The sequence below is a fragment of the Chelonoidis abingdonii genome, chromosome 16 (genome assembly GCF_003597395.2).
Source record: "Chelonoidis abingdonii isolate Lonesome George chromosome 16, CheloAbing_2.0, whole genome shotgun sequence".
In the NCBI taxonomy this organism is placed as follows: domain Eukaryota; kingdom Metazoa; phylum Chordata; order Testudines; family Testudinidae; genus Chelonoidis; species Chelonoidis abingdonii.
The window spans coordinates 11179461-11245663 of NC_133784.1; the positions used below are offsets into that span (position 1 = coordinate 11179461).

The window sequence follows — 66203 nt, forward strand, 5'->3', positions numbered from 1 at the left end:
GGCTTGGGCAGTGCTTTAAATGGCCTGGGGCTCCGGCCGCTGCAGGTAGCGGCAGCAGGTCTCCTGCAATGATTTAAAGGGCCTGGGGCTCTGGTGGTGTGGTACGCCGTACTGGACTGTACCGCCTTACTTTCACCTCTGCCTCCCACATCTCAATCCCCTTCCCCTGGAGCCCCCTCCCGCACTCTGAATCTCTCGGCCCCAGCCTGGAGCCCCCTGGTGTACCCCAAACCCCTCATTTCTGGCCCCACCCCAGAGCCTGCACCCTCAGTTAGACCCCTCACCCCCTCCCACACCCCAACCTCCTGTTCCAGCCCAGTGACAGTGGGGGAGAGTGAGCAAACGAGTGAGAGGGAATGTAGTGAGTGGGGGGGTCAGGCCTCAGGGAAGGAGCGGGGCTAGGGTGTTCCATTTTGTGTGACTAGAAAGTTGGCAACCCTAAGGGGCTGGGATGTGCCAGGTGAAAGAGTCCTGGTGGGAGATGAATGCAGGGGGTGGACAAACCCCAGTAGTTTGCAGGCTGTCAGTAATCCCCAGTGGCAGGGCAGGTAGGGTGAGTGTGGGAGGGGGATTGTGATCCTTTGGTGTGGGAGGGGGAGAATCAGCCCTGGAGGGTCTGAGGTGGATAAGCCGCTACGCAGGGCCAGCTCCAGGTACCAGTGTAGCAAGCAGGTGTTTGGGGTGGCCAATTCAAAGGGGCAGCACTCTGTCCGGTATCGGGGCAGGACATCCGGGTCTTCGGTGGAAATTCGGTTTCTCCCTCTTTGAGCTGCCGCCGAATTGCCGCTGGAGAGGGAGGTCCCACCGTGGAGCCATTGAGCTGCTGCTAAAGTGCCCCTGCTCCTCTTTTTTTTGTTGGTTTGTTTTTTGTTTGTTTTGCTCTTGGGAGGCAGAAAAGCTGGAGCCAGCTCTGCCCCTATGGGAGGGGAGGGGGGTACATGCAGGAGCGAATGAGCATGAGCCCCAGTGCATGGGGCGGTCCTGAGTGATCCCCAGTGGATGAGTAGGTGGGAGCATCCTGCGGGCGGGTGTCAAGTGAGCCCGGGGGCGGGGCCCGTCACGAGGAAGGCGGATCAGTGAGCTCGGCGGGGGAGGGGAGGGGCGGGGTCAGTAAGCCAGGGGGCGGGGCTGAGTTGAAGCACGTCCATCCAGTATCCAGAAATGGCGGCTGCAGCTGGGCCACGTGGTGGGGTGGGTCACATGATCGAGGTCAGCTGATGGCCGGCCGGGCTGACGGGGGCGGGGCGCAGGTGCTGGCCGGGCTCTGCCATGGAGCGCGCTGAGCCGGTCTGGGAGCGGGCCTGGGCCCTCGACGAGATCCGCAAGGGCAGCCAGAGCTGGTCGCTGGCAGCGGACGCCGGGGTGAGCCTTGGGCGGCGGCTCCCGGGGGACCGGAAGTGAAGGGGTGTTGGGGGGCTGGCGGCGGGGATCGAGGGAGGGTGGCGGAGCAGGTGAAGGGAGCTGCGGGGGGCTGATGAAGGGCGTTATGGGGGAGGTGCAAATGATGGGGCTGGAGGGGGGAGGTGAAGAGGGCTGTGGGGCGGCTGACGGAGGGAGGAGAAGGGAGCTATGGGGGACTTGACGAGGGGTTGTGGGGGAGGTGATTCCCCAGTTGGACTCACGCTCAGCCTCTGGGCCCTTCTTAGCTTCTCCTGGCACCCATTTCCCTCTCCCTGTGCTGCGGCCGCACCAGGGGGCTGTTCCCCAGGTGTTTCTCATCGCCCCACAGTGGGGGCTTGGCCTGTTTCTTGTTGGCCCCCCATGAAGGGGGCTGTCCTCAGGCAGCCTGTACCCCAATCTAGTGGGTGCATTCGGGAGGGTTCTGGCAGCTGGGAGTGGTGGGGTGCTTGTGGTGAGGGCAGGGCTCATGGGTCTGGGGAGTGGGTGTCATATACAAGCTGGTAGTGGGAGTCTTTGGGCAGCTGGCTCTAATGAGGGGTGTGTTCCTCCTGTGCTGTGTGGATTCTTGAATATACGGACCTCTCCCTGCAGACTAGAAACCCAAATATGGCACTAGGGTGTTAGTGCCCAAGAGCTGGGAAATCTCTTCCCCCTCTGGAAGTACAAACAGAAAATGAAACTGGTCTCGCCCTCCAAACTGAGGGCCACCTTCCCTGTGGATTGTGGAGGGGGTAACCCACGGATGTCCTGAGAGCTCTAGAATTTCCCATCTCCCCATTCACCCTACTCACCCTATTCCCCTCTGTGACTTTCTGCCCCTCCCACCTGTTCAGCACATGTACTGGTAGTGACAAGTTCAGCGTTAATTACCTTCAGAAATTTCTCCGGTTGGCAGCACACCCAGAATGGTACTGTGGACAGCTGCCATCCTGGGCTTTCCCTCACTTCCCCGTGTCACATCAAGTCCTCCTGGAATCATAGTGTGACTAGTGCCAGGGATGAGGGGGCCATGGTGAAAGGAGAGGGATGTGATGCCACTTTAAATCCAACTCCTTAGCAAATCAGTGGTGGTTTCTGCTATTTTAATACTCTCTTGTTTTGTGAACTGCAAAAAAAATAAACTACAAAAATAATGTGGGGTGGGGAGGAATCACGAGAACGTTTAGAGTTTTAGTAACCTCAGTCAGGAGTTCTCCAGTCTAAAAGATCTTTATTTTGTCACTTTCCTGTTTTTAATTCACTTGAATGAATAGCCCTGGCCTTTTTATTGTGGCTAAAATTATCTGAAATTAAACACCATTCTCTTATGTGTTTTGTAAATAGCTTCTGCATTTTCTGCAAGAGTTTTCCCAGCAGACCATCTCCAGGACGCATGAAATTAAAAAGCAAGTAGATGGACTGATTCATGAAACAAAAGCCACAGACTGTCGCCTACGTAACGTCTTCAATGACTTTCTTATGTTGTCCAACACACAGTTCATTGAAAATGTGAGTGCACCAGGATCTAACAGGCTTAGAAGCAAGTGATATAATTTGGAGTATGTTAAAATAGAGAACATTTCTCCTGGATCTCTATTGTTTGATCATTTTTGTTTGGCAATCCTATAACTATTGGTAAAATGATGTATTGTTTCTGATGATTTTCTCTGTTCAGAAGTCACTTCTCTAAATTATGCCAGAAATATTAGGCAAGTTCATCGTTCTGGATTCTTTACACTGCTGTGAACAGCACCTTCCCTCCCTTGCCCTGGTGCTTGCTGGGCCCTAGCAACCAGGGGATTTTTTTTTGGTTTTTCAGTTTCAGCTGCCTGAAGTCTGACATAAGGTGTATCACCTTGTGATCCACTTCTAGGTCACAGCCCCTGTCTGTTAAGAGTGGCTGAGATAGTCCATATCTGATTGTTCTTCACAATATGTTTTTAGTGTCTTGTTCAGTCCAGTTGTAAATGTCTTATAAGGAGACTTTGGTAATCTTAGAGACTTCCACAGTCTGATTTGAAAAGCAATGTAGAGTTTGAGATGATCACCTATCTCAGTGGTTCTTAACCTGGGGCGCATGCATCCCCTTGGGGTGCGAGACGCCCTTTCTGAGGGTGTGAGACATGCCAGATTTTTTTACAAGGTAAATCATTGAAAACACAAATTAAGCACAGGCAGGTAAGTACAACTACTTTGTTTCTTCAAATCTATGTATTAACATTATACATTTTTTAACGATTATTCCACTAAATTTTAACTGCAAAATTAAAATAAATATGTAATTCTCTCTCTTTCATTCTATAGTTATGATATCTCTAGGTTTAAAGAACTGACCTGCTTCAATGATTTTTGATAAGGATTGCAGGAACATATTTTTGAGAACCAAAAGAGTGCAGGCTACAGTAAGGGTTAAGAACCACTGACCTATCTGACTGTTTCTTGATATACTGTTAATAGGGACAGTGTTCATACATGCATTTGGTTCTGCTAAACCTGTGTTTCCCAAACTGTGTGTTATGAATCCCAGGGGGATCACGAGAGCGCGCCCTGTACTGGGGGTGGGTGGGTGTTATGAGACCTTTGGAAAAGGAGGTGGGGAGTAGAAAATGTAAGCAAGTGTTGCTAAAGTGTTGCGGGGTGGGGGAGGCGAGAGGTGGAAAGGGAGAATCAAAACCCTGGCACACTGCAGCTCTCAGGTTGCATGCATGCATGACAGTACCAGCGCTGGCAGCCATGTAACAATGAGCTTGCAGGTCACATAATAGGAGTGCTGCCAGCATGGTACCCAGGTACTGCTCAGGCCTTGGTGTGCCAGGTCCTCAACGTGGCTGAGGCTTATGATTCTCTTCGCATCAGGGACCCAAGGCTCACCGGCAGTGAGGGGTAAGGGTGCGGGAAGCAGGGGCTTCTGACAGGGAATGGGTTGTGTGTATAGGGGCTCATGGTGGGAGGGAGGACAGAGGCTCGTGTCTATGATCTCAGAGGCTCCCCCACACACACACTTAAAGGCTCAGGGAGGCTCTGGGTGTGTGTTTGTAGGGGCTTATGGGCCATAAGGGGCAGGTTAAAAGACAGCATCTGAGAGGGGAAGAGGAAAAGGCTCTAACCTTCAAAATGAATGTAAATAAAACAGTCTTATCCACCTTGCGGAGAACGGGCTGTGGAGTTGCTCAGTGAATTCTGAGGCCTGCAGCACCTTTCCAAGTACTGCAGCTGTAGTAATCACACCTTGGGTCACTTCACAGGTCATGTTGGAAGCTCTTCACAATTGTAATGTCTTTGTTATAGTGTAGTAGAAGCAGGTGCCGTAAAATATCAGAGCTGATGGTTTGAAGACAATTGTCTGTAGCTATTGCTCTTTATTAGAACAAAGTATTTGCTATGACAGAATGACTATATTGGTGCTCGCATATGTGAACAGCAGTGTTTCAGTACAGTAAGAAGTTGGATGTGAAAAATGTTGGTGTTACACACCACTACTACTTAGTGAGTAATGCTATAGCAATGAATGGCTTTTCTTTCTTTAGGCATTCTGAAGCGTTCTGCACACTGGCAGATATTTTGCCTTGATCAACATTGTACTCTGATTATGCTTGGCTTTCATAAAGCAGAGATACTTTATTCCTGTAAGGGCCTTTGTACAAGGACAATCAGTGGAGAATCAGGCCCTTGGTATCTTTAGATACTGTGATACTTAGCTGTGTTGTGCTGCATTATAATGCATAAAGATTTAACTTAATATTTTTCTTTTGTAACTGTTCAGTCTTGAATCAGTTCACATTTAAATGCTAAGCTGACATTGCTTTAAAAAAGTAATAATAATCATTCCTGTTTTTAGAATTTCACCTTACTGTGTTTTGCGTTTTTCTGAGTTAAAGTAAATCAGTTACGGAACTTGTTTTTTGTAATTAGGCATAAGTGTATAAGGCTAAGCCTATTGGAGACCATAAAGTCTTATTCTTCTTTAAGGGATTGCTCATGTCTATTCCATAGTAGGTGTGCATGCTCGCCACATGCATCGGTGTTGGAAGTTTTTTCCATGGCGCGGTATAAGGGGCACTGCGCGCTCCCCCGACGCTCAGTTCCTTCTTGCCGTAAGTAGAGGTGTTTCGGAATGGCTCTGCTCCAGCTTTGCTGTAGCTCGTCCCCCAGACTGCTTGTTCATTCAGTGTATGGTACCAGTAGTTTAGTTAGAGCACCCAAGCCGGGGCGTGCCCTGGATTTTAAGTTGTGCGACACTTGTAGGTGATCTAAGCCACTGAGTGATCTGCATGCGGACTGTCTGTGCTGTTTGGGGGAACCCATCTCAGCGATTGCTGCAAGATTTGCAAGTCGTTTAAGCCTCAGACCAAGAGAGAAAGGGACATTAGGCTCAGGGCTGTTCTGCTGGCGTTGGCACTGACCCAAACATGGGCGCGCCACTCTGAATCGGCACTGAGCACCACGGTGTTGGTGCACGGTGACCCTTCAGCACCAACGACTAGTTGGCATCGCTCCCCATCCACGTGGCATGCCAAGAAGGCTAGGAAGAGGCCTTCTTCGCCTCGGCACCGAAGTAAACCTGGGACAGAGGCTAGACCTATGTCAGGTAGTCCTCGATACCCACTGGCCTCTAGGCCTCCGACTCAAGTCGAGTGGAGTAGCCCGGCCAATTCGGAGCAGGCCTCCGCGGATGTCTGGATGCCCTCCACACCAGAGGCCCTGCAGGTAGCCTGGGATGTTATGTCCATGCCAGTACCAGGAGCACCACCAATGTCTGCCCCTCGCTCCAGAGGCAAGCCACTGCTGGGATCTCTGCAGTCACCCCGGCTCGGTAGTGATCTTGGTCGAGGGAACATTCCTGATGCCGTTCACCTCCCAGCAGCTGTTCAGGGCAAAGTCCACATGGCTCACCCTCAATGCCCACCAGGCTGTCTGGTCTGGGTCCATCTGACCAAGACTCTCTGCACTGCTCTGCCTCGAGAAGCAAACACTGACGGGACCGAGGCAGACGATGCCAAAGGTCTTTGTCTCGGAGGGGCTATCACATCTGGTCATGGCATGAACATTGATGTCGTTCCCCTTCAGCATCACACTCCAGGACCCCGCCATGGCACCGCCTCCGCAGCACTGGGCATTGATCGCAGGCATCTCACTGTCATGGGCCCGCCCAGCGGAGCCGATCGCAGAGCAGCTGTTACTGATGGTACCGGTCCATATCAGGATCGTGGTCCTGTGGTCAGCATTGCTCCTGGTGCTGCTGCTCCTCCTGATCCGGGGACAGCAGCAGGTCACAGTTCAGCACGGCCTCCCTTCATAGTCGTTCATCGGTAAGCTAGGCCGAACATCTGGGTCCACTGGTGCCACAGCAGGTGCAGTGGCACTAGGCACTGTGGCCCCCGATGCAGCCCCCGGTGGAGGCTCACTCAGGGACTTGCAGAACAAACAGATACAAAGCTGCATGGCCTGAAAGAGTCCCACACGACTCTCCAGACTCTGGGTCTCTATGTTCCGGCTCCAGCTAAACCCAAGTTCAAGCCACAGCAGACTCACGCTCAGGCCACCCAGTCAAAATATGAGACTTCTTATAAGAAGTTGCGGAACTATCAGAGGTGCCCACAGAGGCAATCTCGGCCTGCCCCCTAGCCTGGGTCCTCCAAGGGTAAGCAAAGGGAAAAGGTGGTTTTGATGGAACGCCCCAGGGCACCCTGCTAGTTCTCATCAGGGATCCACCCTCATTAAAGCTTCCCTTCTCCAATCGGTTGTGTGCTTTCCTCCTGGAGTGGTTGCGGTTGACCTCAGATGGATGGGTCCCCAACACCATCTCCCAGGGCTACACCCTCCAGTTTACTTCCTCCCTGCCCAACCACCCCCTGTCCCATCCCTTCTAAGGGATTCCTCACACAAGGCTCTGCTCCAGCAGGCGGTGGGGTGGCTCCTGGGCCTAGGGGTGGTAGAAACTGTACCGGGGGAGTTCAAAGGCGAGGGTACTACTCATGCTGTTTCTTTATCCTGAAAGCCAAAGGCGGGATCAGGCCCATCTTGGACCTGCGAGGCCTGAACCAGTACATAGTGAAGCTCAAGTTCCGCATGGTCTCCCTTGCCTCCATAATCCTCTCCCTGGATCCCGGGGACTGGTACGCCGCCCTCGATTTGCAGGACACGTATTTCCACGTTCATATATTCGAAGGGCACAGACGCTTCCTCCATTTCACGGTGAGGCATGAACACTACCAATTTACGGTCCTCCTGTTTGGCCTGTCCACTTCCCCCAGGGTATTCACGAAATGTATGTTGGTGGTGGTGACCTACTTCAGGCGCCAGGGGGTCCAGATCTTCCCTTGTCTGGACGACTGGTTGGTCAAACGGAGCTCCTGGTTGCAGGTGCAGGATCATGTGGTGCTCCTTCTGTCCACGTGTATCACTTTGGGCCTGTTGGTAAACAAAACCAAGTCCACGTTAGTCCTGGTACACCGCGTAGAGTTTACTGGGGCGGTCCAGGATGCCTCATTGGCCAGAGCCTCCCTCCCACCGGACAGGTTCAAGACCATGAAGGGGCTCATCAACATGGTCACAAGGTTTCTGGTGACAACAGCAAGAGTGTGCCTCCAGCTCTTGGGTCACATGTCGGTGTGCAAAGATGTAGTCTGTCACATCAGACTCAGGATGAAGCCCTTCCAGCTCTGGTTGGCCTCAGAGTTCTCCCAGGCCAGGGACAGGATGGACAAAGTCCTCACGGTACCTGAGCCAGTGATCACCTCCCTACGGTGGTGGTCCTCCCTGAGAAACATGCTCCAGGGGGTTTCGTTCGGGGTAGAACCCTGTCGCTGGAACTAGTGTCCATCGCATAGGACCTGAGATGGGGGGGCCCATGTGGGGAATGTTCAGACCCAAGATCTGTGATTGGCTCAGGATCTGACCCTCCACATAAACATGAAGGAGCTAAGGGTGGTAAGACTGGCGTGCACGGCCTTCCGCTCGCACCTAGAAGGCTGCGTGGTCAGAGTCCTCACTGACAACATGGCCTTGATGTTCTATATCAGCAGGCAAGGTGAGGCCTGATCCTCTGCCGCGAAGCCCTCAGGCTGTGGGACTTTTGTATAGCCCACGACATCTGCCTACAGGTCTTCCATCTACCGGGTGCCCAGAATGCGCAGGTGGATCGCTTGAGCAGAGACTTCTTCTCTCAGCATGAGTGGTCTCTCCACCCAGAGGTGGTGCACAGACTTTTCCAAGTGTGGGGAACTCTCCACGTGGACCTGTTCACGGCTCGGCAGAACTGTCACTGTCCCCGGTTCTGCTCCGGGGGGGCTTGGATGGGGTGCTATCGCCAATGCCTTCCTCCTGTCTTGGTCAAGCCAGTTTCTCTATGCCAATCAGAAGGAATGGGGTAAAGGCAAGGTCCTGGAAAAGATAAAGTCAGACAAGGCCTGGGTCCTTCTGATTGCCCTGGTATGGGACCCTCACAGACCTGGCAGTTGCCCTGTCGTGGTGTTGCCATCCTGCCCAGACCTGCTCTCCCAGGACCAGGGCCGCTGCCTCCACCCCAACCTAGAAGCACTCCACCTTGCAGCATGGCTGCTCAATGGTTAGGTAGGGAGGAAAGGGCATGCTCGGAAAGAGTTCAGCGCGTCTTCCTAAAAAGCAGGCAGCCCTCCACACGCTGATCCTACTTGGCAAAGTGGTCTCAGTTTTCCAGATGGGTGGACGAGTGGGGCATTTCCCTGGTGGCCACCCCGATCCACCTTATTCTGGACTACCTCTTTCACCTTAGAGCTCAGGGCCTGGTGCCCTTGTCAGTCAAATCAGCCTTTTGTCCGCTGGTGCAGGGCCATACAGTATTCTCCCATGCTATGACTGGCTGATTCCTTAAGGGTTTGGATCATCTTTTCCTGTATGTTAGGCCCCTGGTCCCACAGTGGGACCTAAACCTGGTGTTGGCCCATCTCATGGGGGCCCCTGTTTGAGCTCTGGGTCACACCTCTTGTGGAAGGTGGCCTTCCTGGCTGCGATAATGTTGGCTAGATGGGTCTCAGAACTCAGAGCCCTGACCTCCGAGCCACCATACACGGTGTTTCATAAAGATATGGTCTAGCTCCACCCACACCTTTCGTTTCTCATGAAGGTGGTCTCTGCCTATCACATGGGTCAGGACATTTTTCTGCTGGTCCTTTTCCCCAAGCCCCATGCGTCCAGTGAGGAGCGCCGCCTCCACATGCTGGTTGTGAGATGGGCTCTGGCTTTCTACCTGGAACGGACTAAGCCATTCAGAAAGTCTTTGCAACTGTTCATCGCCCCGGCCAAGCGCATGAAAGGTCGGCCAATCTCTACTCAGTGGCTCTCCAGCTGGATCACCTTGCGTATCCATACCTGTTATGACGTGGTGGGAATTGCTCCGCCACCAATTGTGAAAGCTTACTTGACTCAAGTGCAGGCCTTGGCTTCCTTTTTGGCCCATGTCCCCATCCAGGACATTTGTAGGACTGCTACATGGTCTTCGGTTCACATTTTCACCTCGCATTATGCGATCGTCTTCCAAACCAGGGAGAATGCTGGGTTCAGCAGGCCTGTGCTCTGTCCCGAGAATTTGTGAACTACCCATCTCCAACAGATATAGCTTGGAATTGCCTATTGTGGAATACACGTGAGCAATCACTCGAAGAAGACAGTTACCTTTTCTGTAACTGGTGTTCTTCGAGATGTGTTGCTCATGCCTATTCCACATCCTGCCCTCCTTCCCCTCGGTTGGAGTTGTCTGGCAAAAAGGAACTGAGGATGGTGGGCGCATGCAGCGCCCCTTATACCATGCCATGGAGTCGCCACTCCAGGGGTCATTGAGGCACTTCTCTATGGGTACTGCTAGGGGAAAAACTTCCGGCACAGGTGCACATGGCAAGCACGCACATCTACTGTGGAATAGACATGAGCAACACATCTCGAAGAACACCAGTTATGGAAAAGGTGATTGTCTTTTCTTTTGTTACTGTTCTAATAAATTTGTACTCTAAAATATTTAACCATTTGTGATATTTGATCTGTCAATTGACCAGTTACTTTTAGAACAAACGCCCAACCCTATTCATAATATTGTTTTGCAATTCTCGTATGAAAGGTGCTATAGAAGTACAAAATATTTTCTACTAAACTGTAGAAAAAATGCCCAATCTTCTGATGCTAAATAAATGCATTACAGTTCTAAAATAGCATCATGCTGAATCTCTGATACAAATGATCATATTGTTTCTGTTTCATGGGAATGTAGTGGGAATAGAGAGTCAATACGTTAATGAATTTTTCTATACTTTGTGGACAGTACCTGTTTTTTCACCATCTGCAGCAGAATGTTTTATGTTATATTTGAATCAATTCTCTTGAATCCATAGAGAGTATATGATGAAGAAGTGGAAGAACCTATTCCCAAAACTGAAGTAGGAGACAAAGCAGAACAGGTTAGATCACTTATATTATTACGAGTGATGATAGTGTGTTTGGAGCTGTGGAAAACACAGAAGTAGACACAAGTTTTGGGTTTTTTTTTAGTTTTGTTTTTTACTCTCAAGCACTTGCAGCTTAGATGCTGAATTTTGTTTACTCTTGCAAGTCCACCTGTTGGGTGACTTGAGTCTCACAACCCTAAGAACTCAGGAGCACTCTTGAGGACGACTGGTGTATCGTAACTTCTAGTCCAGTGTCTTGTGTCCAGTAACCAAGCTCAAATTCTAGTTTTCTAAGTGCAACACGTAATTGTAGCAAAAGGGGCAGCGGGCTAAATACGCTTCCCAGATCCTGGAGTTGTGACTAGACACAGGATTGCATCTGGAATCCTGTAATGGTGGAAAGCCAGTCTTTTCTTCATTTTGTAATTAAATGCACTTGGAAACTAAAAGATCTATTGTATTTTGGGGTTGGTAAAATGGAATTTAATCTGCGATGAACAGATGTATTGAATTCTATCCATTTTAAGCTTACCTAGGGGACTCTGTCATTTTAACTATAGTGAAATAGCTCTGTTGAGAGACAGCAATTTTCAGTCTCACTGCTATGGCATAGTTGAACCCATGACCTCTACCATTAGAGGTGGAAACCATACCTCTATGCCACCAAGAGATCTGAAGGTAGCTGTATTGAGAGTGGACTCATTATGCTGATTTGGAGCTAACCTCCTGCAGTTACGTTTGACAGTGAAAATGACTTTGACTAAAATGAAACACTAATACGGTGTTTCTGTTATTTAAAGGAGAAAACCCGGGAACAAAAAGAAGCAGATTTGATTCCTAAAATCCAGGAAGCGGTGAACTATGGGTTGCAAGTGCTGGACAGTGCATTTGAGCAGCTGGACATTAAAGCAGGCAATTCAGACTCTGAAGAGGAAGAAACTAATGAAAGGGTAGAACTAATACTGGAGCCAAAGGTAAAGAAACCTGCCTTCCTGAGGAGCATTGGGCTTGAATCTTGTATACCAGTGTAAGTGGGGAGCAATACCAGCCAAGTTGGTTATGCTGGTGTAAAACTGATACAAGTTGCATCAGAATTGGGCCCATTGATTGGGGCTAAAGTGATGGGCAGCAGCGCCCCTTGCTGAGCTATCTCTGGATTTGTGATGCTAGCTCTTGTGTCTTAATAGTTTTTGCGAAGTGTGTGTTGAAAAAGGCCCTGTGCCCTTTTCTGTGGGTTTTCTGGTGTATGTTGTATTACAAGGAGGTAGTTCATATTGATGGGTTTGGGAGCGGGCACGTCCAGTTTTTGTGTGGGGAGGGGGTCTTAATGAATGTGGACTCTTCTGTCCCTTTTATGGGGTTCGGAGACAGTTTAATTGACACAGACCACGATCTCCATTGGACCAACAGATAACAGCCCTAACTGTCAGTCCTGGACCCAGGACTCCAACCTAATACTTCTGTTCATCCAGTCTTCATGAGCATTATTCAACACCTGATTTGGAACCTAAAACCATTTGGGGAATAAAATATAGTGACTAATGGTCTGCATAGTGTTGAGTTCTTTAAAAAAAGAGTGCGGTATTGTTTTGAAATAGGGACTGTAAAGTGTCTTCTCCGTGGCATAGAGATGTAAACAAAAACCCAACCCTCTTTGTCTCTTTACAGGATCTCTATATTGATCGGCCTTTACCTTATTTAATTGGCTCCCAGCTGTTCATGGAACGCGATGATGTTGGGCTGGGGGATTTCTCTAGTGAAGGTTTGTGCGGGCGATTGTCTTGTTTATGTTGGTAACTAGTTCCTGGCTTATTGCTTATGGCTCACATTGAAGTGAATGGCTCTGATTATGTTGTGTGTTGGTGATTTTGGTGGCAGGTGCACTAAGGGGGGCATGCACGCACCATATCAGGTACCTGCTAAGAGCTAACTGTAATAGTGAACTGGCCAAGCTTAATATGACTCAGTGCTTACAAGATCTGACGCTTGTGTGCGTGGAATAGGGGGATTATCATAACTTGTGCTTTTCAAACCAACCTCCTTTACACAGTGTTTAATTCTCCATTTACTATGCTGTAGGCTAGATGTCTGTCTGTGTTCTGAAGGCTGGATAGCTGCGTGTGTCACTGTGCTGTCTGAACTGAGCTCTCTTTTCTGTTTGTCATTTTTTAACAGAAGGGTCAGTAGACAGTGATCGTGGGAGTGTAATTGACAGTGAAGAAAAAGATGAAGAGGTAAGAGGGGAAGGTAACTGGCTGTTTAAGCTTGCTGGGGCAGGGGCTATTTTTGTTTTGTTTGTGCATTGCCTGGCATAGTGGGGTTCTGGTCCATAACTGAAGCTCCTAGGTGCTATAATGATACAAATAATTTTTTGCATAAACACTTGGGCTTCTTGATCATATGATGGCCTCATTATTTAGCATATTTTCCACTCCAACATCACTAAAGGGTTAAATCTCTTTTAAATTGTATATTTTAACTGTGATACAAATATTTCACATTGCTGTTCTTGTGCGGTAATTTTTCCTGAAACAAAATCTTTTCAATACAGCAATAAAGAGACACTAGTTCTACTTTTGCTGCCTGTATTGAGCAATGCATATTTGGCTGAAATATTTTTAGTCTAATCAATTATTGTTGAAATTTAGATTTTCCTGTGGCTACCCACGCGCTGCAGGTATATGCAATGATTCAGTATGGTGACAGAAGATGAACAACGGAAACCCCATTCACTGCTTACTCTGTAAACCTGCTTGGCTCCACTGATTATGGTGAACCATAACTTGTGGTTTTATACATTCAGTGTATCAATCTTTTGCGTCTGACAAGCTATGTCTGTAGTGTGTACATTACATGCACCAGCTGTATGCTAATTAGTGGACGCAAGCTCTCCTCTGCTCCTGCAGAGTCTTTTGCTTTCTGCATTTTGTAAGACTTGCGCTTTCCTTTTGAGCCAGACTAAAACTCCTATCAAAATGTTGAACATCTTTCTGAAAACACAGCCTTAAAAACTCTTGTGCATCAGTCATGGTCTGTAGTGACTAGTTACTAGAGTGCTGGGTTCAGTGACAGAAAGCAAGCCGAATAGGTGCAGTAGGCTGTTTTGGTGGTCAGAACTGCTGCAGACATGGAATTTTAAAGCATTTTACCTTAGACACATAGCATGACTGTGTGCATTGTCTGTGTATCAAATTGCTTTTGCATTCTAGGAATCGGATGTTGAATTTGGAAACCCAAGTGAGGACGACCAAAAGCCAATAAAGGCAAGTATTGTGGAATGGAACAAAAGGCTGTCTGATTTTTTTAAATCAAGATTGGGTGCTTTTCTGAAAGACCTGCTCAGGGAAGTTCTTTGGCTGCGTTCTACAGGCCAGACTAGATGATCACATGAGTCCCTTCTGGCCTGGGAATCAATGTATCTATGTGCTATACACCATGGAAATGCAAGGGAGAGGAGATAAGATTTTATAGGGATAGCTGTTCAAAGTCTAGGTTAAAATGTGAATCATGTCATCTTTCAGATATCTTGTTTGTGTGCTCAGCATGTTTAGGCCCGATGGTCCTTGGCTTGAGGGTGGGATGGCGCGTGGGTGAATGCTTTAAAAATGAAGTAAAGCCCACTTGAAGTTAGAGTCCAAACCTTCAGAAATGTACAATGTCTCAGATAAAACAGAAAAGGCAACTTAGATAGGGGATGAAGCAGAAGGGAAGCTGGAAGGTAGAAACAGGTGGGAGGATTGTATGTGTAATGATGAGGATACTGTCCTAATGATCAGATTCTTTGTCATCTCTCTTCCCTTTAGTCAGAATTTGTCTGTTAGTGCTGGGCCAAGGAGAATATGCAACATAACTTGGGGCTTAGGATGTTTTCTTCCCTGTCATCCCCATCCCCAAAAAATCATACCCCTAAAACTAATTGAATGTACCTGTAAGCAAATTCAGTTCAGTCTGCTGACCTTTCTCTTTTTAGCTGTAACAGACAACAATGACTTGTGTTGTTGCTTCTCAGAAAAGGACATTGGTGAGTGAGGAGGAGGAAGAGGAGGACGGGTGTGACCTCTTTGGTGACTCTGAAAAAGAGGAGGAAGAGGACTTGGAAGAAAACACAAGGCCGGTAAGGAATTACTGCTGCCAGTGGGAATGGGGCATGATTCCCTCTTGCAGGTGTGAAGGAACTATCAGTGTGAAGAAATGAGCAAGCTAAGAGTTCTCTGACATGGAGTGTTGCAGAGACTGAGGCTCCTTTCGAACATTATTGGCTGTTCATGATACCTCTTGGGATGCCAGAGGCCCAGGTTGGCTCCTGAGCGGCCTCTGAAGCTGTGCAAAGTAGCTTATTGCGCTCCTACGTGCAAATGTGGTCTCTCTTCCTCTGTGGACTGCCCAGAAACAAGGTGGCTGCTTTAAGAATTTTTAAGACAAGTGGGAAATAGCTTGTGTTCTTGCCTGTTGTGACCCATTAAATTACCTGATAGTGTTATGCAAGTTTAAATTTTCTGTCCTGCAGGATTCCAAAGTGCTTCACAAACCATCAGCATATAGCCCTATCGAAGCTCTGGGTGGAGCATGGCAGACAATAGGGGAAGGGAAATGATTAGCCCAGAATGTTGGGACAAAACCCTTCCTCTTACACACAGTCCTAGGACGTGAGCTCCCTTCCATAAGGGTCTGATCTGAACCCCGTTCCTATCCCATGCAATTATGGGGTTGAAACTCTGTGGATTAGACTCAGGTGAATGGAAGGCTGATTGATTCTGCTGGCACCTGCACCTGTGTTTACAGGTATCAAACCTGTTGCTTGAGCTGCTAAGCTGTCCGCTTGGGAAATGTTCTTATCTCTGCCAGTAAGGGGTGAGCCAAACACTCCTTGAGACATAAAATAGGACTTTGCTGAAAGGAATACAGTATTCGCTTCCTTCTCCTTGTTGTACCCTCAGAAAAAGAAAAGACCAACGTCGTTTGCAGATGAGCTGGTGGCCCGAATCAAAGGGGATGTGCCTAGCAAACAGGATGAAGAGCAGTCCTGTAAGCTACTCTTTAGTACATGCCTATGGGGAAGTGCTAGGATCTTGAGGCTGTTTGAGGAGTTCTTTGTAATAGTGCAATGGTATTCTCAGATGTGAGTACATTTTGCATGAAAGCAAAAGTGATGCAGACAATGATGATGTTCTAATAACACAACATATGACAATGGGATCCTAAAGCGGTTCTAGCCAGAGGTAGGTATGAATGCCAGGTTGGAATCTGTAGGGAAAACCAGTAGAATCCTCCATTCAGGAACAGGCTAATCACTTCTCCACTTTCCTGCAGGTCAGGAAGGGGATTCTTGCCTAGTCTGCTCCCTGCATGGTGTAAAATTGCACATTGGTGTATGCACATTGTTTGGCTGTTTAATCTGACTTAGGAGGAGACGCTGGCCACTAGCCTGTTCCCTTTGTGGCTGTTCTCAGAGTGAGAGAAACAAAATATCCTACTGGTTTAGTATGATCAGGCTTTTAAATAAAAGCTAACCTGTCAGTATCAGAGGGGTAGCCGTGTTAGTCTGGATCTGTAAAAGTAGTAAAGAATCCTATGGCACCTTATAGACTAACAGACATTTTGGAGCATGAGCTTTTGTGGGTGAATACCCACTTCGTCAGATGCATGTAGTGGAAATTTCCAGGAAATTTTCACACCTCAACTGCTAGAACAGGGCCTCATCCTCCCTGATTGATCAACCTCGTTATCTCTAGCGTGCTTGCATATATATACCTGCCCCTGGAAATTTCCACTACATGCATCTGACGAAGTGGGTATTCACCCATGAAAGCTCATGCTCCAAAACGTCGGTTAGTCTATAAGATGCCACAGGAGTCTTTGCTGCTTTAACCTGTCAGTATCATTTGTACTCTGAGAAACATTTCTTGCTGCTGGTGTTAGTCCCACCATAGACTACGAGTGTGAAAGATTTTTGCCTCTTATTTACTCTTGACCATTTAGACCATCTGTTGTTGTTTTTTTTCCCCTACTTTGCTCAGCTTGAACAGTCAAACTAGATTGATTAGTTTCATGCTTAATTTGCAAAATGTTCTTGTTTATGAAAATAAATAGAGGAATCTTCCACATATATCACCATCAAATATTTTTAAATTAAAATCTTTAATCTGTAAAGTGCCTGACATTATGGGGCCCTGATATATGAAGTTTCTAAGTGCTACTGTAATTAAAAAAAAAAAAAATGCATTTCTATTCACCTCAACCTCTGAAAATGTTCAGTTGAACAATGGGCATAAAACTAGTTTGCAGAGTTGCTTCAGGAAGCTGTGCAATGTAGGAAAAATATACAAATAGGCTCTTGTTCTGACTCTGTTATGTTTTAAAATGCATTTATAGCAAACTGGCCTCAGGTAATAAATCACAAGAGTAAAGAGACTCTTTTTAATGACCTCTTCATCTTTTCTTCTCCAAGCCCCGTCAGCAGAAATCAAAACAAAGAAGACTGTGAAAGAAAAGAAGGAAGTTAGAGTTCCATCAGATGGTAGGGCTTCCTTCTCTGCTCTGTAACTTCTGCTCCCAAATTTGGGGGGAGAGGGTCAGATCTTCTGGATAAAATGATATATTCTAGAAACCCCACTTCTGCACTGTATCAATTAGCATCCTTCATTTTATATGATGGGCAGTGTGTGTATATATATAGTTCATAGAGCTGGAAGCGACCTTGAAAGGTCATCAAGTCCAGGCCCCTGACTTCACTTGCAGGACCAAGTACTGTCCCTGACAGGTTGGGATTCGGTTGTTTGTTTTTTTCCCCAGATCCCTAAATGGCCCCCTCAAGAATTGAACTCACAAGCCTGGGCTTAGCAGGCTAATGCTCAAACCACTGAGCTATCCCTCCTGCCAATAGAGTAGCCTGTGTTCATGTCTGCACCAAACAAGAGTAGAAATGGGTGTAGAGGAAGTTCCTTGCTCACACGTGATCTTACTTGGTGTGGTCCAGTTGCTATAGATCTCATGCTTAGTTGCAACAGTGGTACGCGCGTGATGTCAGAACTTCTATAGAGTAGACAAAGCTGATTGTTCCGTGTGCATCTGTAAAATCAAAACAGGGTTGTTACCATGGAGCATGTGTAGTTATTTAGCCCCTTCTCCGTGTTGCCCTTCCTGAGAATGCAGACGAATAGGCCCAGTTAACAGCTCTCTTGCAGTATGCGTGTGCTGTGTTTCTAGATGACGAGGATGACATCTTCAAACCTCCCAAGCTGACTGATGAGGACTTCTCACCATTTGGTTCGAAGGGTGGCCTTTTCAGTGGCGGGATGGGACTCTTTGACGATGATGAGGAGGTTAGTTACTGGTGGGGTAGAGGGGCATGTGAATTCCTTCACAGATGTCCCCCTAAAGGAATTGATGCTCTTCAAAGGTGAGAGACGGGAACTCTCTAACTTGCCACAACATCTTTCCGGCTTGATCCACAAACGTAATGCTTGAGTGAGGTTCTGCATTTTGTTCTTCTCTGCATGGTGCCCTTTCTCCAGTAGTGGAGCTAGTATAAAAGGCAACGAGGGCATGGCTTGGCGTTTCAAAAATCACACTGGAAATAGAGTTCGTGGATTCACAGGTTCAGCTCCCAGCTGAGTTGACTCAGACCTTCTTCTTTTTGAGGTAGATAAATCAAGGAAAGTGCCGTTAACTGAAAACACCTGTGCATAGTAAAGACCTTTTAAAGGCAGGTCCACATTGATGCTGAAAATCACGTGCCTCTCTTCAGAGGATAGCAGATTTGACCCTGGGGTCTTTGGGCTAAATATCCCTCCCACTCCCTCTGCACCATTAGCATGCAGGAATGCTGTCAATAACTGCTCAGCCACCCCTACCCCAAATATAGCCATATTGCAACAGTGCAGTATATACATAGCTTGTGAAGTGCTGTGTGATTTTTATTTATTTATTTATTTTTTAATGGAAGGCCAGCTGTGTAGACCTAAAACTGATGTTTAATAGCCTCCCTGACTCATCTTAGACTCTTGGTTCACCCCTTGGTCCTGTTAACCTTTGATTGAACAACTCCTCGGTACCTGCACTGCCCTGAAAACTTAGTGTACATGTGTACACATGTGAAATTGATTTACAGAGAGATGTAACTAAACTGTCTTTTTTTCTCTCCACCTCTTCCCCCATTTATACATGCCTTAGTTCTATGCAGAAAAATGTTGGTATTGTGAAAAAAAAATGCTTATATTTCTAATAAGATTTAAGAATCAGGAGGTAAATAAGAAAAATAACTGTTATGAGCTAGAGTCAGCTGACTTACTTAGAGCAGCAACTGTTGGCTTTTGTGGTTATACCCACACAGCTCCTTAAACAGGCTATTGAGTTACTAGTCATGACCAATGAGACATAAGATAGAAGCATGACGTTAACAGTGCACCCACTGATTCAGATGTTCCCTGAGGACAAAACTTTGCTATCTAGCAACTTGTAGAGCAGACTTACCCTGGAGTGGGTGTCAGAGATCACAGAAAGATTCTGATATTTATTAGATATTTTTTCAACAGAACAGGGAGCCACTTTATTATAAATATCTATCCTGCCACTCCAACTCTGCCTTCATCTGTTTTAAAGCACTAAAAATATATTTCCACTCTAAGCAGCAGTAATTGATTTTTCTTTTAATTACAGGATTGTAGATTTGGGTTTTATCAATACAGATTTGGATAAAATAACTAGGCTCTCATTTATTATTGTAAAAATTACCTTTATCTTAATTTTTATTAAATGTTTCCTTTTTCAGTGTAGACACATCCTCTATAAAGCTTAGTAGGAGAATGAATCATAGAATATCAGGATTGGAAGGGACCTCAGGAGGTCATCTAGTCCAACCCCCTGCTCAAAGCAGGACTAACGCCAACTAAATCTTCCCAGCCAGGGCTTTGTCAAGCCTGACCTTACAAACTGTAAGGAAGGAGATTCCACCACCTCCCTAGGTAACCCATTCTGCAGCAGGATTCCTCAAGGAGCCTGTTTTCAAACCACTGTGCCCAAATCCCTCTTGTACACTAGGGCTGGGATATTTTGGGGGGTGCCAGGGAGAGTTGCATTCTCGACCCCCTCTGAGTTACAGTGATGCCCAGCTCTTAGGATCCTTGGGTACCTAGGGTGAGATTTTCAAAGTTTTCATTTGAGTGATCAGCATAGGGCAATTGGAACCCTGTGTTTACTGTCTGAGGAGCACAATTTCAAGTTCTCATCAGCTGAGCATGTGTAAGAATGAACCTAGTTCCATGCAGTCACTGTCCTAGCTTCTGGTAATCTAGCCGGAGCTATGTGGGTTTGGCATGTCTCTAGCCAAGGGAACCATATGTAGATGTGAAAGGGATTCGTAGTAGTCAGCTGTTCTTTTGAATTGTAACGTGCTTTTGGGGAGCAGGGGGTATCACGTGGTCTTTAAATACCAATAATCTATATCTGTCACATTGCATACTATGACCAGTCATGTTAACACTTCCTATTGTCCTGGTCTGAAACTCAAGAGATTCATGCTATGCCCCTATCTTGCACCGGTCCCTCTTATGCCGTGTCTGTGTGAAAAAGCTGCATAGGGATAACCTAAAGCAGGGGTTGGCAACCTTTCAGAAGTGGTGTACCGAGTCTTCATTGATGCATTCTGATTGAAGATTTCATGTGCCAGGAATAAATTTTAACATTTTTAGAAAGTCTTTCTATAATATGTAACTAAGCTATTGTATGTAAAGTAAATAAGGTTTTTAAAATGTTTAAGAAGCTTCATTTAAAATTAAATTAAAATGCAGAGCCCCCGGACCGGTGGCCAGGACCCAGGCAGTGTGAGTGCCACTGAAAATCAGCTTGCCTGCTGTGCCATAGGTTGCCTACCCCTGTACTAGACAGACAGCTCTGACTGAGGAAGGTCCACTACTACCAACCCAAACAAACAAATCACAAGTCAGGCTGAAAAGAATTGTGAGTAGGTTAGAACTCACTTAGAACCACAAGTACGCAATCAGGCAGCAGCAGAGACACCTCCCCCCCGACCACCACCACAAAAAATGCAAGTACAGTACTGTTAAATGTAAATTACTAAAAAGGGGAAGTTTTAAAAAAAAAAAGCTTGACAAGGTAACAAAACTGTTTCTGTGCTTGTTTCATTTAAATTAAGATGGTTACATGCAGCATTTTTCTTCTGCAGAGTAAAGTTTCAAAGCTGTATTAAGTCAAAGTTTAATTGTAAAGTTTTGAAAGAATCACAACATTTTGTTCAAAATTACAAACATTTCAGATTTACAACCTCTATTTCCAAGGTGTTGGTAACTCAGGTTTTACTGTTAAAACCATTGCAAGCCTGTGTGGATGCATACATTGGTATAGGAGTGGCTCTTTGGTATAGTGTAAATTGGTTGGGATCAGGTTTAATTTAAACTGAATAAAGCTACTCTTATACCAAAATAAGTGTCCATAAAAGTTTACATTGGCTTAACTAAATTGTTGCAAGTTTGGGTGGCCAAGCCCTTAGAGCAGGAAGAGATGCACAGGGGTAGAATTTTTCCTAACTCAGAACAAAAATGGAAACATGCAGAAATGCACACATTTCAACTTCTTCTCCATTGACTGTTGTCCCAAGTCTGTATCTTTGCAATCAGTTGATCAAGTTCTCACACTCTCTTCTGTTGTATGTCTTTTTGTCTTCAATCAGAGCGATCTTTTTGCTGAAGCACCAAGAGGGGAAGACTCAAAAGAAAAAGAGCTGCGAGCCCCAATAAATGATGGTAAGAACTGATTTGTACAAGTACCACACGTCTCCGGTTGCGCTATAGGTGTCTAGATTCTCTGTGGTTGGTAACTGTCTCTCAAAGTGTGATCTGAACGAAACTAGATAAATAGCAAACTAATAAGCTAGAAAAGAAGCTAGTGGTTAACTGTGCTAGATTCTCAACAGAATGTAAGGTTTTCTGTTCTCAGTGGGGAAATATTCACATTTTTCTTTGATTTTAAAAAGCTAGATGTTTCTCCACCATAACTTTTTTTTTATAGCTTATGGCCCCCTCAGGTTGCTGGATGGGAGGCGTTCCCACTAGGGGCTTGATGCAGTCAAATGCTTTTCAATATGAAGTAATTTGCAGCAGGGGCTGTATATGACCAAATGTTTTTTGAAAATGTTTATACCTAAATTTAGGCTTCTAAATTCATATATGAGCCCTCTGACTCTGAAAAGTGCTGTGTGCCCAGCTGCTTCTACTGAAGTCATCTAACTCCAAAGGCTAAACATTCAAATGCACCTTAGGCTCCTAAGTTATAGCCATTGTTTTGGGGGCAGAGAGGGGATTTTTAAATGATGTATAACATGTGGACACAAACTCTTGGAATTCTTTTTATTCATGGCTTTTTAGTTTCACGGGCATGTTTTGCAAAATGGAAGGAACATCTGCACTCGCTTTTTTGTTTGTTGAGGAAAAACCGCCACAGAGATTCAGAGAATGTGTCTAAAGCACATTGATTTGAAGACGTTTGGGCTCCTGAACAGAAACGAGAAAGCTCAGTACAATTGTCATGTTTCTTATACTGCGGTATTTGAGGTGTTAATTGTGCAGAATGTTTGCATCTGTAAGTTATTGTCTTGTCTTGTATTTCCCATAATTTCAGAGCCATCAACAAAGGCTTTACGGAAAGTTTCTGCAGGCGCAGTCTCTCTTTTCCCAGGTATGGTTCAATTGACAGTGACCTGCTTCATGCAGGGAACAGATCTCTTGCTTTAAAACACACTACAAAGGCTATGTTATCCAGCACTTTACCAACCAGAAAGCTCTGTAAAGCTGGCATTTCTTATTTTTATTGAAAGTCCAGTTTATAGTCCAGTTGGTGCGAGGCCGGCAGGCTCCGCATGGCTCCCTGGAAGCGGCAACATGTCTCTGCTGCTCCTAGGTGGAGGCATGACTAGGTGGCTCTGCGTGCTGCCCCAAGTGCTGGCTCTGCAGCTGCCATTTGCTGGGAACCATGGCCAATGGATGTTGTGCGGGTGGTGCAGCGCACAGAGCTGCCTAGACACACCTGCCTAGGAGCAGCAGGGACATGTTGCTGCTTGCAGGGAGGCACATGAGGTGAGGGCCGCCTGGGTCCGGCACCCTGCACCACCTCCCGTGCCCCGTGTGTGCTCCAGCCCCCCCACCAACTCACTCACTCCCTCTTAATTGACTGGAATTTTTTCGCTTACCCACACCCCCCCCATTTGCCCAATATGTTGGATAACAAAGTTTTTACTGTACAATGGTTTTAAAGAAAAAAATGATCAAAATGCAATACTGCTATTGGATGTTCAGAATCAAACATATGAATTGTGAACATGCTAGGCCTGAATTTCACTGTGTTCTGTGCAATTATAAAGCTTCTGTGGGGGGCATTCTAGAAAGCATGAATATCAGTGAAGTTGGAATTATCATTTCTAAACTAGCATAATCTTGGATAGCCTTATTTTTAAGAGTCTATTTCTATGAGTGATTCATATACTGAATGCATAAAGGCGGATATTGCATGGATACAGTTCAGTCCTATTCCTCTTTCAAACGGTAGTCTGAGCTGCGTTTAAAAAGTTGGCTAGATCTTTACAGTATTGTGCCGTTTCTTCAGGCTAGCATGTTAAGTTTGTTTTGAAGGAGGTGGTTAAACTTGTTGTTTTTCCCCATGATCAAAAAGAGAAGAAATAGTTACAGAACTCCCTGCCCCCCTTAGTTTCTCTCAGGAAGCTGATCTGTGTGGGGAAGAGCTGCTGGAAGTATCTTTAGTTCTGAGCTGCACGGCATGTTGCGCATTTTTCAATGTAGTAACAAAAGCAAACTGAGGTAACGTGTTTGCACCAAAGTCTTATTTTTATATATTGGTGTAATAAGCCTCTGTCCCAAATCTGGACCTTAGCGTCCAAAATCTGGGTGCTTAGCATGAAACTCCCCCAAGCTTATTATCAGCTTGGACCTGATCTCGCTGCCGCCAGACAGGAATTACAGCTCCTGCCTCGCTCTGGTCCCCCAGACTTTCCCTGGAGGGACCCCAAGACTCAGAAGCCCTGAGTCTCGCACCAAAGGGAAACCAACCCCCTCCCCTTGTCTCCTCTTTATTTCATCCTCAGCTCCCCCTCCCTGGGTTATCCTGGGCGATACTGTACTTAACCTTGATGCAGACCAGAGAGGGAATTACCTCCGACGGCTATGCATTCAAATCGGCCTCTACTCAACAAGCACATCAGAGATTTTCCTCCTCCTTTCGTCCTTAACCTTAACTAAGAGAAAAACCTCAAAAAGCAACGGTTTTAAAAAAGAAGCTATTATATAAAAAGAAAAGGAAAGACAAAAGACATATAAACTCTGCATCAAGAATGACAACATACAGGGCTATGCCTTATAAGAAAATATGAAAAACAGTCTGATTCAAAAAAGATATTCCAGTTTGAAACATTCAGCAAGCGTACGCCACATGTAAATACAAAATACAATATAAACCTATTGCATTTTCCTTTGGTCAACTCACACCTTCGGTAACAGAAGGTAGAAAAGACAGCTTGGAGATAGAAAGAAAACCTCTTCTCCTCATAGCCGAGAGAAAACAAACAGACAGAACAAAAACAAAAACCCAAGCAAAAGTTCCCTCCCTCACTTTGAAAAATCCGGTTTCCTGATTGGTCCTCTGGTCAGGTGTTTGGTTCCCTTTGTTAACCCTTTACAGGTAAAAGAAACATTAACCCTTAGCCATCTGTTTATGACAATTGGATATATTTCTTTCTATATCAGGCCATATTGGCTGGTTCTAAGACTGGCTAGATGAGCTCAGAATTCCCTCATACCTTTTCACTAATGCACCAGAGATGGCTTTGGCACAGGGTTAGGTCAGATGCCATCTTGCTCCTCTGGGGCAAGTGCACACTTTGTCAGTATTGGAGCTGGCTAAACTGTCTGTTGCAAGCAACTGAGGTGACAAATTTAGTCCTCTCTTCCTATTCAGAAATTGTGCAAGTAGATCGTGACTTCTATGAATTTAATCACTGTTCAAAAATCACTTGCTAAATAGCTCTTAAACTTTGTAGTCAGTGTTCAGTCACATTACTGAATATTCTGACTTGCAGGTGGGAATGACGTGTTTAGTTCCACCTCTGTTCTTGTGGAGAAAGAAAACAAGAAGCCCATGGAGCAGAGCGCAGACAAAGGCCCCAAACAGCCTGGGAAAGTCAGTCTGTTTGATGACGACGATGACTTTTTTGTGGAACCAACTAACAAACATTTGAAATCGGGTAAAATGTGTTCGGAAAACTATAAAAGGTCATAGAAACTAGGGCCAGTGGGAACCTGTGGGTAATGAAATCCCCCCGGCACCTGGTGCTATTTCCGCCTCTGCTATTCCACTGTCTTATCTGTATCTGATCCCTCTGAACATTACCATCGGTGATGCGTCTGATCTTTCTTGGCAGCTGTTGGCCATTCACTCTCTTCCTAAGGGTTTTGGTTTTTTTTCTGGGAGGCTTTTTAGTGTTAGGCGATATCTAGTTTTAGTTCAGAAGAGCTGTTTGTGTCTAGATGGGCGTGCACGTTCAAGGTGTGTGGGGAGGATGGAGAATTGCAGCACCCATTGATCTTTTGGCTAATGACCTTTGTACCCAACTGACTCTTCACCTTGTGAGCTAGCCCACCCACCCCACCCACCCCCATCTGAAAGACTTCTGTTGCTCATTGCTGTCATTCTGCTCTCTACAGAAGAGACTGTACTCCTTCTAGAATGTCACAGCCTCTCTTGTGATCAGTGATAGCTGGTCTCTTCCAACAGAAAACATTTCCCAATATAAATGTGTATTTTTTTTTTTAACAAAGTCAAATCCGCTGCTGATTTCTTTGACGATGATGGCGACTTATTCAAGAAAGAGCCTGAAGTTCCTGCAGCTGTCAGTAAGGCAACTGAAGTGCGTAAAGAATCCATGGGAGGGAAAAAGGTAATGTTAGAAGTGAATTTTTCCATTGTGCACAAAGAACTGATCTTAGAAGAATAGTTAGGCCACTCTGGCTCTAACTCTGCTGGAGTCTATCCCACAGAATAACAGGAATATGTTTTGTCTCTATGAATGTGATGCCTAGTTTCCAGATTCCTCCCCAGCCAGCTCTGGGGGTTGCCTGTATGCCTTCTGCAGCTCTTTGTCTTTCTGGAATTCCTGCCAGAGGTTTCCTGTGCTGCAGGGTTGGTCTCTGGGAGTCTTACCAAGGCTGGAGTTGATTGTCTCTGTCATTTGCCTCTCTTGTTCCTCTTCTTGCTCTGTAGCAGCTGGCAGAAACTGGCTGTGAAGTAGAGCTGGGAGGAATTTCCTCGCCGACTAGTTTATTTGCTGAAAAGTGCAGTTTCAGGTCAACTGAAGCAATTCATGAATTCGGGTCAAGCTTGGCTAATAGTTTTGGCTGACTAAAAATGGGAAAATTTATTTCAAAAGTCAAAATGGTTCATTTCGACGCTTTTTTTTTGTTTTGTTTCTAAACTATGTTTTTGTTTAGAAATTTAGCAAGATTGACTTAAATATTTTTTAAAAGGGTAAACTTCTGGTGAAACGTTTCATACTTGGTACACCTCTACCCCAATATAATGCTGTCCTCGGGAGCCAAAAAATCTCACCGTATTATAGGTGAGACCATGTTACATCGGGGTAGGGAGAGGAATCACTTTTGCTGCTCCCTGCTCCAGCTTCTTCCCCTCTTCCCCCCCAGGCTTGCCACACCAATCAGCTGTTTGGCCTGGCAAGCCTGGAAGAGGGTGGGGGGCGGAGCGGCGGCAGCGTGCTCAGGGAGGAGGCGGAGATGAGCTGGAGTGGGAAGCGGTTCCTATGTACCCCTCCGCCTGCCGTTACTTGCAACCCTCCCTGGGCCCCCTTCCGCCCCAGCTCACCTCCGCTCCATCTCTTCCCATGAGCATTCTGCAGCTCCAGCTCCACTTCCCCCCCTCCCTCCCAGGCTTGCCGCGCCAATCAGCTGTTTTGTGCGGCAAGCCTGGGAGAGAGGAGAAGCGGAGCTGAGTGGCACGCTCATGGGAGGAGGCGGAGAAAGAGGTGAGCTGGGGCAGGGGGGCCACAGCAAGTAAGGGGGGGGTGCAGAAGAACTGCTCCCCGCCCCAGCTCATTTCCGCTCCGCCGCCCCCTACCACAAGCATGCCACTCAGCTCCGCTTCTCCTCCCTCCCAAGCTTGCCGCGCAAAACAGCTGATTGGCATGGCAAGCCTGGGAGGGAGCGGGGAGAAGCAGAGCTGCGGTGCGTGGGAGGAGACGGAACAGAGGTGAGCTGGTGCAGGGGGACCCTGGGCAGGGCCGCAGCAAGTAACGGGGAGAGGGGAGGTGCAGAGGAACAGCTTGTGGTAATGTGAATTCGGCTATAACGATGTAAAGTAGCCCAGTCCCCTGGAGTGCTGCTTTTACCACGTTATATCTGAATTTGCTTTATATCAGACCACATATCGGGGTAGAGGTGTACATATTAACTTAGGGTTATAGTACTCTCCCATTGGCTCATCCTAGCCACCATGGATGTAGAGGCTCTCTACACAAACATCCCACACACAGATGGAATACAAGCTGTCAGGAACAGTATCCCTGATGATGCCACAGCACAACTGGCTGCTAAGCTCGGCCGTTTATACTCGCACAACTTATTTCAAGTTTGATGACAATATTATATCTCCAGTATCAGTCGGCCAGTGGCACTGCTATGGCACCTGCTGCCCCACAATATGCCAATATTTTATGGCTGACTGGACAACGTTTCCTCACTCTCGGTCCACTTCACGCCCCTTCGTCTACCTACGCTACATTTGATGACATCTTTATCAGACCCTATATCTGTGAGAGTTGATTAGCTGTGTTCTAACCGGACTCCACCCCACCATCAACCCTCCGCCTGGGGACCAATTCTGCATGGAGGCCACTTCTAGACACCACGGTTTGCAAATAAGTGATGATCACATAACACCACCCTTATATCGAAACCTACCCGACCGCTATGCCTACCTTCATGCCTCCAGCTTTCATCCGGGGGCACTCACAACATCCATTGTCTACAGCCAGCATGTTGAGGTTACCACCGCATCTGCTCTAACCCTCAGACAGAGACCAACACTTACAAAATCTCCACCAAGCATTCTCAAACTTACAAATACCCGACACGAGAAATTAGGAAACAGATCCAACAGAGCCAGCGTTCCCAGAAGGCCTCCGACTGCAAGACAACCCAAGAAAGAAACCAACAGGTCTCCACTGGCCATCACATTACGAGCCCCCAGCTAAAACCCCTCCAACGCATCATCAGGGATCTACAACCCATCCTGGACAATGATCCAGCACCCTCACGCGTCTTGGGTGAGCAGGCCAATCCTGGCCCACAGACAACCTGCCAACCGGTGAAAACGAATTCTCCACCAGCAACGCACAACGTACTCATGTAACTCAGGAACCAATCCATGCAACCAAACCTCGTGCCAACTCTGGCCGCACATATCTACACAGCGACACCATCACGGACCACCCCCCCCCATACCAATCAGCCACACCTCACTGGTTCATTCACCTGCACGTCCACCAATGTAATATAGCATCATATGCCAGCAATTGCCCCTCTGCTATGTACTCGGCCAAACTGGACAGTCACTACGGAAAAGGATAAATGGACACAAATCAACTATAGGAATGGCGAATATACAAAAAGCTGTAGGAGAGCACTAACCTCCCTGGCCACACTCAAGCAGACCTTAGATGGCACCGCAGCAAAAAAGACTTCAGACCAGACTTCAAGAGAGAACTGCTGAGCTTCATTGCTCTGCAATTTGACACCATCAGGTCTGGACAAACAAAGACGAATATGGCTTCGCCAATACAGTAAACCATTCTCTCCTCCTTTTTTCACACCTCGCTGCTAGAACAGCGGTCTAATCTCCCTGATTGAACTACCTCGTTATCTCTAGCTTGCTTCGCTAGCATATATTATACCTGCCCCTGGAAATTTCCACTACCTGCATCTGACGAAGTGGGTATTCACCCACGAAAGCTCACGCTCCAAAACGTCTGTTAGTCTATAAGGTGCCACAGGATTCTCTGCTGCGTCATCTCTATTGTCGCTACAGGGGCTTATCCAGGAAAATATAGCCAAGCAGTGCCATGGAATCCCTGTAAGTGCCTCTTGTTGAAGTCAATGGGAGTTATATGCCAAAAAAAAAATCTGTGGCCAGCACTTAAAATCGTCCTCATGCAGCTGAGGCTCTGCAGAAAGATCTGTCTTCAAAACTACGTGGGTGTTGGATTCTCTAGTGTCTGGATCAGAATTTCCTAGGTTTTAGCCATCCTTTTTCAATAGTTGGGACACTTAACAGGCCAGCTACCAGCAGAGCTACCAAAGAAGAATGTAAAGTGTGCTGTTTGCATTGATTTAAATAGGTGTTGATGTGTTCTTGTTTTGAAGAGTCAACCGTCTACCACTGAGGACTCCAAGTCTTTATCTGACATACTTCCCAAAAACCAAAGAGGCCTATTCTCTGATGAAGAAGATTCTGAAGTAAGTGCTAAATGCTCTTAGATCTAAATGGATTTCTAAGGGGCCTGGACCATAACATAACTGCATTTCTACTGCCACGTTACCTAAAACCCATTCCTGTTGAGAGATGTCTCAAATTGTTGCCCATCTCTAAGGAATGGGATCTCTGGTATGTGGTTCCCCCTAAAAACGCTCTCCAGCAGGAGCAGTGTGTGTCTCTCCCAGCATTTTCCACCAATTCTAAAAATTCTATTTTGCACGCACGCAGCAGTGTGAGATGGAAGGTTAAAGGAAGTATAAAGGCAGGAAAGAGCATCCAACCCTTGGATTTGCTTCAGTATGTACAGGGGTCATGTGAGCTCTTCAGTCCCTGTCTTCTTGCTTGCTGACCTGGAGCCTTCACAGCAGACATGCCAGTCCTGTGACAAAAAGCAGAAATTGGGCTTGTTTTTGGGCTTAATTGGCTTGTGGGCTGCTTGCTGGCTAGTTTTTTTTGGCTTGTAGCTTGTTGCTTCTTTTTTGTGTGTTTTGTTTTTTGATTGGCTCCTGGCAAGGAGCGGTGAGAGAGTGTCAGGGTGCACAGCGGTCCCACAGCAGGCCGGACTGCGTGCCAGAGGAATCTAATCATATTGACTGTTGGGGTTCTTAAGGATTGGCTTGTTTTGGCCTTGTTTTGAAATGAGATTAGCTTGATTTTTGGCTTATTATGAAAGTCGGGGTGCTTATTTACCACGTAAAAGTTGGCAACTGCTTCAGAGAGTTCCCAGGAGAAGTTGCATGCACTCAGTATTTCTGAATCGGGCTGGAGGTATATTCAGTAGGGCCCCAAAATCTGTTCTGTGAAACCTGTTCTGTGAAAGCGTAGGCCTCTGGTTTCGGTGTGATGAGAATCAGCCATCTTACTCCTTTTCAGTAGCACACCAAACAGTCTCTTTTTGAATAAATGCAAAGTGCATATTGTTTTTCCAAGTTCTTAAACCCTGTTTCTCTCATCTCAAACTGTCTTGCTAAGTGACTGTGTTTGGTTCTAGCAGGACTTGTTTTCATCAAGTCAAATGGGGAAGTCAAAGAGCACATCTCTATCACCTAGCAAGTCAGCCACAAAAACCCCACTCTCCCTCTTTGACGATGAGGATGAAGAGGTAAGTGCCTCCCCAGCACTGGCCGCACTTTTTGTGTAGCCCACTCCCTGGGCTCTGTGAGTAAGGTAAAGCTGTTAAAAGTTGGTAATAACTCTCTAGTGGGTAATAACTATGGACAGGTTCACGGTATTCTTAATTTAGTGTGTCTTGTGGTACTGCCCAAAAGCCCCTATCCGAGGTACTGTACAAACACACAGGGAAGCATCACCTCTGCTTTTCAAGAGCTTGCAATCCATCTTTGGATACCCAGCCCCCACAGTAGACTAGTCTGCCCCACAATCATCACCTGACTGCGATGAGGTGTCAACAGATTGTGGAGGCCTGTGACTTATGCAAATTCCAGAGCCATCCTCTGAGAGCACCCTGCCTCCAGTTCCCAGCTCTTCCCATCTGGGATTGTTAGCAGAAGTTCCCCATTGCTTAGCAAGCCATTTTACTGGGCATTCCTAATTTTGGGTTTTTGCAAAGTTTCTAACCAGGAATCAAAGTTCAACTGCAAAAACTTTTAAGGGATTCTGTCTTGATCCCACTTCATAAGAGTCTTGCACACGGACAAGTACCGAGTTCACCAGGTGTCTTTTTACATGTACAGTAGGCCACACGACTGTTGCAGATCAGGATCCTGGTCTTTTTCCCAGATGCAACAGTGCTTTGTCTTTGCTTGCCTGTCCTGTTGGAAAGAGTCCTTCCTCCATCCCTAGTCTGCAGAGATGACAGCTGTTTGTATCGGTTTGCTAGGCTACAGCAGAGCTGCTGAGCAGTGAGTTGTGGCTGGGAAGACTTGAACTGCAGTAATGAGCTGGTCAACATATGATGGTATATCTGTCCCGTTTGATGGAGAAATTTCCTCTGAGGCCAGGGTCAGAGAGGAGATGAGGATCAGCTGGTAATGATCCAGGGATAGTTTCTCTATTTCTCTAAGAATAAATATGAATACATTTGTTGACTGTCAGAAAAACTTCCTATCTCGTGAGGCTCTATGAAATGAAAGTACTAAATCTCTGCCATGGACAGACGGTTACAATATCCTAATCGGAAAGATTTGCACATGCATAAACTGAGTATCCATGTGATCTTATTGATTTGTAATGCTTGCCGTCTTACACCACCTTCTTGCTGTCCTCTTCACTGACCTCATCTACCCAAGCAAACTTCATATAGCCATAATTCACTACCACTCAGATCTACCATTTCTAGCATGACAAGGCTAAGATGACGTGGTGTCTAACATGCCTGAGGGCTAATCTACACTACCGTGCTACATCAGTGAAGCTGTAGCGCATTGCTGAAGACGCGCTGTGCCCATGGGAGAACGCTCTCCTGTCAGCATAATTACTCCACCTCAATGAGAGGTGGAAGCTATGCCGGTGGGAGAGTGTCTCCTCCTGACACAGCATGGTTTAGACACAGCTTTAAGTAAACGTAAGTTGCCTCGCTCAAGGGGGTGGTTTTTCCACATCCTTGAGTGAAATTATTTACATGGCCTTCAGTGGTAGTGTAGACAAGCCCTGAATCCTGTTTGCACTTGTGATTTACAGCTACAAAGCCAGCTACTGTAGATGAGACAAGGGCTTTGTCCAATGTGAGGACAGAAAATAAATGACAGTGCAAAATAAACAATGATGGAAAGCGTACGTGCAAGCTGCAGTCAGAGAACCTCTTTCAAAGTGGGGGTGTGGTCTTTAAAATATCCCTTTCAGACCCTCGGGTTAAAAGCCTGGTAGACGTAGTTCTTAATCACATTGTGAATCAGAAGTTACGGAATAAAAGCCAAAACCTGCAATGGGAAATTGACTTTAGGGAGACTGAGTAGGAGTCCTGGCTAGCAGATCTCAGTGCGGGACCGGGTTCTTATCCAAGCTTGTCAAGTTTGTTTAAAGTGTTAATACTTACAGGCTTTTGGTCTGTAACTTCTCTACTAAACATCTGTGGATGCCATGGCTGAGAACCATTTGCTCCATGGTATCTGAAGCTGTTGTCCTTTGAATAGGTTTTGGTGGAAGTATTTATATTTCCTTAACCTGTTTCTTGGCTGAGCTACATTCAACTCATGTTAATAGGAACCTGAGTGCTGATGCACACCAAGTACCAGGCAAAGTTACCTTTCTTGGCTTTAATATTTTTAGGATCTGTTTGGTACTGCACCTGCTAAGAAGCAACAGTCAAAACCACCCCAGGAGAAAGCAAAACAATCGGAGCTCCTCAAAAAAGCCTCTGGCTCGTTGTTCAGCAGTGATGAGGAGGTACTGTAGAGCAAGATGCATTTTAAAGGGGGATATTGGGCTTGCAGTTCTCCAAAAGATGAAATGTTCAATAGAGCATTCACTCCATTGCACTTGAGTGTGGACTGTTAGGTGCCTGGGATGTGTCTACAGACAGTGCTCATTCCAGCTGTTGTATATCTGTGGGGCTGGGGAGCTCTATGTTCTCTTTAGCAGCATGCACCATGGGACTGACTGGCAGAGGTACCATGGCAGGAAAAATTTTCTGGAGGTAGGCTATACGTATCTAACAGAAAATGGCACAGCAGCCTCCTGCTGAGAAGGGTGACTTAGAGCTGGCCTACAAAAGAGGAAAAAGAGCATGAGCTTCTTTACTACTAATGTATATAAAGAGGGCCTGAAAGTTTTGGGGTAATCAGGGTTTATTTAGAAATATGGGGAAATTGGGAAACAAGATTTGACCCGTCTCTGTGGAAGCGCTGGCTGGATGACTCGGGTACAGGGCTTGGGAGCTCTCCCAGCCCTTAATCAGAGTTGGAGGGTGTTGAATCCTTAATCAAGATTTGCAGCAGGTACTTGAGTTAACAAAGTGTCAGCATGACCCACTTAAAAGTAACTTTACTGTGTGTGAATAAAAGTCACATTCCTGCTTAATTAATCATAAGAACGGTCAAACTGGCTCAGACCAAAGGTCCATCTAGCCCAATGGCCAATGCCAGGTGGCCAATGAACAGAACAGATAATCATCAAGTGATCCTCCCCCTGTCACCCATTCCCAGCTTCTGGCAAACAGAGGCTAGGGACACCATCCCTGCCCATCCTGGCTAATAGCCATTGATAGACCCATTCTCCATGAATTTATCTAGTTCTTTTTTGAACCCTGTTGTATTTCACTGCTGCTTTAGTGACTGTCATAAAACTACTGGCTTTCCAGGTAACTTATAGTGGGTTTTTTTTAAGGTAGATGAGACATGAATATATAATGTAAAAGTAAAGCAAGGCCGAATTAAAAAAAAAAAAAAAAAGCTATCATTTTTTTTTTAATACATCATAAAGTAGGAAAGGGATGTGGTGATCTTCCATCTGCAGATCTCTTGTAACATAAAGGGATAAAGAGATACTGTGAGCATGAAAACAGAGAAAATATTTCTGGGATTTGCAGTATTCCATATTGAGGCAAATTCTGACTTCTCGTTTAGATAAAATGTTGATATGGAAATAGCTTTGTCGCAGAAAGAGACAGGTATGCCATTGCTCTGTTAACCTAGCCTTTCAGAAAACTGGCTTCAGCCAACCAGTTTAAACAGCAAAGGCATACATTTAACCGTTCTCTTCCCATCTCGGCACATTCCCTCCAATTGAGGCATGAACATAACCCTAGTTGGCCCATTTAAGAGTTAACACTGTATTAGCATGGTCAATTATTTTGTTAACCCAAGAGGAAAAACTGCCTTAATATTACAGTTAGAAGTCAGGAAATGAGGCAGCATTGTTACTGATACTATCTTGGGATGCATATTGTGTGTTTCCACACTCCTCTAACTGACTAATCATCAAACTGTTATGGGCCAAATTATCAAAAAAAGAGAGCTTCTCCCTTCTGTGGCTGCATAACATGCACTCACAAAACCAGCTTCAGGGGCAGATCTCAGGGATGCTAGTACTCATTTATATCTGCAACTCCATTAGCACCTGTGAAATGGGAGCCAGGCCTATGTCCTGAAAGCTTATGCAGTGTGGGGGTTAATAATATCATTTTCTGGCCTGGTGTTGCACTGGTGTTTATATTTAATGCATAGATGTAAGAACAGCCCATGTCTTCACAGGAACAAGCGGTGATTCTAATATGCTGACTAAGGTAGAAGAGGTGAGGAAATAGCTGAAATGACCTGCAGGAAATAGGCTTGTAAGAGAATAATTTCTATATTATTTTTAGGACCACTGGAACGTCAGCAAGCCTACTAAACCAATTTCTGAAGACAGCCGAAAGGGGGAACCTGCAAAACCTGTCAGTGCAGCCAGTCCGGCTAACATTGTGAAAAAGACTAGCCTCTTCGAGGAGGTTGAAGAGGAGGAGGATTTATTTGCAATCACTAAAGACAGGTGAGAAAACTTGACAGTGCATTGTTTGAGATGCACGGTGAGTACATAATTCTCCTCCTGTTTCAAAAGTTGCAGTCATCCAATCAGGAAGCGAAATTGACATCAAGTGACTCAGGTGACTGACTTGCACACCAGGTGAGTAATTTACACAGCAGAAATAGCATAGTCAGTGACAGCTTGTGAACACCGTGATAGTCTATAAACTGTGCTGCTAATGCTTAGGAGTGACAAATGGATTTGCAGAATCCAGGATGGATTTGTGGACAGGACTAAGGTCATATTGAGTTTAGACTAGCTCTAATGCCCAAGTGGAGAGAACCCCATGTTCTTATGAGACAAAATCATAGATTCCAAGGCCAGAAGGTACTGTTGCAATCATCTAGTCTGACTTGCTGTGTAGCACTGGTCCTAGAACTTCCCCAAAATAATTCCTAGAGCAGATCTTTATAGAAAAACATTCAGCCTTGGTTTAAAAATTGTCAGTGATGGAGAATCCACTACAACCCATGGTATGTTGTACCCATGCTGAATTATCCTCATTGTCAAAAATATACCCCTTATTTCCAGTCAGAATTTGTCTAGCTTCAACTTCCAGCCATTGGATTGCGTTAGATCTTTGTGCTAGATAGAAGAGCCCATTATTAAATATTTGATCCGCATATAGGTACTTATAGACTGTAATCAAGTCCCCCTTAACCTTTTTTTGGTTAAGCTATATAGACTCAGAGGTCAAACACTGTAAGAAGTTGTCTAATCCTTTAATCATTCTTGTGGCTCTTCTCTGAACCCTCTTCAGTATTTCAGAGTGATCTATTCTTTTTGCAAATACAAAAGCAAAGTTCCAGTGATCATGCTGAATTAAGGTTTTTGTTCAGTGTTTTTTCAGAAGCGTATATGAAATTTATTCCTGGAGTTCACCCTCTACTGAGTAGCATCTTGGGCCTCTTTCCCCCACATAGTCCTGCCACATGTACCTCAACTCAAGTGAGGGGCGGATGTCATGTTGGAGGCCACAAAATCCTACCTATGTTTCACTCCAGTAGTGATGCTGCTTTGCGCGTTCTGTTAATCGCATTTATTACAGTAGTGCCTAAGGGCCAACCAAGACTGGGGCCCTGTTGTGCTTGGCGCTGTGCACTGAATAGTAGACAGCCTCTGCCCCTAAATGCTTACAGGCTAAATAGGCAAGATGGATGCAGGGAGTGGGAAAGGGTGTATGTGTCACCTTCACATAAAGAGGTGAGAGATGAGACTCCAGTGCTAGTGAGGTAAGCAGTGGAAGCAACCTGCTCTGACACTCACATATCCTAGTATGGACTGAGGCTGGAGGCAAGGTCTCCTGCCAGACTGGAGCAGCAGTCCTGGGCCTCTGTAGCTTAGAGAAAACCTAGCCCTGATCATACTTTGTTCAGAATTTCTGTTCTTTTATACCATGTCCTTAAAGAGTACAGTCTAAACAATACCATTTGACCAGTTAAACATATCTGTCGTGCATGGATTTCTCTCTGCAGTCAGAGGAAGCACCAGAAGGCTTCTCTTCTGTTTGAAGAAGATGCTGTTAATGGAGGACCATTCTTCAGCTCCCAGCCAACACATGTTCCTTCAGCAGCTAAAACCACAGCGGTACCTCCTTTTTCTGCTTAACTCCAATGCAGATGATTTACTGAATGGCACTGTTGTAGCAAGGCAGGCTTCCTCATAACACATTAACTAGGGCCTTTAGGTTAGATGAGTTCCAACAAATTTATAATAGGATTAAGGTGATTGATTGTAATTTTGGGCTTAAAACTACTTGGCTTCATTGGGTTAAAATGATACTCTGAAGTGGAGTCTGAATGCTGCTGGGGCTGGGCCTGGGTCTGGGCCTGCTCAGACTGTGCTGTGAATATTACTGAAAGGTTTTGAGTATGGTCCTAAGAATGGAAATCCTGGTCCTACTGAAATCAATGGCAAAGTTTCCATTGACTTCAGTAGGCGCAGGATTTTCCCCTGTGTCAGACCCACCAAACTCTGATTCTACACTTGTGGCTATAATTCTCCCGCCTCTCACCCCCCCCCCCCCCCTCCCCATAGGGTTTCTGATATCAGCCAGGTTCCTGTTATCCCAGACCAGTGTGCTGATCGTAGTCATAAACACTCTGCCGCCCAATGCCATCATATCTGTAGTGCCAACTCCAAAACACTGCTCCGAGTAGCTACCATAGAATCTACTGTGGCCTGCCACATAATAGTCCCTAAACCTCTCCTTTTCACAAGCCCACTTGCCATGTGTGGACCACAGGCTTCTCCCATCTGTTGAGCCACTGGGAACAAGAGAAGCCCTGTTTACCTATCTGCTGTCCCGTGTGGACCAGAGACCCCACTCCCTCATAGACCTTTTATATGTATCCATCTGTGTGTTTATATGCCAGATCTCTGTGTGTGAGTAGTAACATCCTTTCATTTCCCAGGAAAAAGCAAAAACGCCTCAGGCACCACCTTCATTATTTGATGAAGAGAAGGAAAAGGAGGATTTGCTGGACACATCAAAGACTGAACTGATAGAAGAGAAGTCAGGACATTCAGAGGAGCATAGAGCAGTTCCTGTTACTGGAGGAACAGAGGTTGCAGGGCAGCAGAAAAAGGAAAAGGTAAGGGCTACTTTTTCGGTTAGAGATTTGGCAACTGTTCTTTTAATCTCTTTAACAGTTCATTTCTTAGAATTATTTGACCGGTTGGTTGAAACAATCTTCAAGAATAAAATTGTCAGACACATAGAAGAATATAAATTGTTGGGCAAAAGTCAACATGGTTTCTGTAAAGCGAAATCATGTCTTCGATTGGGGGTGGGGCAGCTACTGCACTGGTTGGTCCCAGAGTGGCCTCTGTAGTGATTGGGGGTGCGGGGTGTTGAACTATCTGTGGGGAGCCAGGAAATTGCGTGTGTGTGTGTGTGTGCGCGCACGCACGCACGCACTTGCCCTACCCCGACTGCTGCCCTCTTCCTTGGTCCAGGGACCTTGCCCCTCCCCAGCCCCATCACGCTGCCCTCCCCCCCCCAACCCTAGACTCCCTGCGGCCCCTGTGTTTGTGTATTGGACAGTCACATCCAGTCCCTTCACACTGCCCCCCTTTCCCATCTCCTTAGTTCATAGCCCCAGAAAATCCCTTCAGACTGTCTCCCTTTTCCCCTCCCCTTATTTCATGGGGAGATCCCTCATTAAATTTGCAAGGTGATTATGAAAAGTACAAACATTTTCTTTCAATGGAACAGGTGTGGTTCATTTTTCCATGATTCATAAAATTAAAATAAAAAAAATGATCATTTGCTTTAATTGAAAAAATCTTAAAGCACCAAACCCTCTTCCCCCCAATCCCACCCCCCCAACCTTCCTTTTCGGCCCACAGCTGTTTCGGCAGGGCATTGCTGGGGAAGGAGGAGTTGTTTCCGTGGGGCTGGGTGGCGCTGGGGCGGAGGATGTGTTTTGGGGAGGACCTTCGCCTGCACAACTCGTAAAGCGGCCTGCTCTAGATGTTCCATGCTTAGCAGTAGTCGCCCTCTTTCAAAATTTGTTGGCCACCAAAATCATGCTTGGACCAAAACGGCAAACTGAGTAATTGCTGTTTTTAAAAATGTTTCCAATGGGTCATACAGAGCAATGCCTCAGTATGCAAAACATCAGTCTCGCAGGTGCAGTATTCCTTTCCAAATGTGAACTGGATGAGCTGCCTGAGTGTGTGTGCGTGCATGCGCGTGCACGCACACACACACTTTGCAATAAACCCAGGAACTGTTGTGATGCTATTGAAACATCCTATTAACATGCATCACGCTAGTGTGCCCATGGGACTATAGACCTGCTAAAACCATGAGTTTCTGCTTTTGGCAGCAATATTTGCTAACTGAGATTGTCTCAAGTGTAATGTTGAAAAGGATCAGCCAAATGTAGGCCAACTCCCAGCTCAGTGAATGTTGTGGGAATTATTGGGCAATGACTTTCTAGGTACTTAGTTTGTTAGCAACATTATGTGCTCATAGAAAACTACTCTGAGCATATCTAACAATCATATAGTGCTTTCCGCTTTGGAGGACTCCAAATGGTTTAACAAAGTAGCAGCACAGCTATTGAGAAGCAGCCATCTCTGGAGGGGAGCAGAAGCAGCCAGCCTAAAAAAACCCCAAACAAACCCTGATGCATAACATGCTGAACAACAGGACTAGGGTGCAGGGTACTGATGCAAACCTGTGCTCTTCTGCAGGAGGGCCATCAGATCTGTGAGGCCCTCAAGTAATGCATATGGCATTCCTTTTTATCTGCCTGGGAAGGGTGGGTGCATTTAGCTGTTTGCACGTTACTGGATCCCAGAGTTCTGGACACGTCAAACATCCATACCAAGATAATCCAGCAAACCAGTACCAAATTCCAGTCTCTGTTTTTTTGTTTTTACAGTTGGATCCTTTCGTGGCATCATCTTTGGAGTCGATCAGTAATTTGGATCTGTTCACGACCTCTCTACCACCGCTGGAGAAAGAAGCCAAAACCAGGGCTAAGAATATTCTGAGCTTGTTTGAAGAGGAGGAAGAGGAGAAAATGGAAGAGCAAGACATCAGTAAGATTGAGCAGAAAGAAGTAAGGAAGGTGAGCAAAGAGTAAACTGGCTCCCCGGCTTGTCTGTCTCCCTCTAACCCCCTCTCCTTGCAATGTTCCTGCTCCTTTGTCTCACCTGCTGTCTAGAACAGCCGTTCTGTGTTTCTGCTTCATCAGCGCTTCCCGATCCTGTCTGAAACCAGCTTTACTTGGCTGCCTGTTCCTCTGGAGCTCTCTTCTGTAATCAAGCTCACTGTATCTAGCTCTAACTCTGCAGTGTGTTTCTAGGGGATGGTGCGTGTGTGTGCGCGCGCTACTACCTGAAATTTAAACAGTTACTTTAAACAAAGCTGCCTGGGGTTGGCCTGGCACATAGGACCAGAGCTCAGATCCTGAGGTAGCTCTGAGATTGCTGTGGCGGGAGAGGCTGGGAATGCAGAGGTGCTTCTGATACCTCCCTTCACCACTCCCTCCCCTCCTCACATCTGAGCAGGTGGATCTAACAGGAGCCATTTCCCATTCTGAAAGGGGAGCTTAGCTCCGAGTCACCCGCACATAAGTGATATGTGAACCCTGAAAACCCGTTATGTCTTCCCAGGACAAAGTACTGTAACTCACAGCTCTGTGCCAGTGAGCCCGACCTGGTATCTCCACCACTACCCTCTGACGGGTGTTGCACCAAGGGGCAGGCGAGCACAGAGTTCCTTTCTGCCGGGGCACTATAGGGCCTCTGCCGAGGCAAGGCTGGCTTGCTGACACCCTGAACCAGCCCATCTTACCACTGCCCCTTTCAAGCAGGCGCTGCAGCATTCCTCACGTTACATTGCCAGGGTCTGCAAGGCTGGACTCAGTGTACTGTGTGTGCATGTACTAATATTTTTTTTTAATACAGAACTACAGTTAGGAGAACTCGTGAACAACTTCATTCATTTGAATGCAGTGGGCCCCTACATGCTAAAAAGTCTGTCCTGTTGGATGGGATGGGCAGCAATTTCTGGAGCTGATGGCTCCTGATGGAAAAAACTCTGCCTCCAGCCCCCACCTGTTGAAACCAGGTGGCTGGGGGCCTGAGGATTCCTGTTGTGGGGCATCCCAAGTACACTGGATATATTGTGAGGTACTTGATGTACTCTGCAGTAGACTGGGACATATAATAGATTTTTTTTCAGTTCACTGGCAGTTTTGAAAAGTTGGGTGGAAATTTTTGTTTTGTTTTAACACTAAAAATGTTTAGGCTTTCGGGCAGCTTGAGAAAAGCAAGCAAAGGATTCAAGAAACAAGGTGTGGTGGCAGGTCTTGGTTATGAGCTATAGGGCAGTGGTTAGGGTAGCGAGCTAGCATGGGGGAGGCCCAGGTTTAATTGGGGGGGGGGGGGGACGGATAGCTCAGTGGTTTGAGCATTGGCCTGCTAAACCCAGGATTTTGAGTTCAGTCCTTGAGGGGGCCACTTAGGGATCTGGGGCAAAAATCAGTACTTGATCCTGCTAGTGAAGGCAGGGGGCTGGACTCAATGACCCTTCAAGTTCTAGGAGATTGGTGTATCTCCAATTATTTTGATTTAATTTTTTAATTTGAATTCTCCTCTTTCTGATATGGAGAAGGGATTTGAATTTGGGTCTCTCCCGGGCAGGAGAATGCTGTAAACTATGGGATATTCTGATGTGGGGATCTTGCATCTCTCCTGTAGAAAAGCTTTTATAAATAAACTCAGCTGTAAATAAGGCCCTTCATTTTCGGTTTAAACTGATTTTTACCAAAAAATCCCTGGTTTTACAAAAAGTATTTGTTTTTTTTTCCAATGTTCACCCTACTTTTGTATCATTCAAATATGTAAAAAAAAACAAAAAAAAAACAAACTTGTTTTATTAGGAAGATACAATACATTCCATGAGAGATGTATTCCGATAATACATGAGTCTGTGTGTGTATATGCAAAGTTGCCTGCTGAAGTAAGGCTATGTATTAATCTAGAAAATGCATACAAGAAACCAACAGGTGTTCATGCAAGCTCTGAAGTGCACGCGCATCTGAATGTACTGATGAATCTCATGTACATATTTCAAGCTGTTAGCAGATGATGGTTTAAAGATCTGATGCACTAAAATAGAAAGAAAATGAAAATCTGTATACATCTTAGAACATGGAGTATTCAAAAGTTTTAAAAAAAAAAACCAAAAACAGAAAAGGATGGAGTTGAATGTATGTGCTGCACATGGTGTGGCTCAATTATTAAATGTAACTATAGGCTAATAGTTCTAAGTCTACAACAGTAAATTGTTTGTTCAAATGAAAAGTTTTATTTGAGGATTAGAGATATATTGTTTTCTTAAACTCAGAGGTGGCATTGTGTTTTGAGTTCTGTTTTAATTCTGCAGCAAACCACATTAAATTCCATTAGTCAAAGCATTAATCTGTTTTTTCCCATATCCTTCAGTCTACTAAAATAAAACCAATATTTACCCAGAAAAATTAATTTTTCACTGTTTTTTTTTTTTCACTTGCTTTTGTTGCTGTTGCAGTAAACACTGATTAAATTCCTGGGGAAAAATAAAATAAAAACAGAAAACGAAGGACCCTAGCGATAAATAAATTACTGAAAGACTTAACCTTGGGTCTCCCATATCATAGGTGAGTGCCCTAACTACTGGACTACAGAGGAATTTACACTGGGTTTCTCTGGCCCAATGACTGTAGAATTGTAGGGCTGGAGGAACCTTGTGGAGTCATCGAGTCCAGCCCCCTGCGCTGAGCCAGAACCAAGTAAACCTAGAACATCCCTGACAGGTGTTTGTCCAGCCCATTCTTAACAACCTCCAGTGACTGGGGCTTCCACAGCGTCCTTGGAAGCCTGTTCCAGAGCTTAACTTCCCCTAAAGTTAGACAGTTTTTCCAATTATGAATTGCTCCATGCTTTATGCTCAGTGTTGATGCAGTAATTTGCAGTGGGTGTGTTCATGTTGGTGTCTGAATCTGCCTTCTGGACCCCAGTCTCCAGGTCTGTTTTACATCGGTAAGTGAATGCCAAAATTGACATCTGTTAGACTTCCCATTGCTGAGGGCTTATCTTAAAAGGTGAGTTGTACTGTTAAACTGGTGTTTAATTCAGTTTAATTAAACTAATACAAACCTCTGTGTGAACACTTATATCTAAGCCAGGGTTAAATCTTTTTGTTGTGTGCTGCAGGGGGCTTAGTTTAGTTAATTTGATTTGATTAGTTAAACTGTACAACTGTGCCTGTGTGTGTAAAGACCAGCCTGGCTTGCGTTGCAATCCCACTTCATTAGTGTATGAGTGTGACATGGGGAACAAACTGTTAGTGGATTTTGTAAGTGTGTGTGTGGGTTTTTCTCCCCTTCCCTCAGCCTGCTGAGAAGAGCTCTCATTCCAAAAGCACTGGAGTGTTTCAGGATGAGGAACTTCTCTTCAGTCATAAGCTACAGAAAGACAATGATCCTGATGTTGATCTCTTTGCCAGGCCCAAGAAATCAGGGGTGAGTTCAAAGCCCTGTTCTAAACCTGTTTTTTAAAAATGGATTCTTTTGAAATGTACAAATTGTAATGTTGCTTTGATGTCCCTTACTCCAGTGTTCTGGATAAGGTTGGTGACCACAAGAGAGAACAGAGTAAATGTGGATGCAGTAATCAGCAGCTAGAAATGTGGCTTTGACCTAGGTGGCATTCTGTCTTTATTTCAGTCTGCAAAACTCCGTGTGAAGCTGTCTTCTGCAGGGGGGCTCTTTGGAGATGATGATGAGGATGATCTCTTCAGTATTGCTAAAGCAAAGCCTCCGGTACTTGCCTTTTTATTGTAAATGACTTCTTTAAAAGATGTAGAAAAAAGGTGTGTGGGGGGGGGGAGGGACATAGATTTCTAAGTGAAATCAGTTGTGTTTAGAGTAGAAACTTGTTAAAGTGACTCTCTCCAGTTAATGGAAGCTTGGTCAACAGACCTGTTCCCTGTGTGTATTCAGGTTCACATCAGCTGATTTTAGTGACAAATGTATGTTTTGTTTTTTTTTATTGCTTGGGGTTTTTTGGTGGGTGTGTTTTTTTTTTTTTTTTTGGTTTTGTTTTTTGTTTTACTTCTGCTGAGTCACCAAAGCTACAGGAGAATGAGTTGCACTCTGTTTCTCCTTGTGCATCATCAATGAAATTGGCTGTTTCAACTGGTCAGAGTTGTGCAAAATCACTGGGGCAGTAGGGTTGCCCTTGTTTCACTGAGGTCCTGACTTGTTCTGTAGAACCTTTACAAAGGTGACGCTGTGTGAGATGGCAAGAACTCCAGTCTTTCTTCCTGATTCCCGGGCCAGTTTGCACAGGTGACCGTTCACAGGATGGTTTAATAAGCTGAGTCCACTTGATATGGAAAGTAGAGTTCATAAACATGGACGCCCACAATGCTGCCACTTAGTCACTTTTCATCCTAGAACCGCACTTGCCATAAAATAGCCTATGAACTATTTTGAATTACTGTGCTATAGGTAGAATTTTTTTTTTCCCTAAAGCAACGGACTTTTGTTGGGGAAACTAATAAAAATCAAAATCTGGAAGTGACTAGACTTCTTTGACTGATCTAGAAATTCAGCAGAACAAAGAGTCTAACAATCCCTCCCTTCCCATCTTCCTCAAAATTAATTATGGTGTATTTAAAATACTAACACTATATTGTTCAACAGCAGTGTGTGTGTACACAGAGAATCTGTAGTTTATATAAAACATGCACAAGGAGATGATCTTATGGTTGAGCTAACAATCTTAATGTTAAGATGACTTTGAGGGAGGAGGAGGGAATGAGCTATATGAGCTCTTTCAGCCCTACAGTTCTATGATTACCCTTCACACTCTTTGACTTCTGTATATTCGACTAGCAAATTAGTTGTGTGTTAGCGGGTGAGTTTCCATTCTCCCCCCTCCCCTTTCTCTGAAGAATTCACACTGTATAGAGCTCTTATTTACCTGGTTGATTTATGGACAACTCCATTAACAGTTAATCATAAACCTTCCCCAGGCTTCCTCCGCAAGCATTACTGTGTCTCGGCTTTTCCCTGTAGGACTTCTCTGTCCCAGACCTTAGTTCCCTCAGTCCAGAGATCCAATCCTTGTTACCTGCTTGGACCTTAGAGATTCACTTGCTAGTATAACTTGCCAGTAGTTCCCTCTGTGCATGACTCAGAAGAACTCTCCTCACCCACAAATAATGTCCTTGGAAACCTTTTGCAGATTGGCTTAATGTAAGGCCTTAAGTTAGTTTTAATGACAAACTCCAGGCCCAACATTTAGGGACCAATCAGGGATGGTATGGTCTACAGCATGAGCAAGAGCAGACAAGCAGGGTTCTGGATGGTCTCTGTTAAACTTTTAGCAGTTCTGAATGCATTTGCTAACTTTAAGAATTCTTAGGCTTTAAAATATACTGAATCTATTTTTCTTTAACTTTAATCTTACTTTACATCTTGGTCCATGAAATGAGCAAAGCTGTAAAATCAGTAAGAACAGTCCCAACTTTCAAGTGATATAATGTTGGCAAACTAATTTGAAAAAGGGTGCACTGAACTAGTAATCACACCTAGGATCGTGTTTACCAAAATTATGAGCATTTGGCACATAATTAACTCTTTTTAAAATCAAGCAAAGAGCCAGTCTTCAGCGAGGGTGTGCGTATTTAAAGCCCTTCCTCTTGTTTCCTTATGTGAGGGATTTATGTTATGTTAGGAGTTAACTTTTCATCAAGCTAGAAGAGTGATTAGAATTCAGAAGGTACAGGAAGGCACAGACAGTGTGCAGAAGACTATAGTCTTTTACCTGCCCATAAAAGAAAATTATGACGTAAAATATTTTTGCAGACTCATTTTAAAAAAATCTAATTTCAGAAAGTAGCAGAAAAGAAAACAATAGTGAAAAAGGACAGCTCTGGCCCTTCTCCGGACCCTTACTGTTCTCCAGAGAATATACTGAGTGCCAAACAAGATGAGGTACCTAAACCAGAAACCACTGAGGTAAGCATCTAAGTTCAATGGTTTAAACAAAGCAAGCAGAAGAGGGTTTGTTGGCTTTGTTGTGAAAACTGATCATGGAGACTGACTCTTTGCCTCATCCGTGGCATAGCAGCATGACCTGCTGTAACTCATAAGATTACATTTAATATTGTACTTGGGAAAACTAGAACAGCAGTTCCCTTTCCTAAAACATTGAGGCATTCTCTTTCACTGGGTTTAAAATGCTGTTGAATCAGAACAGTAGCATATTACACCCGCTTAGCCCTGGGCTATATGAATATGCCAGGCGCAGGGCAATGGAGAATTGGGCCCATTGACAATGATTTAGTGAAAAATGAAGATTTATTGACCTTCCTCTCCCGCTTGCATCCTCTTAAAAAAATATAAAATAAATCTCAATTTCTCTCATGGACATGAGCTTTAAAGTTTGGTTAGGGTTAGAAGAGACTTTCTTACCTAATGACACCTGCATCCTTCCCCCTGTCCCCACATCCCCTCCCGTGTTTAGCACCCTGTCCTGAATTTTATTGTTTGCTAATAAGACTCCTACTCCTGTTGGCCCTGCAGAGCCAACGCAGCTCTGGGAGAGGCAGCTGGATTGTGTTCTGGCTTGTGCCTCAACAGAATTATCAATTAGATTCCAGCCGTAGCATCTTGTAACTAGATGGAGTAGCCTCGGGTGAGTTTGCAGGTCTGGCAGTTAGAGAGCCCATCTTTTTACTTGTAATTTGAGCACCCCTGATGTGGAGACGCTGAGGCCTGGTCTACACTACAGGGTTAGGCCAATGCAAGGCACCTTATGTCAACCTAATCATGTCAGTGTCTAGACTACAATACTGCTTCCGCCCAAGTAAGTCCCCTGCTATGCCAACATCGCTTCCCATGAAAGGTGTAACGCTTTTGTCGGTGTAGTGAGGGTGATGCAGTGTCCGTGTAGACACTGAGTTACTTACATCGCCTGAGTGGTGCTGACAGCTGGAGCCCCATCCCAGTAGCCCCGGTGCTGACAGCCCAAGCTGTCAGCTGGGCACTGGCCTCACACTGGGGGCCCCCCTCAACCCCAGTGCTAACAGGCCAACCTGTCAGCACCGGGGCAGCTGGGCTGCAGCTGTCAGTGCCCCACTTCAATCTCTGGAAGCGCTGCTAGTAAGAATGCTCACTCCCAACAGAAGGCATAAGCGTGGATGTGAATCACCGCTTTAATTACTGTGGTGACTATATGTTAATGTTAGTTGATTTTAATTTTGTAGTGTAGACAAGCCCTGAGAAACGCACATTTTTCTGGCCCTGTAAACTGACCCGTCCTGCTCTCTGGACAGATGCCAGCCTGAGGAGACCGAACTGCTGAATCCCAGATGCTTCTAAGCCTCATCGGACCGGTTGCTGTTTTCTAGCTCTGGGTCTCTTGGGAGCACTCTAAGGACACATCCTGTGTCTGACACCCTTCTTGGGCAGCAGTACCGCACAGTCTGGCTCCCTTTAGACTCCGAAACCAGTGCCCTGGCCGTCCTGAACCACCAGTTACTTAGACATGTCCCCTTCTCCCTTCCCAAGAGTCCCTCTGGCTGTGGCAACTCTAGTTACCTGGTTACCCCTTCAGGGGCCACATGGCAGTAAATCAGGGCTCATGGGCTTAACAAAGCGGTATTTTTGCTCTTACAAAAGCAAACAAAGGTTAAGGATCTATAGAAAGCAACACACTCCTGAGGGGAATTGCCTTCAGTCCGATGTCACCACTCTTGTGACATCGGACAGCTCTTCTTGGTGGTCTTGCTTCTGCTGCTGTCTGGCCTCCCTTACATAGAGAGAGCACCCCTTTATTAAAATCTGTCCCTTGTTTCTCAGTGTGCTGCAAGCTGGGTGTAGGTTCAGACCCTAGTCAGCCTTTGGAGAGTGTTGTTGAGTCATTGTCCCTACTGGAGAAAACCCATTGTTCTAGTGAGCAAGAGCCATTCTGTGTTGATGGCCCTTAATTGCTCTGTCACAACTTCTCCAACACAGTCTGTCCAAGGAGCATCAAGGCCCGGGAGGTTACAGTCACGAACGGTGTGTACGATTTGAAATTCACAATTTGACATGAACAGGCCTATCCTCAAGCTGTATGCAGTATTGTTCTAGCCATATTGGTCCAAAGATATCCTCAAGCTGTCAACTCACTTTTTAGAGTTGAAGTAAGTGGAACAAGAAAATGGCTTGAACTGAAGTGTTTTGTGTGTCCCTTTAGCTCTGTTGTTTTTCAGCTTGTATATTAGTGATCTAGAGTTTCCTTGTGCCTCCTTGAGGCTTCGACAGCAGCAATGTGACAATGGAAATGCAATGACGAAAGCCGGTGGGGTCTTTTTCAGGCACCTTCAATTGTGCTGGGTTCCTTGTAATCAAACACATAGCCCCTGCTCTAGAGAGTAATCCTCTTGGCTTGACAGTACATGAGTGAGTCATCAACAGATGTAGGGAGGAGGGAAAAGGTGGTAACAAAAAGTTGATGCAGTTATGTGTAGGTCATGTACATACCTTGATGGCCTGGCTCCTTTTCATTGGGTACCCATCCTTTCCTTCGCTGCTTGGCAGCAGTGAGTTTTGGGGAGGGAATTGAATGAGGAGGGGGAAGCCTAGACTGTCAGACTTGAGTGTTCCGTGCATACTGGGCAGCAGGGAAAGAGAGATCCCCTTGGCTCAAAGAGAAGATGAAGGCAGTAATGTGGTTGGCAGCACTCGCGTGACAAGATGCCATGTGGGAGGAAGTGAAAGGAGATCAGATCAGGTATGTAGGCAGGAGCTATGTGCTGTTGGGCCTCAGGGACCAGGACAAGACGTGGCAATAGCTGCCTGCCTGCGGGGGCCGCAGGGAGATGAAGTTAAGGGTTAACTGTGTGGGCTTTGGGAATGAAAAGCGCTACGCTGAGAACCAAGTATTCATTGCAAGGTCACCTCTCCAGCTCTTGCTGAGTAGTCAGAGGGACCAGAACTAGCTTCTTCCCTCTAGATATGTTAAAATGCAGGCTCCAATCAGCGTGAAGATTTTTCTCATTTATCCAGCTGATTTTTAATCCAGTGTAATTTTGTGCAGAAATCCACAGGTCCTGTTCTCATTAAAACCAAAGAGCCCTCGTCTCGGATTGGAAAACTACAAGTAATTATTTTATTGGCATTTTGACTCTCTCTCTTTCAAAGAAAAAAAAATCTTCCCTGCCTCACTAATGGCGCTTTATTTTTTAAAAACTCCTTTTTACTTCATCTTCTCAGGCTTCTTTCCAGACGCAGCTGATTTTCAGTTGTTGCTTTCTGTATACTGCATGTTTAATGCTTTTTTCTTGTGTTCAGTATGGAGGCTGATTCTGGGCAGCGGTATCTGTAATTTTTCATCTGAACTGAGGGGGACTGTTCCCTAACTTACTGTAACTTTCTTCAGCACTGCTTTTCTCAAGCATGTACAGAAACTTTGTTGGACAGTCGGCCATGAATTGCTTGTAATTCAGTATTACAGTAGCCTCTCTTCAGAGCCCCATTATGTTAAGCTCTGTGAAAACCGAGTGAGACAGGTAAAGGATAAATGAAGGGTGCAGAAAGGGAGGCACAGAAAGGTGAAGTGACTTGGACAAGATCAGTGACAGAGCTAGAATAGAACCCAAACTCCTGAGTCTTAGCCTAGTGTCCTACCCACTAGATCATGCTGTCTCTTTGGTACTCATCTGTCTCTACGGAAACACTAATGCAATTTTGTTCATGGTTTTTTAGGCTAATTTAGCTATTAACCCAGCAGCCTTACTACCCAGTGCAGTTCCTAAGATCTCCAGTGTGAAGCCTGTATTGCCAAATTTGGAGACTCCCTTGCACGAGCCAGATGGTATAAGAAGCGCTGAAACCTTTTCTGCTGCAGGAAACAGTGAGGAGGCTGGTGTGAGCTTTGATCATCCCATGCAAGTGGATACCTTGCACAGTGCTAATAAGGTAATCTCTGTGCTTAGGTTCTAAGGTGCTTACAGAGTGAATGAGTCAAATTGATATAAAAATTCAGTAGAGAACTGTGTTTGAGCAGTGGTTATGTGATCTTAAAAGTCTGGGTTTTATGGCCTGTGCCTTAAGTACTTTGCTGCATGTAGGGGTGGTTTGCTCAGTCAGGGTCTACAGAAGTAGAAGATTTTCCTCCTCTAACGAGACAACACTGTTTAGGCCACAGAAGGATAGCAGCTGTACTTCAGCATAACTCTCTATCAAATCTAGTTGGGAGACAACTCCATTCTAATCCTTATAGAGGCATCCCTCCACGAAACACCTTATGGGCTACAGAAGAAACCAGTGATGCTGCTTTCAGTGCTGTCCCTGTTCTGTGGATAAAGAACATCGTTTTCCAGGGCATTCACTCTTGATTCCTGCCAGAGCAATAAATCCACTCTGGGGTAGGAGGGGGAAGTTGCTGCTCTGAAGTGACCGCTCTTTCCCTCCTGAGTAGTTGGTTTTCCATTCATGCTGTTATTTTATTGACTGTAAATGCCATATTGTGCTTAAGGGTTTAATGGATCTTTAAATGGAATTGAACCGAGCAACTAGAATTTCAGTGTGGGGGTTTATGGATCCATAAATCTCTTGTTTTCAATAGAATGACTTGAACAAGATAATTGAGAGTCTTAACATTGATTTTTTTCTATCATAACTAGACTGATCATTACTAGACAAGAAGCAGGAGGAAGCCACAAGGACTCAGCAGATGTTGCTATAATAATAATGGATGATATGACCCCTTAGTACTGTGGGGTTGTGGAGTTTACGAATTAGCACTAATCCATTGCCATGCAGGAATCCTTATTTCCAGTGCCACATGCACTGTGTTGTGAAAACCCTTCTCTAATGCTATAAGCAGCATGATCTGTAAAGGGGAAAGGTTGTAGCACCTGAGTCTAGCCACAAAGGATGGGCTGCACAACCTCAGACTTCTCTTTAGGATGGGGAACCTCCACACTCATTTCTTCCCACACCGATCTGCAATAGATGTACAAGAGAGCACGCTGTGAAATGTTCTTCATTTATCCCTTTGTGCTATTTTACCCAGTATTGTTGCTTCTTGGAGCCTTTAATTCCAGGTTAATCTTAAACTCCCTACGATATAGAACAGTCCTAAAGTAACACACCCCCGTTCTTTGTCTCAAAAGGCTAAATCAAATCAACTGTCCCAGCATTCTCCCTCCCTTTTCAAACTACCCCCCTCCACAGGGATCAGTCTTAAAGTCAACAAGGAGTCCTTAAAGACTAACAGATTTATTTGGGCATAAGCTTTTGTGTGTAAAAAAACTTCACTTCTTCAGATGCATGGAGTGCAAGTTCCAGATTCAGGCATTATATAATGACACATGAAGAGAAGGGAGTTACCTCACCAGTGGAGAATCAGTGTTGACAGGGCCAATTCAGTCAGGGTGGATGCAGTCCACTCCCAATAATAGATGAGGAGGTGTCAATTGCAGGAGAGGCAAAGCTGCTTCTGTAATGAGCCAGTCACTCCCAGTTCCTATTCAAGCCCAAATTAATGGTGTTAAATTTGCAAATGAATTTTAGTTCTGCTGTTTCTCTTAAAGTGCGTCTCCCATCCACGTGGGATCACTGCTCTCCAAACACACCCTTGTTAATACACAGACCTATGTCCCATGATAGACATATAACTACTGTGTTCTTCTCACAGATACAGAACCCCCCACCCTGAGGCACAGCAAACCTGTGTGCCTCGGCTTTCCGCTCCAGGGTAGCGCTCAGTAACATGGAGAATATTGGTGCCCGCCCTTACTCCCCCCCAGCTCTGCAAAATCTCCCTGCCTGTACACGATACTACAGGGACTAGAATAAAGCCTTCAGGTTTTTGCAGCAGCATGGTGAACTGCAGGAGGCTGTACTTCAAATAAACGAAATTCAAAAAATCAGCTAAAATAGAAAAATCTGTGTTCAGGTGTTAGATCATATGACTAATAAAATCTGAAATAAGCAGGAGGGACTGGACAACAAAATGGCAGATGAAATTCAGTGCTGATAAATGCACAGTAATGCACATAGGAAAACATAATCCCAACTATACATATAAGATGATAGAGTCTAAATTAGCTATAACTACTCAAGAAAGAGATCTTGGTGTCATTGTGGATAGTTCTCTGAAAACATCTGTTCAGTGTGTGGCAGCAGTCAAAAAAGCTAACAATGTTGGGAATCATTAGGAAAAGGATAGATAAAAAGACAGAAAATATCATATTGCCTCTATATAAATCTTGAATACTGCATGCAGATGTGGTTGCCCCATCTCAGAAAAGATATATTGGAATTGGAAAAGGTTCAGAAAAGGGCAACAAAAATTATTAGGAGTCTGGAACAGCTTCCATATAAGGAGAAATTAATAACACTGGGACTTTTCAGCTTGGAAAAGAGAAAACTAAGGGGAAATATGATAGAGGTCTATAAAAACATGACTGATGTAGAGAAAGTAAATAAGGAAGTGTTATTTAATCCTTATCATAACACAAGAACTAGGGGTCACCAAATGAAATTAATAGGCAGCAGGTTTAAAACAAAATGCACAGTCAGCCTGTGGAACGCCTTGCCAGAGGATGTTGTGAAGGCCAAGACTATAGCAGAGTTCAAAAAGAACTAGATAAATTCATGGGGGATAGGTCCATCAATGGTTATTAGCCAGGATGGGCAGGGATGGTGTCCCTAGCCTCTGTTTACCAGAAGCTGGGAATGGGTGACAGGGGATGGGTCACTTGATGATTACCTGATCTGTTCATTCCCTCTGGGCACCTGGCATTGGCTACTATCGGAAGACAGGACACTGGTCTAGATGGGCCTTTTGTCTGACCAGTAAGGCCGTTATGTTCTTTTTAAAAAAAAACAAAACAAAATACTGTTTTTTCTTGGTTCTGTCAAAATCCTACTGCGAGACTGCTGCAGGACTGTGACCCAAGCGAATAAAAAACCTTCATACCAACACTTCACTTGTTAATTTTGCTTGTGTAATGTGACTAATGCCAATTAAGCAAGAACTGTCAAGGAAAGCTCTCTGCACTGAACTAAATAATCTGGCTCAAAGGGTTGATAGTTTGAACAGCAGCCAATGGACTCGAGTTGTTCATTGACCTCAATGCAGGTGTTTTCTTGCTATTGTTAATACTGTTAGGGTACAAGGTTGAGGGTCAGGAGCCCTGAGTTTTATTCTGTATTCTGTCATTGAGTCGCTCTGTGACCTGACCACCCTGCTTTATCTGCCTGCCACGGGTTTCTTGTGTTGCTGATCTACCTTACAGTGGGCGCTGAGACAATCTGAAAGCTTTCAGGCTGTGGTGGCTCTAATATTAAATTTTCCTTAGTGTTAATTAAATGTTCATGTAACAAAAAACTACAAAAGCCTTCTCAGAGCTGGGATTAAATTTTGGGAGGTCATTGGGTCCCCGTCATGTGCTAGAATAAAACGTGGAAAGCTAGAACATGAGGAGCGCAGGGTCCCTGTCAAGTGCATGCCTCCCTTCAAGCCCTTAACACAACCTGATCTCCCTCTTCTCACAGAGCAGGATCAAGGTGACGAGCAAACGAAGGCCTCCCTCCAGGACAGCCCGACGGCTAGCTGCTCAAGAGTCCAGCGAGAACGAGGAGCTGAACAGCACAGAGGAGCCACAGCTGCCGCTCCCCAGACAGGGCTCTACATTAGTGGATGCAAAGAAGCTTTGTGCTGCTGAGCCAAACGCTAAGGGAAGCACAGAAAACATGTTGGTGGCTAAGCTGCCATCACCAACAGATGGTGGTAGCCTGTCTCCTGGAATGGCCGGAAGCCCTTCTGGGAAAGGCAGAGGCCAAGAGGATGACTTGTTTGGATCTGACTATCTCTTTGTGAAAAATTCAGTGTCGAAGCCAGCAGCCAAAGCTAAAACCCCAGAGATCTTGGCCAGCAAGCCTCTTAAAGGTGGTGAGAAGAAGCCTGCTCTGTCAGTGCTGGATGATCAGGGCAGCAATGATCTCTTCCAGCCCGTACTGCAGAAAGCATCCAAGAAAAGCAGCCCCATCTCTTTCCTGGAGGATGAAGATCTCTTCACTAGTCAGAAAACTGTGAGGAAGAAGGGATTGAAACCCACCACCCAGCAAGACCTTGACCCAAAAGCCCAAGATATCTTTGAGGTAATGGCTGATTTATTACTGTTTTTTTTTTGTTTTGTTTTGTTTTTCTTTTTTCCTCCTGAATAGAAAGGGAGGAAATATATCACTAAGGCCCAGGGCAAAATCATTCTGCCTTCAGCACAGAAGGAATGGGCCCTTTGTGGGCCAAGTAAGGCTAAGCATTAGGCTTGGTCCTCTGCTGAGCTGTAGAAAATGCTGTCCTCTGAACCTCACTCTTACTTATCAGAGCAGAGGGTAAAAGGGATGGTGTGTGGACAGACAGCGGGTGTGTTTTGAGGACCTGGCTCTCTCCCTGCCAAGGGAATGCTTAGCTCTCTCTGTGACCTGACTGCTGCTATGTGACAGGAGTAACTGAGCTACACAACAACACTGATGGTGGTAATGCAGGAATTAGGCCCCCATCCTGCCTGGGCTTGTCTGTTTCCCTTAACCTTGATCTTGCATGTCCTGCACCTGGTCTGTGCAGTATCAGCAATGACTAGATCTCTGTGCCAAATTGGAGACCTAATCCTAACCTGTTAGAGTTGCAGTGACCAGGGTAGTTACAGGACTTCCAACTCTATCTGCTGCTGCATGTAGCTGAACCCGAATGTTCAGTTATCATATCCTGTACTGATGCGGTTCAATTTATGCTTTGCTCCAAGGATGATATATTTGCAACAGAAGCCATTAAACCTCTGAACAGAACAAAAGAGAGTGTGCCGGATTCTAACCTGTTTGATGATAACACTGACATTTTTGCGGATCTCACCATAAAACCAAAAGAAAAGAAGACAAAGAAAAAGGTGGAATCCAAATCCATATTTGATGATGATATGGGTAAGGCCTTCTTGATATTACTTGATGGTCTTTATCTTGATTTGGCCATGTGTTAAATCCCCGAGTAACAGAGGATGGGTTTTAGAACTTTCCCCTCCTCTTCTCCCCGTACCCCTCCCACCACACAGACCCTCTCTGTATTGGATTTACAGTGTAGAGATATCCATCTTTATAAGTGTCTGCTCAGCAGTCTTTAATATTTTACACTAGAGGCCAGTTTGTGTTGGTCTTACTCTCACAGAGGAGTACCTCACTTGACAGATGGTTCCCACTGTTTTTAATGGGGACTAGTTCTGCTGTGTATGGTACTATTCAGTGAGTGAGGATAGCATAAACTGGCTGCAAGTACTTGGAGTCGGACTTTCAAACCAATCACCCCTGATGTCCATCTCTTCCCTTTGATGTCAATGGTAAAACTCCCATTGCCTTCAGTGAGAGGGGAGATAGCTCAGTGCTGAGTGCTTCTGAAAATCCAGCCTTAATTTTTAACTATTGAGCATGGTTTCCCAAGAGCTTTTCATGAAATGTGTCAATAGAAATTTGGACAGAATGAATCTGAAAGCATGTGATAAGGAAAACTACTTTCATTCCAGGATGTCTTGACAATTTCAAAACTGTTTCCAAACATTTTTCAAACAGAAAATTTTGTTCGAACTGAGCGTTTTCCAGCAAACAGTTTCAGTTCAGATGAATTCACAATTTCTGACCAAAAATCATTTTGTCTAAAAATTGACACCCAGCTCTAGTTATCCTACAGTCTCCAGCACTAGACCTCACTGTTCACAGTGGCATTTCTGGCACTGAGGCACCTAGAGCACAAGTCAGAAATAGCCATGTAAATTAATGTACTATCACCCTAATCTTGCGTCCCTTCCATTCTCAGTTGGTTTAAGGGCACAGCACCTCCAGATGAAGGATTCATTCAGGGGCGACTGCTCAGTGCTCCAAACTAGGTAGTGCTGCCTTCAGTGCACCAGCAGGGCTCCAGGGAAGACACTTGAGTTTCTTTGATCAGCCTAGCAGCCCCAGAACAGGACTGGCATAGCATCTTCCCCAGCTGTTTAGCTAAGGGCTGGTAGCAATGCCCACCTTGGCATTTTACCAGAGGCTGTCACTGCCTGTTGAACCTTTCCTGCTGGGAATGCTCTCTTTCCACCTGCACCCAGTCACTCCTAGTTTATTGTATTTGCAAACTAATTATGATCCCCTGCCCCATCACTGCTTTCATTCATTGCTTAGCCTAGATGTACATATTTAGTTCCTTTAATCTCTCCTCATAAACCCTATGATGTTTTAGGGATTACCCAGACCAGAAAGGGCTTCTGTCACCACCAGCCTTAAAACTTTGGCTGCTTTCATGCTAGGCTGCTATGGCTCAGAGCCCTGCCACCAGTCGCCAGCCTACAGGCATAATCGTCTCTCTCTCTCTCTGCCTTCCAACAGCCTATACTCCTTGGCAGGGTGACCTCAATAGCCTGTCTGGTCCCAAGGCTCCCCAGATCTGCCCCCCAAGTTCTTAACTACCAGCCAGTCAGACTTTTCCTTTCTTGTTTGTCATCCCCCCAAAGGAGTGAAACTAGCCCCTAATTAACAGTCCACTTGAGGCCACACGGTTTGCACAACAGAGAACTGCTTGGGGTTCAAAATAAACAAAAAAGCTCATTTAATAGAAAAAATACAGATTCAAAAGTAGACTAGTCAGATAAAGCAATTCAGGCAAGTTACATGGACAGTGAACATAATGATGCCACCTCACGCTTTACCTTCTGCATTAAATGGAGAGCCTTCACGTCAAACCGCTTCCCTTCTGACAGGGTTTACAGGGGGCTTTTTCTTTCTGCCTGCCAATTCATGGTTACACAGGGCAGGGGAAACACCCCCCTTCCTTAGTTTTCCAAGACTTAGGTGGTCGTTTCCATTCCAATGGCTTTGTTGCTTTCATGGTCTGCCCTTCTCTCTCTGGGCTGTACAATGCTGGGAGTTTCGTGTAAGCCACTAGCCTGGGAGGTGCCCCTCCCTGCCTGCCTGCGTCCCGACAGCTGCAAAGTGAGGGGGGAGTTAAACCTTTGTTACAATGGCTACACACATACACCTGCTTACGTTCAGAACCATAACCTGTATACACCCTTCCCAATGACCACCGAGTTCAGCATTTTACTTGACTTGTATTTACACACAATAGCATTATATACAGCCAGTTGATTCAGTTGCTTATTCTTTGGGGTGCAGACCCCTGTCTTTCCCTGTGAGTGTCTGGAGCCTGACTGTGTCAAAGCCCCTTCTGATTCTTATAGTGCCTCTCACTGCCCAAAAACTTCAGGGCATTGTCTCCACCTGTGCTTAGGATGCTGCCTCCTGGGGAATTGAGCATTTCTCTGCAAGTAGTACTGCTTTCCCTGTCACAGAGAACAGGCTCCCTCTTCCCCTTCCTTTAGTCCCCGTATTGTAAGCTAGGGCTATAACTTCATTCCCCTCAGCACCCGCTACACTTCCCGTGGAAGCCAGGAGAACCCTGAATGGCTATGAAGCTAATTGCTTGCATGGCTTGTTTTGGAGGGCTGCCAATTTGGATTTACTCCGTACTGCTGCCTTTCTAGACTGCTCTCTTGTGCTGAAATTCTATCCTGGATTAAAGCTGCGTATCCCTATGATCACAGCAGTGGTCATGTGCAGCGGAAGGGGAGGGCAGCGAGAATAGACTCCTCACACAGGCAGAGTGGCACGTAGTTGGAGTCCACCTCTGATCTCTGGCCCACGTGTCCCTAACCTTCAGCATTCAGAGCCCAGATGAGAGGCTTGGTCATGTGGTTCCACAGGTGCTCTGTGTGCAACTGGATTAATATGTACTCACTGAGTCGGTGCCAGACTTGTAAACAGATGCTAGCTTACCACACCAATGCATAAGAGAGGAGGCAGAAAAAGTCCATCAAACAATTGAAACCTCCCAAGCCCTAGCTGTGTATAACCTTTTATTAACCTGTAATTGACCTTTCTGGCCCACCATCATTCAGCGGTCTCTTTTTTTCCCAGCTGCTTCTCAGGATTTCTTCTCCTCATCCCTCCCCCCAAACACATTTGGGCCAAGTCCATCCCACCCCTTCAGTACAGCCCCCAAATCAGCAACCACCTGTGGTGAACCCTACTAAGCTTTGAAGTTATCTATTGCTGCCGCTGCCCAAATGGGACACCCCACCCTGCGGGGGACAGAGAGGGCTGGCTCTAGTCTATTGTTTAAGGTCACTGCAACAGAAGAAACTAATAAACTCCATACTAAAGTATTAATGGCCCCATGAGTTTCACTGCCTTGCATGTGAATGAGCACAACAGCATCTGTGAAAGAAACTGGGCTTGTAAACCTCCATCTCTTCTAACTCTGAGAATGTTTCCCAACACTTTCCCATTGTGCCTGTAATCAGTATATGCCACTCAATGCATTTCTAAATCCATCCTTGTTCTGGTCCCAGGTGAGCCACGCTCTCCGCTTTACACTACTGCTTTAAGGTATCTGATTTGCAGAGCCAGTGGTGCCAGCGACAGTAGTAAAAGTTCCCCCCACATGTACGTCTTTCCCAGCTCACTTGGGTAAAAATTCTGGCAACTTTTGCAGTTTGTTTCAACAAAAAATCTCATAATTCTTTGAACCTGGGTATTCCCAGACTGCCAGCCACAGGAATGCCTTAGTGGGCCAGGGGAATGTGAATGTTTGTACAGCACTTAGGAGATGAAACGTGTTAATCAGTAGAACTCATGGGTGTGCATGCATGAATAATACATTCTCCAAAGGGCAAATCTGTGGACAGGAAGTATGACTTAATGGTTCTAAAGCACAGGACCGGATGAGTCTCTAAGTCTGCTCCCAGTTCTGCCACTGGCTTCCTGTATGGTGCTGCTGGGTGAGCTGCAGAGAAGTTAAGTGACTTATTCATCTGTGAAATGGCTATAATGCCTAACTCAGCATTGTGAGGCTTCCCTTGGTGCTTGTTCAGTGCTTTGAGATCTCTGGCTGGCATAAATGCCAAGTGTCAGAATTTCTTTCATTCCCCTCTCATTGACTATACCTGGTAAAAACCCACATCTAAAAGCTCCCCCGTATGCCCTCACAAATATGTTTTCATGTCACAAGCAGCAGAAAAGTGTTTATCAGCAAAGTGTCCTTGGCAGTAACTACTACGTGCTGGGGATTTTTCTGTGTAATGTCTTGCGTCTGGCAGCAGCTTCTCTCCTTTTTAATCACTGTGTTTCTCTTTCTCTAGATGATATCTTCTCCTCTAGCAGCCAAACCAAGACGTCCACCCCTAAAGGCCGATCCTCTCAGACAGCCTCTGAATCAAAATCTGAAAGCAAGGCATCAAGTACATTTGATGACCCACTGAATGCCTTTGGAGGCCAGTAGAGAATGGTGGGTGTTGCAGAGAGAGGGCCCTCTCTCTGCGAGGTTATCCTGATCAGTACTAGTACTCTTTTATGTCTTTGAGTAGAGAATCTGATGACCATGGACATTCGAATGACTGGCTCTCCACTTTACATGGTTAGTATCTCTTCCCTGCACTGGGTCTAATCACGCCTAACACTGTAAAAAGACTCTCCAATCGTAACTTTCTGCAGTCCTGTTTCAGTGCTGCCCAGATGACATAGCTTGTGCAATACCTGCAATAATGTAATCTATTATACAAAGTGTAAGTTCTTTTTTTGAACAGATCTATAGAAAAAATCACTGATATTGTGAAATAGTAAATGGTGTCTGCTAAACCAAGTCCAGCTGTGCGTGTCTTGCTTTCTGCTCTGCTGTTTGCTAGCAGCCTCTGCCTCCAGATCCCAAAATGGGGAAAACCAACGCCACGTCTCATTGGGTCAGCAGTCTGTCTGCTGGGTGCATCCTGTAAGTTCATGTCAGTTCCTCCCATCAGGGAGCAGCTTTACCTCTTGTCTCTTACAGATTGGAGCATGTTGTCAGTACTTAATAGATAAATCCTCCCAGAGGAGGGGATGCCAAGTGAGAACTAGAGGAATGGAGAACAGATTTTTGCCCAGGACTTTATCCAAGCTGCTGAAAAATATTGGATTGAGGCACAGTTTCCATTGGTATTGGTGGGAGGAGGAACAAGGTCCTTTAGTACTGTGGCAATGTGCAGAGTATCCTTACCTTGCGAGACTGTTTTTTCCCTCCTCTGTTAAAGCCCATTTGCTGTTAGCAAAGAATGAAAGTAATTGGAGAGCCCAGAAATTATTCAGGAACCTGAGAGATGTTGAGCACTTGCTGTTCCCACTGAAGTTAGGATTCTGAGCACCTCTCAGGGGTCAGGCCCTAAGTGTATTATCTGGTAACAACTATGTTTTGTTGTATATCACTGAGCACACCTAATCAAAGGTATAAACTGTGTCCCACCTACCAGGCATAATGTTTGGAATCGCTGAGAATCTCTAGAACCTCTGATGGGGGTCTGGTTTTCAACCAGAAGACCAGGTTGAAAAGGGACACTGGCAGCTCCGGTCAGCACTGCTGACTGGGCTGTTAAAAATTCGGTCAGTGGTGCTGTGGCGCTAAGGCAGGTTAGTCCCTATCTGTCCTGGCACCACGCTGCGCCCCGGAAGGTCCAGCTCCTAAGCGGGGGGCCCATGGGGCTCCACATGCTGCCCCCACCCTGAACACTGGCTCCACACTTCCATTGGCTGGTTCCCAGCCAATGGGAGCTGGGGGTGGTGCCTGTGGCGGGCGAGAGCAGTGCGGGTAGTATCCTGCTCCCCATGCCTATCACCGTGCCATCACCACAGTGACTGAGCATGCTCCATCTCCAGGCTGCAGGGATTGAGCAGGACTTTCCCTGCAATTGTTTCTTGGCTTGTGGGGTTGCCAGGTTGCTGGGCATCAAAATTGAGAACAAGAAGAGTCTCCTTGCGCCCTGTGCTGGCGCCTGGGCACTGTGGAGAAGAGGGAGGCGCTAATTCCATTCTCTATTTCCCAACTTTCAAGTGCTTGACTTTGCAACCTTAGTATTCTTTTAATGTAAAAGCAGCAGAGAGTCCTGTGGCACGTTCTACACTAACAGACGTATTGGAGCATGAGCTTTCGTAGGTGAATACCCACTTCGTTGCATCCAACGAAGTGGGTATTCACCCACGAAAGCTCATGCTCCAATACGTCTGTTAGTGTATAACGTGCCACAGGACTCTTTGCTGCTTTTACAGGTCCAGACTAACACGGCTACGCCTCTGATTCTTTTAATGTAGTGCTTTTTGATGCAATAGCTATACATCAGTTGAAAACCTTACAGTAGAGGTAATGCCATTGGAAAGCAGAACCTGAGGCAATCGGGAGGGGAGATGGGGGTGGCTTATTTCAAAAGTAGGGAGGAAAGAGGAAAACAAGGGATGTTTCTGCTTTCTGAGCATTCCTCCCCTAAATGTCTCTGGGTCTGCTGTGCTTTAAGAAGGGCCCAGGCGTGTAACCATCTAATCCTGAGTGACTCAACGCCTATCTGCTAGGCAGCCCCATGGCAATGTCAACGAGTCAGTAACTTAGTTTCCATCACACTCCTGCAGTCTGCGTGCCACAGGGGTATAAAAATCCACTTCTGCCAGCAGGATGCTGCTGAATGTGAGACAACCTCATGCTGGATGTTAAGAGAGAGATCCAGTGTGATCAAGGCTTCATTTAGATCTGAAGCTGGAAAGGGTAGGCCACCAGTTAGCTCTCTTTTTATCCTGTGGGAATTGATACTGAACTTGTGTGAATTTGCACTCCTCACCAAGCTTGACATTCTAAAGCGTCTTCTGAAATTTTTGTCAATTTGTAAGTGATCTAGTCTAGAGCACAGCCTGCTTCAGCACGTGGACTCAAAGAAGACTCTAAATCTGAAGCAGATGCCACCTCAAAACTTTGAATGGTCACAACTTGCTTATGTCAGAGTTCAGCTGACTGCCTTGAGCAGGGCTATGATAACTTCTCTCACTGATCCTTTCCAGTATCACTAAAGGTCAGGGTAGCAGGGGGAGGGAAAGGCGTTACGGTCCAGCTGTGCCCATGATTCCAGTCTGGCTGGAGTTTTATGCTTAAATGCTCAGCAGTGAAATAGTTAGCAGTATTCATGGTAAACTTGGAAGCTTAATGACAATCTAACATCCATTTAAAATTTCCGAGCTCCTGAATGCAGACATCTGTTGTTGTGCCCTCTATACAGGTCCATAGTTATGAAGGGCACTCTAAATAATAATGCTTGGGTCATTTTGCCTCTGAGCTCTTGTGGCAGAATGCAGCTACAGGCTCAGCCTATCTTGGTTCATTGGGAAGTGATGGAATGGCATTCTGCTGTATGCTGTTCATGCCTCATTGCTGTGCAGCCCTTCGTGTGGAGTTGGCACAGCATCACAATGCTGTCATGTTTCTACCAAGACACAGGATAATAGAACCTTGGGAGCACTACAGCTAACTAGAAAGTAGGATTGTGCTAGAGCTGTTGGCATAAAAACAGTCCCATGAATAAAATAGTAAATCAGTGCTCTAGCCTTCCTAGGCTAGTCTGGGAACATTCATAATCTGTAACACTGAGCAAGTGTGAAATGATCCCATTATCTCTGAGGCACCAGAGATGTGCATCCAGATGTAACTAAAATTTTCCAGGGTCACTGGCATGATTTGAAATAGGTAAATTTTTTGCTTTTGAAGGATCGTTCAGATTTTTTATTTTGCTTCTGATCCAAAAGCTGGAACTCAATGAAGACTCCCATTGATGTCAGTGAACTGTGGGTGTGGCCCTTACTCTTGCCAGCTCAGTTCCCACTCTAATACTCCCCTAACTCACGGAGGTGTTGACCACAGATCTGTTAATGTTAATAGGTACTCCCCCACTACAGGAGTGGGTGCCATAGAACTACCTAGACAGATAGTGAAATGCCTGGTCATTTTCACTTTCCAGTTCTCCAGCCCCAACACAATACTGGTGTATCTGGGTTTCCAAGCCCTGCGACGGAACAGTTAAAAAGTTGTAATCAGCTTAGGTTTGTAAAATAATTCCCTTCCTCTCTGAACGAATGCTATTGGACCTAAACTAGTTGATAGTGCACCTAGAAAGGAAGCCAATAGATCTATGTATGTCCAATGATGCTGTGCAATATAGTGTATTCTGCTTTGACAATGGAACCCAAAGCACTAGTGTGTGCTAGAAGAGCAAGGTAGGGTATGCGTTTATGTCTATATAATGTGGAAGGTTTCATTTGTGAACTGAGTGACTGTCAAATCCTGCCTACAGTCTATTAGGAAAAACCTGCTTTTGTTCTCTTATTCTGAAACAGTGAAATGTGCTTTCTGATTTGCATCCATTTCAGAATCAAAATACTTCTTGTTCTGCCTTAGCTGTCAGCATAGGAAGAAATGCTCTGAGCAGTCACTCAGTAAACACTCCTGCGAGAGTGATTCTTGTGACAGATGCTCAGCTTTCCTGTAGCTTGTAACTTGGACAGTGGCTGTCACTAATTTTGGGATAGGTGCTTTCTATCCCACCCAGCCCTTGAATTTGCATGACTGATACTAACATTCAGAATGTGGCTAGAGGTCAGGAGCCAGCAACAGGAGGGGTATGACTGAGGGGGAAGCTACAGTGCAAACATTGAAGAAGAGTTGTGCTTGTTACCTTGACAACAGTTCCATTAACAGGAATAATAGTGACAGTTTGAAATGTGTAGAGAGCAGAACGTGGGCGTCCTCATTGAGCAGGTTTTAAAACTGAGCTAGCACTGTCTCTCTGATGTCTGTGCCATAATACAGTATGAATGTCTCGTGGAACGTGTCCTCATAGGGTTCATGGGAATTGCCCACATCTGACCTGCCGAAAGAGAGATCTGCCAATGGTTGTAGTTCTACTTTTATTCCCTTCCCTTGCATTATAAAGGCTTTAAAGGGGTTTCAGGAAATACAATGGTTTTTTTCCTCCTCTTCTTCCTCTCAGCTATTCATATCATAATCTTTTGGTATTGCTGAGAAAATGTTTCTGTATCACAGTAGCGCAAGTGATGGGCTAGGGCCCCGTTGTGCTAGGTATTGTACAAGCACCGAACAAGACATCCCTGCCCCAAAGAGCTTATTCAATTGCAAGTGAAGGATTGGTAGCCCTACAGATGAAAGGCCTCACTTGCTCCATGGGGCAGGGGCAGTTTCCACTCCACTCCTTTGCCAATCTGCCTTGCCCCTGGATGTCCCCCCTTTAAGGGTTTGTCTTGACTAGCATGTGTGGTGCTATTGTAACTTTAGTTACTATGATTGTGGAGTGGCTAGAGTAGCATTTACAGACTTTTGTGCCATCTCTGGTTTGCTCTTGGGCTCAGTCTAAGTTAACTCTCCCAATATTAACCTTGAATTTGTAATACCATTAACTGGTAGTCAGTTAGCGCCTGCAAACGGATCCGGGGAAGGATACTGTCCAGGGTCCATGGCCTATTTAAATCCTCAGTTTACAGCCTTCCAAATAGGGTATAAGAGGATATTTATCATTCTATGCAGGTGAGGACAAATGTGTAATTCAGGCATGCATATTAACTTGGTGTGAAGCCAGAGAGCTACAGTGATTTTGACTTGCGCATAATTTAAAAGCTAAACTAATCACCTTTTAAAAAGTGAAGCAGTTGGCTTCTTAACAGATGCTAACTATACCTGCCTTTGTTCTTTTGGTGAACTGTGTGCCAAGACACCAATCTTTGTTTCTGGGCTCTCCTGGGGGTGAGGTAAACTGAAAATGGACTTGGTTTGGCAGTGCTAGGCCTAGGCCACTATGCCAGGGGCCTCAGTGTTATAGCTGACCTTGCTTTAATTTATTTTAAGGCTGTTAATTTCCAGTTCCAAAATGTCTGGTTTTAACAGACATTATAAGCTAGATCCACCTTCCCTGAATAGTTTGCTAAGAATTTGTGACTTGTGGGTGAATATTTTGTAAAACGTAAGTACATGTAGTGCACTATATGCTATGTAAAACATCAATAGACAGCACCTATGTCACACTTCAGGGACCCAAATCTCCTCTTGCTTATGCTAGTTTTCATTCCCCTGGGGGTGTGAGCAGCCATGACTCCTGTTACAGGACCATGTTGCTTGGGGATTTTTCATTCTTCCTACATGGGTAAGATCCCCATGAGTGGGTATTTGTCTGCTTCTCCAAACAAACATTGGGGGTCTAAATAAGGGTATTCTCTGTTCTGAGTGAGATGGAGATAAGACAAACTCCTGTTGTGATGTAGAGGCCACCCATGTCCACAAGAGCCCAGACCCGGGGTTCCTTCTCTAAATGCATCTCCTATTTGCCTCTCAATTTCCTATATACCAAACATATAATGGAGCCCCCTTACCTATTTCTTCCAATAGCTAATGCTGTTACACCCCATGCTTTCCTCAATAGCACATCAGTGTTTTGTTGCGTAGTTGGACCCTGATTTTTCAGAAGTGACTTGTGGTTGTAAGTATTCATCCTGAGGCACATTTCAAAAGTCTCTAGCTTTTTAGGTGGCCCGTACTTTCTAAAACTCAAGCTCTTGTCAAGTGTCTCCAGTTGGGTAACCAAGCTCACTGGTCACATGAAAATCTTGGCCTTTAGACACCCAAGAGCTGAGAAGTGGGATTATTCTTCCCCCTCCACCCCCCCCAAAGAAAAACTACCCTCCCCTTTTTATATTTGGTGTTGTGTATTGCCCCCTGCTTTACCCCTCAGCTACCAAACTACATCTGGTTTTACTTGCTTTATGTGCTGGTCTTATGAACCAACATTTTCAAACAGAAGTGTAGTATGAGTTAAGCTCACGTTATCTTTCTCTAAAAAGCACTAACTTTTGAACTTTGCTGTTAAGAATGTGCCATTTATTGCAAAATGGTTATCTGTAGACAGGTTAAAACTACCGTTTGTGAACAGTAGGGAGCTGGAACTCCTAGATGTAACCAACTGAGTTGGTTACAGACTACAGATTGTCCCATGCTAAGTAGAATTCAATTTACCACTGGTTGAAGGTTGTTGCTACTACCTGTTCAAGCATGTGTGAAGTGAATTTGAGGGGGTCTTGGTCCAGATCCTATGAAGCAAGGCTTATGCAACACAAAACCCACTCTTCTCCCAGAGCATTAATTATTCCTCTTCTTAGTAGTCCTAGAAGAGAGGCCAAGGCATGAAGGTGGTCATCAGGCAAGAACTTTCCTTTTAATCCTGTATGGCATATGTCTAGCCCACAGACAATCCTCATTAGTAAAGCCACATCTGGGAAAGCTTGGGCAGTGGTTTTGTGTTCCACCTGTTCTGTGGTTAATGATAGCTCCATATAATGCTCTACTAAAAGATGAGAGAAAGTAGATTCTAGAATGAGAGGCCCTTGACTGACCAGTGCTGTTTCTAAGATCTGCATACTCTATTTATGAAATGCAAGCCAAAGCTGCTCTAATAGTACCCCTGTGCCTTTTTTTTGTCATTTGTTTGTATGTTTTTCTTAAAGCCCTAGGTCCTGGTGTTGGGTGGCCTATGAAAGCTAATACTGAGTTCTGCTATGAGTTCAGGGGGGGCCTGGACTAGATGACCCCTCAAGGTCCCTTCCACTCCTAATGATTAAAGAGTATGTCCTTGGCTTGAAATAATAATCCCCAACACCTCACATCTCAGTCTTTCATGCTTGTGAAGAAGAGCTTGAAACACTGAAGAGCTCAACCCTTTTTTTTTTTTTTTTTTTTTTTTTTTTTTTTTGGTAAATCACATCTGTATTTTTGTTTGAAAGGTGGGGTGGGTAATGCTGCCTGTGTCTAAGGGTTCAGTGGCCTATAGTAGCATGGTTACAGCTCGTACCTGTTCTCCTATGAAGCAGGGACTGATGACAAAGGGCCCTCTGACTGAACAGCTGGCTATGGGCATTGCTTAATTACTACCTTCAG

At 45.4% G+C, this 66203-nt stretch overlaps 1 protein-coding gene across 2 annotated transcripts; it reads left to right on the forward strand.

Annotated features, from left to right (window-relative positions):
• The first annotated feature begins 1225 nt into the window (after positions 1-1225).
• LOC116834951 (WASH complex subunit 2C) lies at positions 1226-59066 on the forward strand. Of its 2 annotated transcripts, XM_032797379.2 has the most exons (30): positions 1231-1362; positions 2725-2889; positions 10743-10808; positions 11597-11770; positions 12465-12558; positions 12972-13030; positions 14006-14059; positions 14806-14910; positions 15734-15821; positions 17245-17313; positions 18003-18118; positions 21484-21556; positions 22431-22487; positions 24898-25062; positions 25637-25755; positions 29249-29341; positions 30355-30462; positions 32589-32705; positions 34621-34787; positions 36299-36410; positions 37238-37417; positions 39218-39406; positions 42719-42847; positions 43052-43147; positions 45227-45352; positions 48420-48482; positions 49088-49300; positions 52889-53494; positions 54139-54313; positions 58567-59066. In XM_032797379.2, the coding sequence occupies exons 1-30, from the start codon at positions 1270-1272 to the stop codon at positions 58704-58706; spliced, it is 4011 nt and encodes a 1336-aa protein (XP_032653270.1). In that variant the 5' UTR covers positions 1231-1269; the 3' UTR covers positions 58707-59066. The 2 variants fall into 2 exon arrangements, with proteins under 2 accessions (XP_032653271.1, XP_032653270.1); XM_032797380.2 differs by lacking the exon at positions 48420-48482 and having other exon boundaries at positions 1226-1362.
• Positions 59067-66203: the final 7137 nt, after the last annotated feature.

What these genes read in the sequence shown, in the direction of transcription:
- LOC116834951 (XM_032797379.2), top strand. Translation starts at nt 1,270, where the DNA reads ATGGAGCGCGCTGAGCCGGTCTGGGAGCGGGCCTGGGCCCTCGACGAG. An exon ending in AGTTAGAGTTCCATCAGATG is followed by an intron (nt 17,314 to 18,002) that starts GTAGGGCTTCCT and finishes CTGTGTTTCTAG; the next exon opens with ATGACGAGGATGACATCTTC. An exon ending in CATATTTGATGATGATATGG is followed by an intron (nt 54,314 to 58,566) that starts GTAAGGCCTTCT and finishes CTCTTTCTCTAG; the next exon opens with ATGATATCTTCTCCTCTAGC.